This window comes from Pseudochaenichthys georgianus, unplaced genomic scaffold (genome assembly GCF_902827115.2).
Source record: "Pseudochaenichthys georgianus unplaced genomic scaffold, fPseGeo1.2 scaffold_829_arrow_ctg1, whole genome shotgun sequence".
Lineage (NCBI taxonomy): Eukaryota > Metazoa > Chordata > Actinopteri > Perciformes > Channichthyidae > Pseudochaenichthys > Pseudochaenichthys georgianus.
Genome location: NW_027263377.1, coordinates 1 through 67,044, shown reverse-complemented (window position 1 = coordinate 67,044; position 67,044 = coordinate 1). Strand labels below are relative to the sequence as shown.

The 67,044-nt window shown below is 45.7% G+C and overlaps 3 protein-coding genes and 1 pseudogene across 3 annotated transcripts; 3 read left to right on the top strand and 1 right to left on the bottom strand.

The window, feature by feature from the left end:
* The first annotated feature begins 49 nt into the window (after nt 1-49).
* Nucleotides 50-1,137, top strand: LOC117444558 (E3 ubiquitin-protein ligase TRIM21 pseudogene; annotated as a pseudogene).
* A 25,289-nt stretch (nt 1,138-26,426) lies between these two features.
* On the top strand, nt 26,427-32,274 carry LOC117444559 (E3 ubiquitin-protein ligase TRIM39-like). The gene is made up of 2 exons (XM_034080029.2): nt 26,427-26,514; nt 30,513-32,274. The coding sequence occupies exon 2, from the start codon at nt 30,522-30,524 to the stop codon at nt 32,217-32,219; it is 1,698 nt and encodes a 565-aa protein (XP_033935920.1). The 5' UTR covers nt 26,427-26,514; nt 30,513-30,521; the 3' UTR covers nt 32,220-32,274.
* A 2,565-nt stretch (nt 32,275-34,839) lies between these two features.
* LOC117444562 (Fanconi anemia core complex-associated protein 24-like) lies at nt 34,840-47,462 on the bottom strand. Its single transcript, XM_071202750.1, has 4 exons — nt 47,148-47,462; nt 36,272-36,406; nt 35,892-36,047; nt 34,840-35,270 (listed from the first exon to the last, which is right to left on the bottom strand). Exons 1-4 carry the CDS (start codon nt 47,460-47,462, stop codon nt 34,995-34,997), a joined length of 882 nt encoding a protein of 293 aa, XP_071058851.1. The 3' UTR covers nt 34,840-34,994.
* Nucleotides 47,463-53,806: 6,344 nt separating this feature from the next.
* LOC117444560 (E3 ubiquitin-protein ligase TRIM21-like) lies at nt 53,807-65,558 on the top strand. Its single transcript, XM_071202751.1, has 4 exons — nt 53,807-53,899; nt 63,306-63,548; nt 63,585-64,386; nt 64,507-65,558. Exons 2-4 carry the CDS (start codon nt 63,322-63,324, stop codon nt 65,083-65,085), a joined length of 1,608 nt encoding a protein of 535 aa, XP_071058852.1. The 5' UTR covers nt 53,807-53,899; nt 63,306-63,321; the 3' UTR covers nt 65,086-65,558.
* Nucleotides 65,559-67,044: the final 1,486 nt, after the last annotated feature.

Below are 67,044 nucleotides of genomic sequence, written 5' to 3'. Positions count from 1 at the left end.
GCTGAAGAGGGTCCAGCAGTCTGAGGTGGAGCTGAAGAGAGTCCAGCAGTATGAGGTGGAGCTGAAGAGGGTCCAGCAGTCTGAGGTGGAGCTGAAGAGGGTCCAGCAGTCTGAGGTGGAGCTGACTCTTGATCCTGATACAGCACATCCCAAGCTCATCCTGTCTGATGATGGAAAACAAGTGAAACATGGTGATGTGAGGAAGAATCTCCCAGACAATCCAGAGAGATTTAATTCTTGTCCTTGTGTTTTAGCAAAGCAGAGTTTCTCTTCAGGAAGATTTTATTACGAGGTTCAGGTTAAAGGAAAGACTGACTGGGAGTTAGGAGTGGCCAGAGAGTCGATCAACAGGAAGGGACAGATCTCACTGTCTCCTCAGAAAGGTTACTGGCTGATAGTGTTGAGCAATGAAAATGAGTACAAAGCTCATGCTGGTCCTGGGGTCCGTCTCTCTCTGAAGTCTCAGCCTCAGAAGGTGGGGGTGTTTGTGGATTATGAGGAGGGTCTGGTCTCCTTTTATGATGTTGATGCTGCAGCTCTGATCTACTCCTTCACTGGCTGCTGCTTCAAAGAGAAACTCTACCCATACTTTGGTCCTTGTTACAACGATGGTGGTAAAAACTCTGCCCCTCTGATCATCTCTCCTGTCAATCACACCGAGTAGAACAACCCTTTGATTTGAAATCAGGTTCAGTATAATTTAATGTTATAAATTAATGTGTTTTAGGGGATGGGCGTTGTATACACTTTATTATCAGATTGAGATCAATGCATATTCTTCTGTAAATGTTTTCATTGCTGCTTCATCAGCAAACCCATTCGACTACACAGTTTGAACAAATCTGATGAATTCTAAAAACTCTATTACCTGCATTTGAAACTGTAATATCATAGAAGAAAAACATATTGAACTAGAGAATGCAATTCCTGAAGAAGTGGGAATGCTTTATGCTGAAATGTAATGTGTAAGAAGAAAGTTAAGAATTGAGATTGAAATGATACATGAGAAGAAAAGAAAGTAAAAAGGCACCAAATAATATAATTAAGAACACCATGAGCTGTTCTCCGATGAGCTGAACATACCTCTTCACAGTCGAGATAGTTTATAGGAAGTGTGCCATAATGTTGTTTATAAGGTTTTGGGTGTGTGTGTGTGTGTGTGTGTGTGTGTGTGTGTGTGTGTGTGTGTGTGTGTGTGTGTGTGTGTGTGTGTGTGTGTGTGTGTGTGTGTGTGTGTGTGTGTGTGTGTGTGTGTGTGTGTGTGTGTGTGTGTGTGTGTGTGTGTGTGTGTGTGTGTGTGTGTGTGTGTTTTCTTTCTTGTTGGTATTAGTTCATTTAATTATTTTTGGAGCAAGTACATGTTTGGGGTCATGTTGAAAATAATCTTGAATGTAATTAAACCCCTACTCCTATGCTCAATAAAAGTATACAGAAAAATATGAAAGTCCGTTGTATGCACTATTTAATTTCTATTCTGTTATTTCTTTCAATATTTGTATTTTATTTAATTGTTTTATGTTCTATATATATTCATGTTGCATTGTGGGAGGAGCCTGGGTCTTGAGTTTTGCATTACCATGTCTACACTGTAGCTACTGTGCACATGAGGACAACGTCTTTGAATTTGTCAGAAAGACACCTGAACACAACACAGAGGAATATTAAAGTGGCATTTAAAAACATTTAGCCTTCTTTCAATGTAATTTGACTCTAATAGCAGAATAAGCAGCATGGTAGCAGTTTTATCACATGAATACATGTATGATGTGACAGTAATGGAGATGGACACATTGTGTTTTTAATGGTTTTCTATTGAATGTATTTAGGATCTTACACACGTACACAATTGTGATGTTAACAAGAACCATCAAGCTCCAGATGATATTTCAGCAAAAAGGCATATGTGTGAAGGATATATTAATATTCTGTGCATGGGAAAATGTTAGTGTTTTCCCTCTGTGTCCTGTTTGTAACTTAGAGCAGGGCACAGGTCAAGCACATCACTCCCACCCTCATCCACCTCCACTGGTTGCCGGTCAAGTTCCGCATAAACTATAAAGTCCTCCTCCTGACCTACAAGTCCCTCCATGCCCTTGCCCCCCAGTACCTATCGGACATCCTCCACCCCCATGCCCCACCCCGGAACCTGCGGTCTTCAGACTCTGGCCTGCTCACCACCCCCCGCACCAAACTGAGAACCTTCGGGGACAGAACCTTCAGTGTGGCAGCCCCCACCCTCTGGAACGCTCTCCCTGCGGAGATTCGCAACATCCCCACACTGGACGCCTTCAAAAGGGCCCTCAAATCCCATCTTTTCATCAAGGCTTTCGGCCCTTAAATCGATCTGTTGTTTTGTCTGTCTGACCTTTGTTTTGTTTTGTTTTGTGTGTGCTCGCCCCAATTCCTGTAAAGCGACCTTGGGTCCCTTGAAAGGCGCTATAGAAATCTCAGTTATTATTATTATTATTAAAGGTCCTGCCTTCCTGTGGGGGAAGTGTGGCCAACTGCGCAGATGACTTTAACAGACTTTCTTTGTCTCTGAAACATGTGTTATTTAATTATGATTAGAAAGGGCGCGAACAGAGGCTCCTCCTAGATTCTCTGGGTAGAATGGCCTGTGTTTTCTGTGTATTTCTCAGTGTTGACTCGGGATTTCTCAATGCACGTTGTGTAAATGCCTTGTACTCACTCACGGCCGTGGCTCTCAATAAACCCAGTGTTTGATATAAAGCGGACTCCAGCTTCCATTTCTTCCATCAACATTGCTGAGCAGAAGTTTCTCTCACAGATTGGCGTCACGAACAGGATACCAAAAGATCTTCAGAGGCTGGTAAGTACAATTCTATTTTGAGATTGTGTTACCAGCGTTTGGGATCAACGGTGTAACAAAATTACCTGAGAGAACTGAGCTGCTGCAATTTTTTTGGGTTTCTCTACTCATTTACATCTGGAGGCTAATCATAACCTCGGGAATCGGTGTCAAGAGGACGTTGTCCTGGCCAATTTCCCCGTGATTGTTGCTGAGACAGGTGTCTACGAGTAAGCACGGCCCATGTGAAAACTATGAGAATATTTGGGGCTAATAAATAACCTCGGAATATCGAATTTCATCGATTTCCTCTGTGTGTGATTCTTGGAATTAAATCACCAGGCAATTACACACAGCAAATATTCGGAGAAACTTTGAAAAGGAGCACCAGTAAAGTGGATTTTCTGAATTAGAAGCAATGTCGCAGATTTGTATTTAAACGAATCGCCGAATTTAGGAGTTTTCAGAGGATAAATTGCCTAAATCAACAGCATTTCTGCTGAGGTGCTGATTCTCCGACCCCTGTGGAGAGCAGCATGCAGAGAGAGGAACATACGGCATTATTTCCGCGACTATTACCATTTTTGAACTAAAGAAAGTGGTTAATGCGTGGTATGAGAATGTTATATGAATTGCTGAATTTAGCTGTGTTTGCTGAACACAACATTATGAGTAAAGAAGGCTCTCATAATTAAAACCCCCTCTGAAAGTCTCCCTAATTCGGATTAAAATAGGCTGGAAGAGTTTTTGTCAGGCTGAGTTGTTGAGAGTTTTTATGTTTGTTTGTCTAATTGCAGTGTTTGATTTATTGTACTAACCGTTAAACATGGGTAATACTGTCTCCGCAAACGAGTCCGTTGGTAAGAGGAAGAATGATTCACGCACCAAGACACTTACAAAAAATCCTATTACAGACAGCCATTACACGCACATTTTTTCCCCTAATATGCCGCCAGGAATTGTCAGAAGAAGCTTGGATTGGACCAAAGTTATGCCATTCACATCGTTACTTTGTGAGCACTCACAACAGAATAGTCAGAAAGGACAGATTCAGTTTGATTGGCCGTTAACGGGCACTTTTGACATGGCCGTGTTGTGGCAGGCATTCAAATTAATTGAACAGGAGGCGAATTGCTCCTGGGATGTAACGTACATGAAGGACTGCGTTAAAGCTTGGATGACTATTGCAGAAAAAAGAGGTTACGATGAGCGAAAAAATGAAAAGTCAGTTGGCACCGAGCGAGGCTCCATTGAGCTCAAAGCTCTGATTGATCGAGTTTCTAAATGCGCAGCTAGTTGTCATTTGCTTAGCCTAGAGGCTGCTTTTGATGTTAAATCAGAGAACATGTCCAGAATTAAAGAAAGACACGGAAAGGACGTCGCAGCCATTGCGAAATCAGTTATGTACGATTGGCTGAAAAGACAAGGCACATCTCCCAGCACAGCTCAGCTAATTTCCATTTTAACAGACGTTGAGCTGCTGGAGGAAAAGCAGGCTGTATCTCTCTGCACACAAATAATTCCCGCGATAGGACTCTCAAATTCCGGAAGAAACTCCGATGATGATTTATTAATGTCAGCTGCAGCTATCATGAATAAAAATAGGTTGACATATCAGGCAGGACAGTATAGACAACGAGAAAGTGACCAGCAGGAACAAAGTGCAGCGGACAGTGGAGACGAAATACCAGATAGCAGCTCATTACACACCCCGGCCTCTGGCTCCGCAACGAAAATGTTACACACTCCAAACACGCCGTACGGCACCAGTTTTAACAACTATGTCCCGCATAGAATTATCACAAGACTGCAAACATCTCAGGATAATAATTCTGCTGAAGCTGTGACAGCACCGAAAATACTGATAGGAGAGATTCCAGTTTATAAGCCTTGGACACCCGCTGAAGTCATGGATGTCACTAATCACGCTCCCAGTCCGACTAATAGCTCAGATGAGTATCTGTCGTAGTTGACTAATGTCTGCTCAGTTTATAACTGTTTGGTTCATGATGTTAAACAGCTGATAATTCTAACATACAAGGCAGATTGGCCCACGTGTAGGGAGGAATTTAAATTCCCTGCCTGTACGCCTGCAGGTGACTGGCCTCCGACACAGACGCGTGATATGTGGATCCAGACTGTAGCTGCTATTGCAATCAAAGCATGCGCCAAAACTCACACAGATTTTTCGCTGGTGACGGCTTGCGTACAGAACCCAACAGAAACTGTCCCAGAATTTCTCCAGCGTTTCATGATAGTGTGGGACAATAATGCGGGCATTAAAAGAGAGGGCAATGATTTGTTCGCCATACAGACTTTGTTGCATAATTTAATCCCTGAAACAGCTCAGGCGTATATGATGACTACCCCAGATTGGCAAATTAAAACATGGAAATTAACCCTCGCAATAATGCGCGCGTTGCACAGAAATCAGATATTTCTGACCCCCAGAATTGCGCAAAAGTTGCCTCAAAATACACAGGCTTATCAGAGTGCGGATAACTCCCAGCAGTTTCAGGGACAAAACACAGCAGTATCAAAATCAGGGGAAATCACAAAATTACCAAGACAAGGGCAGACAGCAGCAGAATAAAAATCCCAGAAAGTTGACGCCGTGTCACGTCTGTGGGGCAATGGATCACTGGGCAGGACAATGCGAGCGACGCTGGCAACCACAGCAGGACGCACAACCTTTGCCTGCTCTCCCCCAGCCCCCCCCGCCAACACCCGGCATTACTGCCTCCCCCCCCCCTTAACAGTCAATACGACAGGCAGGGGAAAAACGGTCAGCAAAGTCAATTTAACAGAAGATAGGGGTGCCATCAGGAAGAAATAGGGTCAGATCCACAGCATTTCCCCATTCAAGCAGCAACAATTCGCCTTTCCAATAACCCGCATGAAGATCCGATTATGCCCGTTGATTTCAGTGGAAAAACGGTAGACATTTTGATTGACAGCGGAGCAACAGTATCAGCAGTGTGTGAAGCAACCAATACTTTTGTCACAACAATGGGAGTTTCTGGCATTCCTATGTCAGAGCCCGTTTCAGAGAGAACTAATATTTCAGTTGAAGGATCACATGTCCAACACTCTTTCATTATTTCAGATGGAAGTCCTATTAATCTAATGGGCATCTAAAGATTTGCTTTGTAAATTACAAGCAACAATACATTGCACTCCAGACGGATTGTTTTTGACTATTCCTGACAGAAAAGTCTATCAAGCTGTCCAATTCATTCAATCATCTCAGGACAACCTTTATTGTTGGTCATTTCCAGATTTCAACATGATTTCTGTTTTCTCAACAACAGGAATTCAGAAAATTGCTAGCATTTCCCCCGTGTGTGCTTCCTTAATGTCCCTTATGCGGCCTGTATTGAATTGTCACTGCACAGCTGCTTTTAACCCATCAGATGACTATGCACTATCAGTAAGAGGTTTTTGCAACAGCTCAGATCAGTTGGAATGTGAACAGTTTCTATTTGTAGGACCCCAGGGGTGCGCATTGCCCCTGAGGCTCAAAACCACACAACAAGCTCTGTATGCTGCAGACACGATTCCTCACCTCACAATAGCGGTCACTTCAGGAAGTGACCCTGAAGAAGTGGGGGCCATGGCAGCCCACTGCCATGCTCTGCTGAGGGCTGCAAAGGCTTCTCACACACACACACACACACGATCTAATTAACCTCGGAGAACAACATTACATGCTGTGTCTCTCTGAGCAACTTTCTCTCCCTCAAAGCACATTTCTTCATTTACAGCCACCTGCACTCACACAATATGGACCCCCTTCAGATTGTTCTGAGGTTCCTGCCACATTATGGGCTAAACACAAGAATCATGTGGGGTTTGTTTGTTCCGCCCCTCCACACAGAGTCACACTCAAAGCCAATGCCAGATTGCCAGCTATCAGACAGTACAATTTACCCCATAGAGCCATTTTGGGAATTGAAGGAGTCATCCAATCTCTGCTCGATCAGGGCGTGTTAAGATACACAACAAGTCCATGTAACACGCCCATTCTGCCCATACCTAATCACAATCGCCCTGATGAGTGGCGTTTTGTCCAAGATTTGCAAGCTATTAACGCTATTGTCATTCCGACAGCTCCTATAGTGCCTGACACTAATTCAATTCTTGCATCATTACCGTCAGATTCGAAATGTTACACAGTAATCGATTTGTGTTCAGCATTTTTCTCTGTTCCTCTGCATCCAGACAGCCAGTATCTGTTTGCATTTACTTTTAAAGGTAAACAAATCACATACACGCGCCTCCCACAGGGGTACGTCGAGTCGCCTACTGTGTACGCAGCAGCTGTTAAGAGAGATCTGGACACTTTGGTCCTTACAGGAGGTAGTACCTTGCTTCAGTACGCAGATGACCTGTTGTTAGCTTCTCCCAACATGGAAGCATGTCGCATCGACTCCATTCTGCTCATGAAAAGACTTTCTGAATGCGGACACAGAGCATCCCTGGCTAAGTTGCAGTACTGCCAGACTGAGGTCACATACCTGGGTCACATTCTGAGGGATGGACACCGACTCCTCTCGCCAGCAAGGATTTGCCTTTTGAACAAAGTGGCACCACCCCGCACAAAGAAAGACATGCTGTATTTTTTGGGCATGGCTAACTATTGCAGACACTGGATATACGAGTACGCTGCTATGGACTCTGTCCTGCCTGCTGCCACTCTGCAGGCTGCTCCTAACATTGTTCAATGGTCTGAGGACATGCACACAGCCTTTCAGGACTTAAAGCGAGCCCTGACATCAGCTCCTGCCCTGGGGCTCCCTGATTACCATCAGCCGTTTCACCTGCATGTCCATGAGAAGGGGGGCTTTGCGACGGGCATCTTGGTGCAGAAGCATGGCTCTAATTTCCGGCCTGTTGCATACTACTCATCTCGACTCTCCCCTGTGGTACTTGGTATGCCTTCATGTGTGCGGGCAGTAGCCGCAGTTGCAATTGTTATCAAACAATCCTCTCCCATTGTACTGGCCAGTGACTGTGTAGTACATGTCCCACATGCAGTTTTGCATATTCTGAACACCTCTGCTACTCAGCATATGACAGCAGCAAGGCGCTCTGGTTATGAAGCAATAATTCTTTCAAGCCCACACATCACACTTAAACGCTCTCCCCCTCTAAACCCAGCTACGCTGGTACCGATTCCAGATTTTGAAATCACACATGACTGTGTCACAACGATTGACATGTCTTCTTCCCCCAGAACTGATATGTTGTAAACTCCTATCCCTAATTCAGATATGATTCTATACACAGACGGGTCTGCGAGCGGGCCGTCTGACACAGTACACTTAGCAGGCTATGCTGTTGTGAACGACTGGGAGGTCTTAGAAAGCCGGGCCTTGCCAAATGGCACGTCGGCTCAGGCTGCAGAGTTGTATGCTCTGCTGAGGGCGTGTATTTTGGCTAAAGATAGAGTTGCAACCATTTTCACAGACTCCATGTATGCATTTGGTGTGTGCCATGAATTTGGTGTCTTGTGGAAAATGCGCGGTTTCTTAACATCGGCCGGTAAGCCTATTCAACATCATGCGTTAGTAGCTCAGCTATTAGACGCTATCATGCTCCCTACACAGCTAGCAGTGGTTAAGTGCGCTGCTCACACAAATTCTGATGATCCTATTTCGCGTGGAAATGCGTTAGCCGACACCGCGGCTAAACAAGCAGCAGTTTCCTGCTCTTCTATGGTGCTCCAATGCCCCTTGACACAACCCGCAGAACCCATTTCTTTGCCTTCCTTTAATGATGTCGCGGACATGCAAGCCCGCGCTGATGTTAGGGAGAAAGATTTATGGCTAAGACGAGGTTGTACACTTGACGCTGAGTCCAGCTTGTGGCTCCACCCAGACGGACGGATGGTCTGTCCACGTTCGTTCCTCCATGTTTTGGCACATGTTGCACATGGAAAATCACATGTAGGAAAAGGAGGGATGAATGGGATTATAAAGTCCCAATGGTTTGCTCCAGGCATTACACTAGCTACACAGACCCTGGTAGACAGATGCATGATATGCCAGCAGACAAGACGAAGAAGTGGTCAAATTCAGCATGAACACTTACCGCCCCCCTCGGGGCCCTTTGTAAATATGCAAATTGACTTTTCACATATGCCACCATGCCAAGGTTTCAAATATCTTTTGGTAATAGTGTGCCAGTTCTCCAAATGGGTAGAGGCCTACCCTACCAGAAAAGAAGACGCTAGAACAGTTGTAAAGTGTCTTCTCAAAGATGTTATTCCTAGATTTGGTGTGCCCACAGGAATGAACAGTGACAGAGGTCCAGCATTCGTTTCTAAGATAACCCAGAGTCTAGCTACAGTGTTAAGGCCCTGACACACCAAGCAGTCACCAGAGGACTAGCCGACGCTGAAGTCGGCTGTTGCCTGGCCGTGTTCTCCTGCGTTTTGGCCATGTGTCGCACGGGAACACACCGCACCGACTTCAGTGCGTGAGTGGCAATAACTCTCCTTACCAGCAGGCGGCGGTAGTGTGTATTCGTCATTCAAAAGAGGCAACAACCGGAAGACAGAGAAGAAGAAGAGTATCTTTTCTCCGTAATATCATACAGAGCTGGCCTCTCCTGGATCAAGTTGATGAGCAGGTCTTCGTTTGCATCATTCCAGATCGCCATGATGAGATGAAAATGAATAGCAGTCTGTGTGTGCCTTCTTAAATCGTTTGTTTACGTCCCTCACTTCCGCTTCGCTTCTCATGCACTGATTTGCTAGCTGAACAGCCAATCAGAGTGATTATTTGGTCCGACTGCCAGACCCGATGCATGGCCGATTCAACATGTTGAATGCCATGCATCGGGTCTGGCAGTCCAAATAAGGCGTGTCACGGTCGACGGTGCGGGACACACCAACCTGACTACGGCGCCGCGTATGCCCGACAGCCTCTGACGGCCTCTGACTCCCAAAATCGGGTTGGTGTGTCAGGGCCTTTAGGGTTCAAATGGCAATTGCATGTTCCCTATCACCCACAGAGCTCAGGCCAGGTTGAGAGAATGAACTTGACTATAAAGGAGAAACTCACTAAAACAATGTTGACCACAGGACTAAAATGGGTAGACGCGCTGCCGCTAGTTCTGTGCTCCATCAGAAGTTCACCAAATGCAACGACAGGGCTTAGCCCACACGAAGTATTGATGGGAAGGGTAATGTTCGCAGGATCTAGCCCTCCAGTAACACCCCACAAACTCACTCTTTTGTGGACAGAGGATTACATGACTAACTATGTCAAATATCTAACTGACATGTTGAGAAAGTTTCACAGGCAGGTGGCTGACAGGCTCCCCCAGCCGGGAGAGGAGCCCACCCACCCCTTTCAGATTGGTGATAATGTACTAATCAAATCTCTTGAAAAAGATGCTCTGTCTCCCAGGTGGAAAGGTCCTTTCCAGGTGTTAATAGTGACCAGAACAGCGCTGAGGGTACAAGGGAGACCGGAGTGGATTCACGCTACAAGATGTCGTCTCTCCCCTCTACCGGATGTTGGCGTGTGAAGGCAGTCATCATCATCGTCATGCTGGGTCTTCTGTACCTGGCCAAGGTCGCCCTGCTAGATGGAGCTGTGGAAATCCCAACGACAGGTGGTGAGGGATCTCGCCCGTCTGAGGAAGAAAATAAGGTGCTCTTATCTACGAGCGCAGACGACTTGACCACTCAGGGCCCAGACCCTGAGGGAAAAACGACACCAACGGGCAAATCAGTGCCTAGCGACAAGGACAGGTTGTATCCAATCACCACACAGACATTCAGTATGGTGCGAGAGACACAACGAGAAAGAAAAGGAGGAAGAATCAGGAGGATTGTCTCCCTCCCTGATCACAAATCAGAGACTGTTTCTTTTAACTGTCCAGCTTTAATATGTGATCCATCTAACTGTATTATTATATTTTATGTGTCCTTAGTTTACTCAACGTGGGAGATATATCCAATGGACCAGTACCGTGCGGACGGGGTGGCGTCGGGAGGGGTGAGAATGGCACTCGACACCATTGAAGACATGCCCCCAGAACTGTGGTGTAGCACTAGAGAACAGTTTAAGACAATGATAAGGGATAGAGTAACATGTCGAGTGAGGAAACCAGATTACCAGGTTCCCGATCCAGGTGCTACTGTATGCAATACTCCACTTAAACATTCACAAAAGGCCTTAATCACTCCTTTTAAACGAGCTAAAACTAATTCTGCAGTAAGTTTAATGTTAGACTACGCACATGAACGCAATATTAGCAACTGTTGGCTGTGCCAAAATATGCCAGAATCCATGCATTCTCCTATGTTTAGCCCAATTCCTTTTGCAAAAGTGGATTATAAATTAATTAGTTGGAACGACATTTACTCTAGGATTAGCGATGAGGCTGAGGACTGCTATGCTCCTTCATACCCAACAGACTCTGATAAACCGTTACAGTACAAGAGTCTGGTCTCTCTCATTGTTGAGACAGTAAATAAAAATTATCTGCCTGACGGTTTCAAACGATTGATGTTTTTAAAACTAATATATGTGAAGAAATACATTAACCTAGCTTTTGAATACAGATTCCAGTTAGCTCCGGTACAAACTAATTGTTCGGTTAATTCCACAAGTCCAACATGCACAAAACAACCACACATGGCATCTTTGCTGGTTGAAGCTTTGGTAACAGTGGTTCCCTGGTTTGGCTCCAGAACAGTGGACTCCGTTGAGGTTAAAATACATGATTGCATGAAACCAATACCCTTAGGCAATCCCCCTACACGGGACTGTTCAATATATGTTCCCCCAATTGTAGTACACGAATGGAAGAATGTGTCCATCTGTCTCCAGAATGAAGCAGGATCTCACACCTCTCCGGATGTGGGACACAGCGACTGTAATACCATAGTGAGGGTAAAATTAGCCAGAATTCCCCTCCCACAGAGAGTTTACTTAGTTTGTGGGCGACCGGGCTTATGGCTGCGTACCATATGACGTTTTTTATGGCACCTGTTATCTAGCCTACCTAATTCCTTTAATCCGTAAAGTAGAGGTAAATGAGATTGCAGCTATACTTCCCTCTCTACACAGGAACAGCAGGTCCATTACAAAAGGACAACAGGTAGCGAGCCTATTTTTGCCCTGGTACGGCATTTATGTTAGTCAGCAGGAGATCATGGCATTATCCAAAGTAGTGGAACATCATCTAAATGTATCAAGTATCGCGATGTTAGCGGAACATAAAGAATTGCAGGAAGTTAGGACGGTAGCACTACAGAATCGCATGGCGCTGGACCTCCTCTTAGCTGCCCAGGGCGGCGCATGTAAAGTAATTGGTGCGGAGTGCTGTTCCTTTGTCTCTGACGCTACACCTGAAGTTACGGATATGGTCCAGGACACGGCTAATGGGATAAAAGAATTGCATGAAACTCATGGGTTTACATTTGGGGATTTAAGTTGAACTCTTGGATCCTGGGGAGTTACATTTGTTGTTACTGTTGCAGTGTTTATCTTGGTTGTGCTAATCCTAGTGACCTGTTTGATCACTGTAATTAAATTAGCCATACGCAGGGTTGCCAAGACTACCCTCCAGGCCCCACAGAGACTAGTGGGGTACTCTACTGTAGATGACACAATGTTGATGTACGACGCCGACCTCCCAGACCCATGGGTCTCCATGGCAGTTCCTGTACCTTGGTACCTCCTTTCAGCGATTGATAAATTGATTAAAGTCGACACTCAGAATAAAGAATAAATGTTTTTGACTTTTCCCTCCTCAGAATAAAGAATAAATGTTTTTGACTTTTCCTTACTCAGGTTGTTTACAATAAAATGTCTGACTTCTCCTTTTCAGATTTTGAACAAATGTATTTGAATAAAATGTATGTAGTAAAGTGCCTTACTCTTGAATACGTGTATTGAAGTAAACGTAAAGTAATGTTAAAGATTGAGGACACTGTACCTTTACAGATTACAGATTGATCGATTCATCACTGTGAATTTATACCTTAACTGTGAATTTTAACTGAATCCCTAATGATTCTGATTTATACCTCACTTGGATTTCTTATAATCCTACATTCTAATTGTGTTTTAATTAGGGCTGTCAAGTTAACGCGTTAATAACGTGTTAACGCAAAAACAAATTAACGCCACTAATTATTTTAACGCGATTAACGCATGTGTATTTTTTTCCTCGGCCGCCCCGTAGTTTCAGAGCGCATTGAGTTTAAAATACCATCTACAAGCTGATGCTGACAGCCCCGCTCCTGCTGCCCGCTTGCAGCAGACCACACTTCCACGCTCACCAGCAGGCACCGACTGGCCATCGGGAGGACCGGGAGGGTGTGTGTGTGTGGCCCGAGCGAGCGAGAGAGAGACCTTACGTGTTGTTGTTAGCATCTTGTGCTAGCTAGCTGCGCTAACGGATATAAGGAGCTGTTTAAATGAAAACAGGGGAGCGACATTTCGCCGACAACTGCGCCGAGCACTTGACTTTATGCAGGAAGCCAGACAGCGGGACATTGTACGAAAAGTCAGCACACTCAGCTAGTGTTAATGCGCGCAACATGATCGCAGCGTCCAGGCAGCGTCCAGGCAGCTCCCGTTCGAGCATATGCCTTGAGATGCACATAGCTCCAACGATCCACCATCACACACACACACACACACACACACACACACACACACACACACACACACACACACACACACACACACACACACACACACACACACACACACACACACACACACACACACACACACACACACACACACACACACACACACACACACACACACACACACACACACACACACACACACACACACACACACACACACACACACACACACACACACACACACACACACACACACTCACAGTATTGTATGATAGGTTCCAGGTTGAATTGAGGCGAATATTTGTGATGTTCAGAGGTTGTTGTGTTTAATATTCATGAGAATATTTGTCATTGTTCAAATGATAATAAACATTAGCATAAAGAATATTTGTCCACTCATATGTTGATAAGAGTATTAAAAAAAGAAAAAATATTTCTCTAAGGTACATTTAGAACAGATAAAAAATGTGCGATTAATTTGAGATTAATCGCGATTAACTATGGACAATCATGCGATTAATCGCGATTAAATATTTTAATCGACTGACAGCCCTAGTTTTAATAAGTAATTGCCTTGAAGTAAATCTTTAAAGATGTAAGCTGAATTTGAATTTGTGTTGAATGAGATTAACTGAGGGATAAATGATAAAAGATCTTGTTTTTAAAACATATATTTTACTATTATATTTTTGTATTGCATGTGTTATTATTGTGCTTTTTGACAAAATAAATCAAACACTGAAGAAAGATGATTTTTCTATTATGGTTGTCTGTATCAACCATTGTGATTGACTGTTTCAATCTTATTCTGTTTTTGATGTAACTAATGTAATGAGAAATCCACACAACTCTGAGGACGTTTTATTTGATTTAAGTAGTGACTGAAATATTCTTAGACTAATGTTAATTGGTTATCAATAAATTGATAAAAGCGTGGATCTGTTAGAGAATATTCTGTTTAATTGTCTGTGCAAGGGAGCATTTTAGTGTTTCACATAAGTCTGCTGCAACTTAGAGCAGGCCACAGGTTAAAGGTCCTGCCTTCCTGTTGGGGGAAGTGTGACCAACTGCGCAGATGACGTTAACAGACTTTCTTTGTCTCTGAAACCATGTGTTGTTAATTATGATTAGGAGAGGCGCAAACAGAGGCTCCTCCTGGACCCGCTGGGTAGATTTGCGCTGTGTTTTCTGTGTATCGTCAGTGAGATCAGGGGATTTCTCAAAGCATGTTGTAAATGCCTTGAGCTCGCTCACGGCCGTTGGCTCTCAATTAAACTCAGTGTTTTGATATAAAGCGGACTCTAGCCTCCATTTCTTCCATCAACATTGCTGAAAAAGAAGTCTCTCTCACAATACCTGTACTTTCTACTTCTCACATGTTGAACCCAAATACCTGTACTTTCTACTTCTTACATTTTGAACACAAATACCTGTACTTTCTACTTCTTACATGTTGAACCCAAATACCTGTACTTTCTACTTCTTACATGTTGAACACAAATACCTGTACTTTCTACTTCTTACATGTTGAACCCAAATACCTGTACTTTCTACTTCTTACATGTTGAACACAAATACCTGTACTTTCTACTTCTTACATGTTGAACACAGATACCTGTACAGTACTTTCTACTTCTTACATGTTGAACCCAAATACCTGTACTTTCTACTTCTTACATGTTGAACCCAAATACCTGTACTTTCTACTTTTTACATTTTGTACACAGATACCTGTACTTTCTACTTCTTACATGTTGAACCCAAATACCTGTACTTTCTACTTCTTACATGTTGAACACAAATACCTGTACTTTCTACTTCTTACATGTGGAACCCAAATACCTGTACTTTCTACTTCTTACATTTTGTACACAGATACCTGTACTTTCTACTTCTTACATGTTGAACCCAAATACCTGTACTTTCTACTTCTCACATGTTGAACACAAATACCTGTACTTTCTACTTCTCACATGTTGAACACAAATACCTGTACTTTCTACTTCTTACATGTTGAACACAAATACCTGTACTTTCTACTTCTTACATGTTGAACACAGATACCTGTACAGTACTTTCTACTTCTTACATGTTGAACCCAAATACCTGTACTTTCTACTTCTTACATGTTGAACCCAAATACCTGTACTTTCTACTTTTTACATTTTGTACACAGATACCTGTACTTTCTACTTCTTACATGTTGAACCCAAATACCTGTACTTTCTACTTCTTACATGTTGAACACAAATACCTGTACTTTCTACTTCTTACATGTGGAACCCAAATACCTGTACTTTCTACTTCTTACATTTTGTACACAGATACCTGTACTTTCTACTTCTTACATGTTGAACCCAAATACCTGTACTTTCTACTTCTCACATGTTGAACACAAATACCTGTACTTTCTACTTCTCACATGTTGAACACAAATACCTGTACTTTCTACTTCTCACATGTTGAACACATATACCTGTACTTTCTACTTCTCACATGTTGAACACATATACCTGTACTTTCTACTTCTTACATGTTGAACCCAAATTGTCATAGTCTGCTCCATCATTCACCAGTAGTTTTCCATTCACCTGTCTCACCTGTTTTCCACACCCACTCGTTAACTCACTCTCTTTCTCTTCTGCACCCATTAGCTTCTGCCAGTATTTAAACTCGCACCTGACACACACTCTTTGCCAGATTGTACTTTGCCTCATGCTTGTCTCTCCCGCGTTCAACACTAGATTGCCTACCCGGTTCCGACCCTGCCTGTCCCCGACCTGCCTGCTCTGCCTGTTTCCTGATCCTGCCTGTCCCTCGACTATCCTGCCTGGCTTGTTATCCGACCCTGCCTGTATCCACGCTGACCGCCTCGCTTACTCCCTGACCCTCTGCCTGTCCCTGACTCACCTTCTGCCCGCTGTCCTCCGGTGCGTTATACTGCCCGGTTGGTATTCCTCCGATCCAGTGGAATCTCCAATAAAGGATATTACCAATTCTCCTTGGTTTCTCGAGTGCTGCATTTGGGTTCTCCTTAAGACTGTGACAGAACAATCTGGCCAGAACATGGACCCAGCGCACTCCTCTTCACCAAGAGACCGTTTCGAGAGAGTTGAGGACGCTCTCCAGAGGCAGGAAGCCTCGATAGCCGCCCTGGCCACCGAGGCTCATCATGCTACATCTTCACATGACCAGACGCTAGCCTATTTAGCTGCGCAGCTACAGCAGCTAACGGCTACTGTGCAGCAGCTAGTGGCAGGAGTGGCCGCTCCAGCGCCTCTTCCTATGCCGTCGACACCCGCTTCTGCATCACCTCTGATGGGATTTACCCCGGAGCCTCGGGTGGGAACTCCGGAGCGCTACGCCGGGGAACCGGAGGGCTGCAGCCCGTTTCTTACGAACTGTTCTATCCTGTTTGCACTGCAGCCACACACTTTCGCTTCTGAAGCTGCTCGTGTGGCGTTCACGGTCAATCATTTGACTGGGAAAGCCCGACTGTGGGGCACAGCGGAATGGGAGCAACAAACACCCGCCTGCTCTTCGTTCCCCGCTTTTTCTGCGGAGCTGCGCAAGGTGTTTGGACCCGTGTCTGTGGGTCCAGACGCTGCAGGAGGACTATTGAACCTGAGCCAGGGTAATGGATCTATAGTGGATTATGCCATTGAGTTTCGCACCCGGAGCCGCCTCAGCAACTGGAATTCTGCAGCCCAGTGTGACGCCTATCTGCGTGGGTTGGCGGATTACATCAAAGATGAGCTTGTGTCGTTTGATTTGCCCAATTCACTGGATGGGTTGATTGAACTGACTTCCCGCATGGATCGGCGCATCCAGACACGGAGACGGGAGCGACGATCGGCGGAAGTTCAACATGCCTGGGCGCCCCGACGTCCGAGTTTGGCTGCGACTCCTCACCTCACTCCAGAGCCGCAACCAGGGGGGGATGAGCCCATGCAGGTGGGTCGCACCAACCTCACTTTGGAGGAACGTGAGCATCGCAGACGTCGTAACCTGTGTCTCTACTGCGGCCGGGCCGGCCATTTCGTTTCTCACTGCCCGGTAAAAGGCAAGGCTCAGCAGTAATGGGGAACATACTGGTGAGCCAAACCCCTGGATTTGTTCCCACTCAGAGACCATTGAGCCACGCCAGGTTGCTATTGCCGGATAGCTCTCAGGCTCTTGCAGTTTTTATTGACTCTGGTTCGGACGCGAGTATTATGGATGAAGAGCTTATGCTGCAGTTGGGTATAGACCGGGTTCCCTTATCTCGCCCAGTTCCAGCCAACGCCTTAGACGGTCACCTGCTGGGGACAGTGACTCATCAGACTGTACCCGTTCACATGCTCCTGTCTGGGAACCATCACGAGACTATTCAGTTTCATGTTCTCCGGTCTCCACATATCCCGCTTATCCTGGGTTACCCATGGCTCCGCCGCCACAACCCTAACATTGACTGGGAGACGGGAGCCATTTTGGGATGGAGCCCCTCTTGTCATCAGATCTGTCTGAAACAGGCTGCCGCGCCTCAACGCTCGGGGAACCCCAGCCAAGTTCTGGATGTTACAGGAGTTCCACCGGAATATCTGGACTTCAAGGAAGTATTCAGCAAGTCGAGGGCTACTTCCCTACCACCACACCGGCCCTACGACTGTGCCATCGACCTGCATCCCGGCACCAGCCCTCCCAGGGGTCGATTGTACTCCCTGTCTGCTCCGGAAAGAGTTTCCATGGAGACTTATATCAATGACGCTCTGGCGGCTGGGATTATTCGCCCGTCCTCATCACCTGCTGGCGCAGGGTTCTTCTTTGTAGAGAAGAAAGACAAGACCCTAAGGCCCTGTATCGACTTTCGGGGTCTTAATAACATTACAATCAAGAATCGATACCCACTGCCTCTTATCTCTTCTGCATTTGAGTTGTTGCAGGGAGCAACCATATTCACGAAGCTGGACTTGCGTAACGCGTACCACTTGGTACGTATTCGCGAGGGGGAGGAGTGGAAGACCGCCTTCAACACCACCTCGGGGCACTACGAGTACCTAGTCATGCCTTTTGGGCTTACCAACGCCCCTGCAGTATTCCAGGCGTTGGTAAATGATGTGCTCCGAGACATGTTGGACCGACACGTGTTTGTTTACTTGGATGACATCCTGATCTTTTCCAAGACACTGAAAGAACACGTGCACCACGTCCAGGCGGTTCTCAGGAGATTACTCGAGAACTCGCTGTTTGTTAAAACGGAGAAGTGCGAGTTTCACACATCCTCTGTCTCTTTTCTGGGATACATCGTGGGACAAGGGAGCATCGAGATGGATCCTGCCAAGGTTGATGCAGTCACTTCCTGGCCGGTTCCAGATTCCCGGAAGCGGCTACAACAGTTCCTCGGGTTCGCCAACTTCTACCGGAGGTTCATTCGTGGATACAGTACCTTGGCCGCTCCTCTCACAGCCCTGACCTCCTCTAAGGTCATGTTCCAGTGGTCCTCCTCGGCTGAGGAGGCATTCCAGAACCTTAAGGCGAGGTTCACCTCCGGCCCCATCCTCCGAGTACCCGATCCTGTAAGACAGTTTGTTTTGGAGGTGGATGCTTCTGATATGGGGGTGGGAGCCATCCTGTCTCAGCGAGCAATGGACAGCCAAAAACTCCATCCCTGTGCTTTCTTTTCAAAGCGTTTGACTCCAGCGGAAAGGAATTATGATGTGGGAAACCGGGAGCTGCTAGCAGTGAAGTTGGCTCTGGAAGAGTGGCGTCACTGGCTCGAGGGGACCAGTCAACCTTTCCTGGTGTGGACCGACCACAAGAATTTGGAGTACATCCGGTCGGCCCGCAGACTGAATTCCCGAGGCTAGATGGGCCCTTTTCTTCACTAGGTTCAATTTCTCCCTCTCCTACCGCCCTGGTTCTCGGAACATTAAGGCTGACGCTCTTTCTCGTCAGTTTGGAGAGGGAGGTAACATTCCCAGGGGCTTGGACACCATCCTTCCGACTTCTCAGCTCTTCGCCGCCCTCATCTGGGAGGTGGAGGAGAGGGTCAAGGCTGCCCAGCAGGACCAGCCGGGACCCAGTGCCTGTCCTCCGAACCGCCTGTTCGTTCCGCAGACGTTGAGGTCTGATGTTCTCCAGTTGGCTCATAACTCCAGACTCACCTGCCATCCTGGGATCCAACGCACATGGGAGGTAGTCCAGCAAAGGTTCTGGTGGGCAACACTTAAGGAGGACACCAGGGAATTTGTTAATGCCTGCCCCGTTTGCAATCAGAACAAGTCTTCTCACCAAGCTCCTGCTGGTCTCCTACGACCTCTGCCTATCCCTCATCGCCCCTGGTCTCACATTTCTTTGGACTTTGTTACTGGTCTGCCACCGTCCAACGGACACACTGCCATCTTGACGGTGGTAGACCGATTCAGTAAGATGGCTCATTTTGTGCCGATACCCAAGCTCCCCTCAGCTAAAGAGACGGCAGAGCTGGTCCTGCTCCATGTGTTCCGGCTCCATGGGCTGCCTACTGATGTGGTTTCCAATCGTGGTCCTCAATTTACCTCGGTGTTCTGGAGGGAATTCTGCACGCTCCTTGGGGCCACGGTCAGTCTGTCATCCGGTTTCCATCCGCAGTCCAACGGTCAGACAGAAAGAAAGAACCAGGAGATGGAGACAACCTTACGATATATAGTCTCCAAGAACCCAGCGGCCTGGGCTAAACAGCTGCTCTGGGTCGAGTACGCCCACAACACTCTGGTCAGTTCGGCCACCAAGCTGTCCCCATTTCAGTGTGCTTACGGGCTTCAACCCCCTCTGTTTCCGGCCCTGGAGAGAGAGGTTACCTGTCCGTCCGTCCAGGCTTTCATCCGTCGTTGTCGACAGACCTGGAATCAATCTCCCTAACCCAGTTTTCCATTCACCTGTCTCACCTGTTTTCCACACCCACTCGTTAACTCACTCTCTTTCTCTTCTGCACCCATTAGCTTCTGCCAGTATTTAAACTCGCACCTGACACATACTCTTTGCCAGATTGTACTTTGCCTCATGCTTGTCTCTCCCGCGTTCAACACTAGATTGCCTACCCGGTTCCGACCCTGCCTGTCCCCGACCTGCCTGCTCTGCCTGTTTCCTGATCCTGCCTGTCCCTCGACTATCCTGCCTGGCCGGTTATCCGACCCTGCCTGTATCCACGCTGACCGCCTCGCTTACTCCCTGACCCTCTGCCTGTCCCTGACTCACCTTCTGCCCGCTGTCCTCCGGTGCGTTATACTGCCCGGTTGGTATTCCTCCGATCCAGTGGAATCTCCAATAAAGGATATTACCAATTCTCCTTGGTTTCTCGAGTGCTGCATTTGGGTTCTCCTTAAGACTGTGACACAAATACCTGTACTTTCTACTTCTTACATGTTGAACCCAAATACCTGTACTTTCTACTTCTCACATGTTGAACACAAATACCTGTACTTTCTACTTCTTACATGTCGAACACATATACTTGTACTTTCTACTTCTTACATGTTGAACTCAAATACCTGTACTTTCTACTTCTTACATGTTGAACTCAAATACCTGTACTTTCTACTTCTTACATGTTGAACTCAAATACCTGTACTTTCTACTTCTTACATGTTGAACTCAAATACCTGTACTTTCTACTTCTTACATGTTGAACTCAAATACCTGTACTTTCTACTTCTTACATGTTGAACTCAAATACCTGTACTTTCTACTTCTCACATGTTGAACTCAAATACCTGTACTTTCTACTTCTTACATGTTGAACACAAATACCTGTACTTTCTACTTCTTACATGTTGAACTCAAATACCTGTACTTTCTACTTCTTACATGTTGAACTCAAATACCTGTACTTTCTACTTCTTACATGTTGAACTCAAATACCTGTACTTTCTACTTCTTACATGTTGAACCCAAATACCTGTACTTTCTACTTCTCACATGTTGAACTCAAATACCTGTACTTTCTACTTATGAAGCTGAGCGCAAGTTCAGACAGGAAGACCTAACACTCCGTATTGCTCGTCATGGCAATACTCGCTCCCTCCACTGGATGACAGGGAGCGCCACTCCTTAGCCAACATATCACTTCCCTCCATTCACAAGCCTAATTATCGCACCTGTTAAACCCTCTATATATGCTCTCCCCTTTCCTATCAGCTGTCTTCCAGGCGTCAACGCGCAAGCAGCAGCAGAGCTTCGTCCCAGCTCCAGGCATTATTCATCAGCTCCGCAGTCTGGCGGATTAAGCTACAGACGGCGTTCCCCAGTTCGGCTAGCGGGTCCAGCCGGCCGCCCCGCAAACCCGGACGCGGGAGGAAAAAACAAGGAAATCGGGCTCCACGGAAGTTCCTCCGGGCTTAATGGAAATGGGCTTCTTCACGCAAACAATTGACGCACGCCTTCAGTCTCTCGAGAGGGCATCACTGGCTCAAATGCGGCGCTTCCGGCTTCACGCGGAACGGTCCTCATCGCAGGCGAAGCTTTACCCATTCTGGCTTCAACCACAACCCCTCCTGCAGGCAGGCAGGCAGGGGTTAAGCTACATCCCATTGAAGTTACTTCCTCCTGCGCCTCATCTCTAAAACAGGCGTCAGGGTAGCGCTGGCAAAAGGCAGTTGCAACAAATTCACGAGATGTTTCGTTATATTGTTATGACATTAGGGTCATGCAGAGCGAGATCGCTACCGAGCGGGATACATGTTTTCTAGAAGTAAACAAGGCAGCAGAAAAAGGATAGGTCTGTGATCTTGCGAATCTATCTCGCGAAACAGAAGAGCTAAATAAATGCAACGACCTCCCAAGAAGAGCTCGCCTCTCTCCAGTCTTTCCGATAAAATGGGTTATTGAACCCGAAGCGTGTTGCTTCTGCTGGGAGACGACAGAGAGTCAATCCCCCCCCCCCCCCCCCCGTTTCCACGACTACGGTCTGGGAGCCGACAGGAAATTCAACACTATACATTTCTACTTTAGTTCAGGGTTAAGGTGAGTTCCAGGCAGTGTTGGGTGTTACAGTATGGAGTTGCAGTAACGTATTACTTGCGTACAAAGAACGTAATGCATTACTAATGCAGTTCGGGTAATTACTACCCATTACAATGCTCAGTAACTAACGCAGTTTCAAGCTTCAACACAATATTACCTGAAATGAATGGTGTTTCGTAGGGCTTCTTCTCCTTAATGACAAGTCGCTGCACATTATCCTGGTTATGACACGACCAGATACTAAATTAATTAGGAATTCACTCCCAATATTAATTTAATGATTATTGACTAAATGATCGTATTTTTCTCTTTTTTCTTCCCCAAAAATAAATAAATAAAAATAAATAAATAAATAATAATAATAATGTTCCGTTTCTCGGTGCACCAACGGCTGAATCTGCTACAACAACATCTCCTCGGCAGTAGGGGTGCAACAACTAATCGTCTTAATCGATCAAAATTGATTACCAAATTAGTTGCCAACTTATTCAGTCGTCGATTCATCGGTGATGTCATCACGTGTGTTTTACGCGCCGTTAAGCTCCAACGTATTGGTCTTTTATCGGTAACGGAGACATCTATAATAGGCCATGTCATGTATATTGCTAAAAAACGAAAATCGCAACGATTCCCCGTTCTGCCCTTATAAATCCATGATCAATTCTGCATCTTAGACCTTTTCATTAATCCTCTCTCACCACTATTTCTTATTTCAGGGGATATTCCCTTAACTCAACGCCAGTTCAATCATTACTTAAAGCAAGTTCTCATTAGATCCGGCTTATCACCCCAATTATTCTCGGGGCATTCGTTCAGGATAGGCGCAGCTACCTCCGCTGCTAATCAAGGCGTCTCGTCTTCATCCCTGCAACAACTCGGACGATGGTCCTCCTCTGCCTTCACATCCTACATCCGCCCGGACATCAGTGCCGTGCTGGCTATCCAAAGGTCCCTCAAACACTAAAAGATGGTAAATATACCTATAACTGGTGTGGTAACACGTCAGCATGTATACGTGTCTACGGTTCCGGATCTGTCAGGCTATGACTCCGGATCTGCGTATGCTAATCCCGCAAGTGCAGGTCGCGAACGTGGGTCCGAGCCAAGTTGCCGACACAGGTCCGCGCTTAGGTTTAACCCTGCGGGCGCAGGTTGCGGACACAGGTCCGCGCTTAGGTTTAACCCTGCGGGCGCAGGTTGCGGACACAGGTCCGCGCTTAGGTTTAACCCTGCGGGCGCAGGTTGCGGCCAGTGGGTCTGCGTCATGTTAAACCTGTGTGCAGGTTTCGGGCAGTGGTCCCGCGCATGTCTAACCCTGCAGCCCGGAAGCGATCCCGGCGCTCATCATGTCCCCATGTTAATCTCCTTTTCATCCATAGATCTCCGCAGCCAGCCGCAAGGTAAGGATTGCTCACAGCTCCGTACTTCATACTTCACTTCTTTTGGGGGTTCATCAGAGCGGTTCTTTCCCTCCTGAATGATCATCCTGCAAACCCGGGGCCTAATCGCCAAAACATCATTACAGTTACTTATCGTAATACGTCATCACTATTCCCGCATATCATGTGTCCCGGTAATAAACATGTACTCATACATCACATCTCTGCTGATTGAAATGTAGCTCAGCGTAAGTTCAATCAGGAAGACAACATCATCGGGCGTCACACGTTATCTCAATAAGTGATCAGGGGCATTACGCCCCGGCTAGCCAATCATCGCACCTGCGAACCCCTTTAAATCTGCTCTCCCCTTCCTCCCACCATCCTCACTCAGATGATGGAAGACAATCTTAATCACTCAATCAGTTTATCAGCATCTATGACTCATCCTGGCGCACTTAACTGCTATTAAGCTATACTATATCGTGGGTCATGTCTCAGCATTTAACTAAGTGTACGTCTTTTCTGCGTGCATCCTGCACTTCATTCATATTCTCGGGTTTGCTCACTTGGCTCGCATCAATCCAGGCTATGATATTCATGTATTACTGTACTCCAGCTAACAGCTCGTGCTTACTTATTTACATCTCCCTCTTCGCCCGGACATCGGCTCGTGCTGCAATCTAAGAGCTCTTCAGTTTACCGATGGTAAATAATGCATAACTGGTTGTGGCGTCTTAATAGCATATCAGGGCTTTCGTTCAGATAGGCTCAGCACCTCTGCTGCAATCAGGCATTTCTCCCTCATCCCTGCAACTCGGGCGGTGGTCCTCCTCCGCCTTCACATCCCACATTCGCCGGACATCAGCGCGTGCTGGCTATCCAAGGTCTCTCAAACACTAAAAGAATGGTAATTATGCCTATACTGGTGGTGGTGGTTTCATAGCACGTCAGCATACGTGTCACTGTGTTCATGTTTAACCCTGCACGTCAGGTCGTGACCCCCGGGTCCGTGTTCATGTTTAACCCTGCACGTCAGGTCGTGACCTCCGGGTCCGTGTTCATGTTTAACCCTGCACGTCAGGTCGTGACCCCCGGGTCCGTGTTCATGTTTAACCCTGCACGTCAGGTTGTGACCTCCGGGTCCGTGTTCATGTTTAACCCTGCACGTCAGGTCGTGACCTCCGGGTCTGTGTTCATGTTTAATATTATTGCCCGTACGGCCGGGATGCCCCGTACGGCCAGGAAGGACGCCTGGGAGGCATCAGTACGTCTAAATTCCCACATGTATTAACCTCTCATTTTCATCCATAGATTTCCACTGCATCCCACAAGGTAAGATGTCTTCACGTTCAGTACTTCATACTTCACTTCTTTTGGGGGTTCATCGGAAACGGTTCTTTCCCTTCCCGAATGATGTCCTACAAAACCTGGGCCTAGTCGCCAAAACACATTTCATTCACTTGTTATAAACTGTCATCATTATGTTTCATTTATATAATGTGACCGATAATAAACATGTATTTCATACATCACGTCTCTCCTGATTGAACTTACATGTTGAACACAAATACCTGTACTTTCTACTTCTTACATGTTGAACTCAAATACCTGTACTTTCTAATTCTTACATGTTGAACTCAAATACCTGTACTTTCTACTTCCTACATGTTGAACTCAAATACCTGTACTTTCTACTTCCTACATGTTGAACTCAAATACCTGTACTTTCTACTTCTCTCATTTCCCAAACAGCTGGTTCCTTTAGTCTGAATGTGTGTTTGGTGGCGTGGTCATTATTCTTTAGAGTCACTGCGTGCCTATTGGTTGGAACACGATCCGTGTATCCATCACTTCCTGGTCTTCTCTGAAGAAGAGGGACCAATGGAAACGTTGTCGTGTTGCCGTTGGTCACCATGGAAACATTCATTAGCTAACAATGACATTATTGTTCTATTAATATAAAGGGAGGTCAGGTACTCTTTAAAACAGCTGCTAGTTATGGGTACTTTCTACTGAAGTACACTTCAAAGCTTTACTTTTACTTGAGTAAAGAAGTTTAGTCAGTACTTCTACTTTTACCAGAGTATTTTTAAACACAATTACCTGTACTTTTACTTTAGTAAAGGATGTGTGTATTTTTGCCATCTCTGCTACAGTAATTGGCAACATGAATTCATATTAAGTTTAACATTTATATCAGTTACTGGTAAGGTACAGAGGTGGGAGAAGTACGTACTCTTGCACTTTAGTAAAAGTAGAAGTACTTATTATCCAAGCTATATGATCAGTAAAAATACTCAACAAAAACACTAGAGAGAGATACACACTCCAATAAACTCAAGCCAGCCCTCTGGGGTTTATAAGAAACTGCAGCCTGATGCGTGCTGTGTGTGTGTGTGTGTGTGTGTGTGTGTGTGTGTGTGTGTGTGTGTGTGTGTGTGTGTGTGTGTGTGTGTGTGTGTGTGTGTGTGTGTGTGTGTGTGTGTGTGTGTGTGTGTGTGTGTGTGTGTGTGTGTGTGTGTGTGTGTGTGTGTGTGTGTGTTGCAACGAGTCAGTAAAAGCTACACTGAGAGGTGGAGCCACACAGGAAGTTGAGACGTCACATTTCCTAAAGGTAAAGGTAAAGTTTGTGTGGGTGAGAGCAGAGCTGCAGGTGAGACACGACTCTCTGTCTCTCTCTAAAGAAACTGGATCCTCAACGACACAGAATCTTCCAGAAACCCGTGAGTACGCTACCCTATAGAGACAAGAACACTATCTAAATATCAGCCAACTTTTAGTTAAAAACTGAATCTTTGACACCTGTTTTACTATTCAAAATAATGTTACGCCACAAAATGAATTCCTTTTGAGGCCGGGATTAGTTTTCCCTTTTGGATATAGCCCTGTGTGACTGTTTTTAAATTGTATTTTTACTATTGTACAAAATAAACTGTTCTATTTTCGATGATTGAAACACGTCTCTTGTTCCACGAGTAACCGAACCTGTGTGTCCTAGTGACTTAAAACTTGTTATATTTCCCTGGGTGAAATTCCCGGCGTGGCGTTGTCGGACTTAGTGGTTTAACCAAACTACTGTTAAATCAATACATTCCTTCTGCGGCCGCTGCCACAAACTGGCCTGTAGGGAGGCTGTGGCTCAGTGAATAGTGTGATGGACTTCAAATCAGGGGATAGCAAGTTCGAGTCCCGCTGCAGTCAGCATGTCGTTGTGTCCCTGGCCAAGACACTTCACCCCAAATTGCTCCTGTGGGGATAGAGCCGAAGTCCCTCCCCTTCCGGTGGAGCTCCTTATTTCCGGAAAGTTATGCATTGAAGTCAATGGAGAGAGAAAGATTATCTTTCGATCCCGTTTGAATTGTGCCACGAATCACACATATGATGTTTGTCAATTTAAAAGATAATTTTGCAAGTCAAAAAAATTCAAATGTGTCGTAGAACTGTGAAGTAACACTTTTCTTTGTGTGAAACCGCTCAATGAACTACATCTCCCGCCTCGCACCACACACCAAGACGGCCGTCACGTTGAAACATTTCACTTCTTTCTTTTTAACCTCTCCCTCAGCTCAAACACAATTCCAAAAGTATGGAAGTCAGCGTATGTCTTGCCTTGGCTAAAAGGAGGGGAGGCCACCTTATTAAATAATTATAGGCCCATCTCTAAATTGTCAGTTCTGGCTAAGGTTCTTGAACGCCTAGTGAGTGAACAGGTAAAGGAGTTTTTATGTAACAATGACATCCTGTCTGAACATCAGTCAGGCTTCAGAAAGCAGCACAGCACCATCACTGCGACAATGAAAGTGTTAATGATGTGGAGAGTATTTTAGATAATAAGCAGAGTTGTGCAGCTCTATTTGTTGACCTATCCAAAGCGTTTTACACCATCAATCATCGCATTTTAAAGCAGAGGCTACTCAGTATAGGCATGTCCAGCCATGCAGTGGGTGGTTTGTGAACTACCTCTCTGAAAGGTCCCAATGTGTTCATTTTGATGGGCTGTCTTCTGAGTGGTTAAACATCACTAATGGTGTTCCTCAAGGTTCTGTTTTAGGTCCACTTTTATTCTCCATCTACATCAACAGCTTAGGTGATAATGTGGATGAAGCTACTTTACATTTCTATGCGGACGATACCGTGATGTTCTGTGTAGGTCCCTCCATTCAGGAGGCTGGTGTTAAATTACAGGCTGTTTCTAACACTACTCAGACTCAGCTCTCTGAACTAAAGCTTCTTTTAAATGTGGATCAAACCAAGGTAATGCTCTTTTCTAAAGTTAAAAAGACACCAGAGCCTGTTTTAGATATTGTAACTACGCAAGGAACAAAACTTGAAGTGGTTACCTGTTACAAATACCTTGGTATCTGGCTTGATGATTGTCTCTCTTTTAAACTTCATGTCACTAACCTGCTTAAAAAGCTGAGGGTTAGGCTAGGTTTCTTCTTCAGGAACAAGTCCTGCTTCTCCTTGAGGCCAGGAAGAGGCTCTGTGACCTTTGACCTGTGCTGGACTCTGGGGATCTGGTCTATATGAATGCACCTGCCCATTGCCTGGTCAAGTTAGATGCTGCGTATCACAGCGCTCTGAGATGTGTGACACACTGTAAAGCATTAACCCTTCACTGTACCCTGTATGCAAGGGCTGCTCTGCCTTCACTAACTGTACGGAGGCTCAGTCACTGGTACATTTTCATATACAAAGCCATGCTTGGGAAACTTCCATCTTATATCTGCTCCCTGATCTCACGGAGAATTGTAAGTGGCTACTGCCTGAGATCGCATTCTGTGGTTTTATTAAATGTGCCAACTGCTAGGACTGTCTTAGGGAAGCAGCTTTTAGATGCAGCTCCTCTGTCTTGGAACAGTCTGCAATTGAAATGGAAACTGAACAATCTGGTGCCACTAAATGTTTTTAAAGCTCGGTTGGATGCTACTCAATCGGAAGCTGCTGGTACCTGTTTATGTGGATAATTATTGTAAATTATGCTGATGATGTCCTTTTGTTGTTCTGTTTATGTTTTTATGTTTCATGTGGAACCTACTTGAGCAGGTCTCCCTTGAAAAAGAGATCAATGATCTCAATGGGATTTATCTGTATAAATAAAGGTTTGAAATTAAATGAAATGAAAGAATGAGGCAAAAAGTATTAAAAGAGGTGAAAATCACTACAAGTCTGGGCACGTTGAGAGCTGTGCACACACAAGGGGAGTTAGTCGGTTCCTGAGAGCCAGCATGCGGGACCGGGACTCTGGGATTTGTAGTCGTTCCAGTTGCGTATTTTTCATAGTCTTATATTTCAACAGTTTTACGACAAACTGTGACTTTTTGACGTGGTAATTATTATTTTAAATTGACAAACATCATATGTGTAATTCTTGGCACAATTCAAACGGGATCGAAAGATAATCTTTCTCTCTCCATTGACTTCAATACAAACTCTTTCCGAAATAAGGTCCCATGAGTCCCACCGGAAGGGAAGGGACTTCGCCTCTCTATTGTCCACAGTACTGAATGTATGTAAGTCGCTTTGGAAAAAAAGTGTCTAACAAATGACATGTAATGTAATAACAAGAACTTTTAGCCAGAAATATAATACAGTTACTAAACTCTGGTTTGTTAAAGTGAGACAGAACGTTGTCAGCTAATATTAGGTTAACATGTACAAACTTTACCCTGACCTTTATTGTCTGTGGTTAAAGAATAACTTATGATGGTCTAACATTTTAATAAGTGACTTTGTTTTACCACACACATAAGGAATAAGAGTTATCTGACTTGCCCTTTGGATTGTCTGCACTGCAGTGTCAGATTTCATCTTGTATTTCATGTAAAGCCATAAAATTATAGTTTAACAACGGTTACACAATTTGTCGAGTGGCCTTGAATTCCCAGATGTTTTTTCTTGACTTCACTGTTTCTGTAGGGACTGATGTCTTCCTTTGTAAGATGGTACACATTATCATTGTCACTGTATGTTAATAACCGGTATGAACTCAAAACCTGAGCTCTACTCTGAGAGAAATTACTTTTCAGGGCCGTAGACAGGAGAAGTTTCTAACTGAGGATATGAAAGGAGAGATTCCTGCAAACTGTCCATGAACTTGTGTGAGTTTAAGAATTAGGATCCAACTCTTGGAGTGGAAATCACCATGTCATCACTTTGTTGATGAGTTGGTGATCTCATAAAGATATAACAATTAAATTGCACATCTAAGTTTCCTTTACTGGCAGCAAAGTCCAGAACTGGACTGCACGATAAGCTGTGTGAACCAGACGCTGAATACCTGCAGATGGCAGCCAAAAGTTCAAGGACAATTATAATGTTTATGTGTTGTGGGCCATCTCATTGAAAGTTTTAGTTATCATTTGATTGCAATAAAACTAAATAATTCAGGATGACTCTCCTGATATTTCATAGTTTTAGTTTTAGTTCTTGCCATTAGCCGGTTCCCATTCTACATATCTCTACACATTTGGCTCCACCAAAAATCGTTTATAAATGTGCTATATATATAAAACTTGATTTGATTTGATATCTGGCTTTGACATATTCATCTACTTTCAGGTGGAACCTCGATTCAGAGGATTAAATAATCCATATCTTTCACTTGATACAGATGTTATTGAACTTTGAAAGCCATTCACGGCATGTCCACTGCATGTTAAATAAATAATCATTTAAAAAACTAACAATGGTTTTGTTTTTTCACTTGCTCTGTCCTCAGAGTGAAGACATGTCTGCTGCCAGCTGTCTGCTGACTGAACATCAGTTTCTGTGCTCCATCTGTCTGGATGTGTTCACTGATCCAGTCAGCACACCATGTGGACACAACTTCTGTAAAGCCTGCATCTCTCAACACTGGGATACTAAAGTCCCCTATCAGTGTCCTAACTGTAAAAAGTTATTCCACAAAAGGCCTGACATGCTGGTCAACACGTTCATCTCTGAGATGGCTGCTCAGTTCAGACGGTCAGCTCAACAGAAAGCCAGCAGTAGCAGCTCAGAGCAACACGTTGTCAAACCAGGAGAAGTTCCCTGTGACGCCTGCACTGGAACCAGACTGAAGGCCCTGAAGTCCTGCCTGGTGTGTCTGGAGTCCTACTGTGAGACTCACCTGGAGCCTCACCTGACAAGAGCAGGCCTGAAGAAACATCAGCTGATCGACCCTGTGGAGAACCTGGAAGGCAGGATGTGTGTGAAGCACGATAAACTGCTGGAGCTGTTCTGTCAGACCGACCAGGTGTGTGTCTGCATGCTCTGCACTGTTTTAGACCACAAGACACATGATGTTGTTCCTCTGAAAGAAGGATGTGAAGGAAAGAAGGCTGAGCTGGGGAAGACAGAGGCTGAAACTCAGCAGATGATCCAGAAGAGACGACTGAAGATCCAGGAGATGAATCGCTCAGTGGAGCTCAGTAAGGAAGGAGCAGACAGAGAGATGGCAGATGGTGTTCAGGTCTTCACCGCTCTGAAGGAGTCTGTTGAGAGAAGCCAGGCCGAGCTCATGGACACCATCAAAGAGAAGCAGAGAGAGACAGAGGAACAGGCTGAAGGCTTCATCAAAGAGCTGGAACAGGAAGTCTCTGAGCTGAAGAAGAGAAGCTCTGAGGTGGAGCAGCTTTCACGCTCTGAAGACCAGCTCCACCTCCTCCAAAGATTCACGTCCCTGAACGCTGCTCCCCCCACCAAGAACTGGACAGAAGTCAGGGTCCGTCCACCTTCATATGAGGGGACTGTGAGGAGAGCTGTGACTGAGCTGGAGGAGACGCTCAGGAAACAGTTGAAGAAGCTGCTCGAGCTGAAGAGGGTCCAGCGGTCTGAGGTGGAGCTGAAGAGGGTCCAGCAGTCTGAGGTGGAGCTGAAGAGGGTCCAGCAGTCTGAGGTGGAGGTGACTCTTGATCCTGATACAGCACAACCCTATCTCATCCTGTCTGATGATGGAAAACAAGTGAATGATGGTGATGTGAGGAAGAATCTCCCAGACAATCCAGAGAGATTTTATACTTGTACTTGTGTTTTAGCAAAGCAGAGTTTCTCTTCAGGAAGATTTTATCACGAGGTTCAGGTTGAAGGGAAGACTGAGTGGACTCTAGGAGTGGTCAGAGAGTCGATCAACAGGAAGGGAAAGATCTCACTGTCTCCTCAGGATGGTTACTGGGTGATAGTGTTGAGGAATGAAAATGAGTACATAGCTTGTGCTGGTCCTGCAGTCCGTCTCTCTCTGAAGTCTCAGCCTCAGAAGGTGGGGGTGTTTGTGGATTATGAGGAGGGTCTGGTCTCCTTTTATGATGTTGATGCTGCAGCTCTGATCTACTCCTTCACTGGCTGCTGCTTCAAAGAGAAACTCTACCCATACTTTAGTCCTTATAAGAACAATGGTGGTAAAAACTCTGCCCCTCTGATCATCTCTCCTGTCAATCTCACCGAGTAGAACAACCATTTGATTTGAAATCAGGTTCAATATCATGTAATGTTATAAATGTATGTGTTTTATGGGATGGGCGTTGTTTACACTTTATTATCAGATTGAGATCAATGCATTTTTTTCTGTAAATGTTTTCGTTGCTGCTTCATCAGCAAACCCATTTAACTACAAAGTATCTGATGAATTCTAAAAACTCTATTACCTGCCTTTGAAATCATCGAGAGCCACATATTCAAAATGAGAAGCATTTGTACTTTCCTGGCATGACATCAGCAGGAGAGGACTCTTTAAAGTAGAGACACTACATACTGATATACACCTGAACATCAGCAGGAGAGGACTCTTTAAAGTAGAGACGCTACATACTGATATACACCTGAACATCAGCAGGAGAGGACTCTTTAAAGTAGAGACACTACATACTGATATACACCTGAACATCAGCAGGTGAGGACTCTTTAAAGTAGAGACACTACATACTGATATACACCTGAACATCAGCAGGAGAGGACTCTTTAAAGTAGAGACACTACATACTGATATACACCTGAACATCAGCAGGAGAGGACTCTTTAAAGTACAGACACTACATGCTGATATACACCTGAACATCAGCAGGAGAGGACTCTTTAAAGTAGAGACACTACATACTGATATACTGAACATCAGCAGGAGAGGACTCTTTAAAGTAGAGACACTACATACTGATATACACCTGAACATCAGCAGGAGAGGACTCTTTAAAGTAGAGACACCACATACTGATATACACCTGAACATCAGCAGGAGAGGACTCTTTAAAGTAGAGACACCACATACTGATATACACCTGAACATCAGCAGGAGAGGACTCTTTAAAGTAGAGACACTACATGCTGATATACACCTGAACATCAGCAGGAGAGGACTCTTTAAAGTAGAGACACTACATACTGATATACTGAACATCAGCAGGAGAGGACTCTTTAAAGTAGAGACACCACATACTGATATACACCTGAACATCAGCAGGAGAGGACTCTTTAAAGTAGAGACACTACATACTGATATACACCTGAACATCAGCTGGAGAGGACTCTTTAAAGTAGAGACACTACATACTGATATACTGAACATCAGCAGGAGAGGACTCTTTAAAGTAGAGACACTACATACTGATATACACCTGAACATCAGCAGGAGAGGACTCTTTAAAGTAGAGACACTACATACTGATATACACCTGAACATCAGCAGGAGAGGACTCTTTAAAGTAGAGACACTACATACTGATATACACCTGAACATCAGCAGGAGAGGACTCTTTAAAGTACAGACACTACATGCTGATATACACCTGAACATCAGCAGGAGAGGACTCTTTAAAGTAGAGACACTACATACTGATATACTGAACATCAGCAGGAGAGGACTCTTTAAAGTAGAGACACTACATACTGATATACACCTGAACATCAGCAGGAGAGGACTCTTTAAAGTAGAGACACCACATACTGATATACACCTGAACATCAGCAGGAGAGGACTCTTTAAAGTAGAGACACCACATACTGATATACACCTGAACATCAGCAGGAGAGGACTCTTTAAAGTAGAGACACTACATGCTGATATACACCTGAACATCAGCAGGAGAGGACTCTTTAAAGTAGAGACACTACATACTGATATACTGAACATCAGCAGGAGAGGACTCTTTAAAGTAGAGACACCACATACTGATATACACCTGAACATCAGCAGGAGAGGACTCTTTAAAGTAGAGACACTACATACTGATATACACCTGAACATCAGCTGGAGAGGACTCTTTAAAGTAGAGACACTACATACTGATATACTGAACATCAGCAGGAGAGGACTCTTTAAAGTAGAGACACTACATACTGATATACACCTGAACATCAGCAGGAGAGGACTCTTTAAAGTAGAGACACTACATACTGACATACACCTGAACATCAGCAGGAGAGGACTCTTTAAAGTAGAGACACTACATACTGATATACACCTGAACATCAGCAGGAGAGGACTCTTTAAAGTAGAGACACTACATACTGATATACACCTGAACATCAGCAGGAGAGGACTCTTTAAAGTAGAGACACCACATACTGATATACACCTGAACATCAGCAGGAGAGGACTCTTTAAAGTAGAGACACTACACACTGATATACACCTGAACATCAGCAGGAGAGCACTCTTTAAAGTAGAGACACTACATACTGATATACACCTGAACATCAGCAGGAGAGGACTCTTTAAAGTAGAGACACTACATACTGATATACACCTGAACATCAGCAGGAGAGGACTCTTTAAAGTAGAGACACTACATACTGATATACACCTGAACATCAGCAGGAGAGGACTCTTTAAAGTAGAGACACTACATACTGATATACACCTGAACATCAGCAGGAGAGAACTCTTTAAAGTAGAGACACTACATACTGATAGACACCTGAACATCAGCAGGAGAGGACTCTTTAAAGTAGAGACACTACATACTGATACACACCTGAACATGAATAGCATGTCCTTACCTACCAGCAGCAGTGGTTTGTGGAAGAAGCTAAACTAGCAGCAGTTGTATCATATTATTTATTGTGTGATGTTACAATAAAGGAGGGTTCATGTTGAATTATATTGGGGTTAACATGAAGTAAGACCTTTCTGAACATGAAAGCCTCGACTGTGACACGCGTCAAAGGAAAGACACGACATACTGATATCCTCCTGAACATGAGCTTCATGTGTCCTGACTAAGCCACACACCTACCAGACCCCGGACTCTGAGAGCTCAGGTCCAGCAGCAGTGGCTTTGTGGAAGAAGCTGTGGATTTGCTGAGCTGCAGCCTGACCCACGACGGGCTCCAGCTCGTGGGGGGCGGCGCTGCAGAGCTGGTGGACGCTGGAGAACTCCTGCAGCAGCGCCAGAGCTTTGACCCCGCCGACCCCGGGGACTCGCTGCACCAGAGCCAGGACCTCTGGGTCCAGCAGCCGAGAGGAACTCCTCCTCCTGAAGGGGTTCTCTCGACCCTCCCCGTGGACCTGGAGACCGTCAGAGCAGGTTGGAAAACACTGAGTGTCCTCTTCCAGCATGAGAGTAGCATGCTAACAAAGGTATCAACTGTAGCTGTGAACATGACAGGATGTGAGATGACCCAGAAGAGCATCAGGACTGCTTGAGGCAGATGATAGCTATGTTATCAACATGATGACTCAGCCTCTACGGAGAGAGGCATCAAGCATGCTCATTTCTGACGTGGCGCTAATCTGAAGTAAACATTGAATACTGTTTTCTGTTCCTCCATCTTGTGACTGTGTGACTCCCTCTCTTGATATCAGCATGTGAAGGACACTGCTCAGGAACTAGTCTCTGTATGTGATGACTCCTTCCCTCCTGGAGAGGATCCCAAATACATGGATCCTGAGATGAAGCTCAAGCCGGCGACCAGGGAGAGTTCTCTAACAGAGCTTCATGCTGTTCACACCACGATCTGAGTGTGAGTCTTTAATACAAACAGACTTCCAGATGCAGGGTCGATACGGCTAACATTAAAATGTGGCTGTCATGTGTAAATGTGTGTTAGACTGCAAGTGTGTGTGGACCCTAGGTAGGATAGCCAGTGCTGATTGGGATCCTATGGAAAGATAAAAGGTATGACTCACGATCTGACTGATGAGCTGCGAGGCCTCGGTTTGCCCGCTGACTGGCAGCAGAGTCAAACCCAGGTCCAACACAACAAACTTCTGCACGGCGGAGAAGTTCTGCTCACTGAGGCGCGTCTTCTCCACCAGCACCAGCTCCTGGAAACGGCTGCTGGTCTGAACAACGGGAGGGACACGTATCACTGTGGTGTGGATCAGCCCTTAAAGTTCAGGTACAATATATTGATTCATTTCCATCATCATCATCATCATCATCATCATCATCATCATCATCATCATCATCATCATCATCATCATCATCATCATCATCATCATCATCATCATCATATCAGACAGAACCACACGGAGAAAACACGGCTTTGTGTCCTCGTTAAACTCACATTTCTGTAGCGCACCAGTTTCCTCTTGTAGCTGTTTCCTGCTATGATGTCGCTCTCTGACACGTACAGGATGCAGCTTTTGTTGGGCAGGTGGAAGTCTGCGACACCGAGCTCATTCTCAAACAGGATGTTCACCTGCAGCAGCAGAAGAAGAAGAGCTTGTGTCTTAGAGCTGCAGCCACGGAACAATTATCTCGACCTTAACCGTTAGGAGTGGTTTTTCAAACTCAATGGTAGAAAATGCAGTTTTCAGTCCATCGAATATGGAGATGACCTTTTAGTTAGTGGTACTGGTGTAACAAAGTAACATATCTACCAACACGTGTTCTATTTCGTCCCTACTGACCGCCAGAGGCGGTGCTTTAGCACTGGATATGTCCATCGCGCGCATGCGCAGCTCGAGTACCAATAACAACAAAGTCACATGTGACCCACGTGACACCGGCTATATCAGCCGGTATTGTCAGAGGATCTGTTCCTTTCATCTTCTCGCTGCGCGAGGGTACCGTGGCTACGTTTTTGTAGCCTATAGCGTTCAGGTTTGAACGTTTGATCTGAGGGATTTCTCTGCAAACAGCTGGCCGCGGGGAGCTTCGTGACTGACAGTCGGAGCTACGGGTCGTTAGACGCGTCCTCCAGGAGCTGTGGCCGGCTGTGCAGAGCCTCGACAGACAGGTTTGTGTCAGCTTGTTGCTGGTGATGGCTGTGTTTCCACACCCGCTCCCAGTCAAGTTGTCCTGATTACCGTCTTATTGTTTGTGGCTTAGACTTTCTGGTGACGACAGTGTTCCCGCTTCCTCTCCCATAAAGTTGCCCTTATGCTCTTATGCCCGAGCTATCATTAGCATTTGAGTCCCAGCTTTGGCTGCGTCCCTCATTCAATTTAGTATGGAAGCCCAGAGGGTCATACTTTAAACCCGTTTTTCGTTTAGATGCAGAAAGTAAGGTAAGTACGTTCTATTTCTTAGAAGCTATTATCTGGTCTTAACATTTGTGTTCTGACTTGGTCGCTTGATTGTTAGCAACAGCCGCTTGGCTAACACCTTGCTGTTGAGCTTAACTATTAACTCAGGGCAGTGCTCCCACTCCCTGTAGCATAGGGTTTGATTGCAGTAGCGCTAGATCGTTGTATTACTGCTCCTAGTACTAGACTCCTAGCACTAGGATGATATGCAGAGAACATCTTCACGGCGGGTGCTGTGTGCTCGGCATGTGCGGTTACTACTGTAACCAGGCACGGTTCTATGCGGGCTGTTCTCTTTCTTAGAAGCTAATTATCTGGTCTTAACATTGTGTTCTGACTTGGTTGCTTGATTGTTAGCAGCAGCCGCTTGGCTAACATCTTGCATGTACGGTTAAGCTTCATTATTTAACTCAGCCGGTGAGGGCAGTGCTCTCGCTGCTGCTCCCGGTAAACGCATGGTATGGTTGCAGTAGCGCTATATCGTTGTATTTACTGCTCCTAGTACTAGACTCCTAGCACTAGGACGATATGCAGAGAACAATATTCACTGTGTGTGCCGTGTGCTCTGCATGTATGGCCATTAAGGAGGATTTCATCCTCCCAATATTATATTGTCTAGTGGGCAGCCGTTGGCTGACACTTTTAGGCACCGGCCACAGTTACTATTGTAACTAAGGTTCTAAGCCGTAAGTACTGGCCATGATTACTACTGTAACTACGGTTCCAAGCTGTGTAAGTACTGGCCATAGTTAATACTGTAACTACGGGGTTAAGCCGTAAGTACTGGCCATAGTTACTACTGTAACTACGGTTCCAAGCCGTGCACGTACTGGCCATAGGCAATACCGTAACTACGGCTCTATGCTGTGTAAGTACTGGCCATAGTTACTACTGTAACTACGGTACTAAACCATGTAAGTACTGGCCATAGTTACTACTGTAACTACGGTTCCAAGCCGTGCAAGTACTGGCCAGAGTTACTACTGTAACTACGGCTCTATGCTGTGTAAGTACTGGCCATAGTTACTACTGTAACTACGGTTCCAAGCCGTGCAAGTACTGGCCAGAGTTACGACTGTAACTACGGCTCTATGCTGTGTAAGTACTGGCCAGAGTTACGACTGTAACTACGGTTCTAAGCCGTGCAAGTACTGGCCAGAGTTACTACTGTAACTACGGCTCTAAGCCGTGTAAGTACTGGCCATAGTTACTACTGTAACTACGGTTAGATGCCGTGTGAGCCCTGGCCATGGTTACTGCTGTAACTACGGCTCTGTGCTATTCTATTCTTTAGAAGCTAGTTATCTGGTCTTAAACATGTGTTATTTGACTTGATCTCGCTTGATCGTTAGCAGCAGCCGCTCGGCTAACGTCTTGCGTATACTGTTAAGCTTCTTTATTTTACCCAGCTAGGTGAAGGCAGTGCTCTCGCTCCCGCTCCCTCTACCGGTAATGCGGATGTAGCTACATCCCTTTTTCTGTTCGGCGAGTAGTAGCACCGCTCTACTCTTCCCGTTCAGCAGGTAGCTGGTGAAGGCTGTGTTCCCGCACCCGCTCCCGGTTACACTGCATCTGGCGTTCGACTCTAACTTAACCAGTGAAGGCAGTTCTCGCCCCCACTCCTGGTAGACGCCAAACGGCCTCGTTTTTCCGTTAAGCAGGTAGCCGGTGAAGGCTGTGTTCCCGCACCCGCTCCCGGTTACGCTGCATCTGGCATTCGTCTCTAACTCGACCAGTGAAGGCAGTGTTCTCGCCCCTGCTCCTGGTAGACGCGGAACTGCCTTGTTTCTCCGTTAAGCAGGTAGCCAGTGAAGGCTGTGTTCCCGCACCCGCTCCCGGTTACGCTGCATCTGGCATTCGTCTTTAATTTAACCAGTGAAGGCAGTGTTCTCGCCCCCGCTCCTGGTAGACGCTAAACTGCCTTGTTTATTCCGTTAAGCAGGTAGCTGGTGAAGGCTGTGTTCCCGCACCCGCTCCCGGTTACGCTGCATCTGGCATTCGTCTTAATTTAACCAGTGAAGGCAGTGTTCTCGCCCCCGTTCCTGGTAGACGCTAAACTGCCTGGTTTCCGTTAAGCAGGTAGCTGGTGAAGGCTGTGTTCCCGCACCCGCTCCCGGTTACGCTGCATCTGGCACTCGCCTCTAGCTCAGCCAGTGAAGGCAGTGTTATCGCCCCCGCTCTTGGTAAACTGCCTTATTTACTAATCCAGCTAGGTGAAGGCAGTGATCTCGCTCCCGCTCCCTCTGCCGGTAACGTGGGTGTAATTACATCCCTATTTCTGTTGGGCGAGTAGCGGTGCGGCTCTACTCTTTCTGTTAAGCAGGTAGCTGGTGAAGGCTGTGTTCCCGCACCCGCTCCCGGTTATGCTGCATCTGGCATTCGTCTCTAACTCAACCAGTGAAGGTAGTGTTCTCGCCCCCGCTCCTGGTAGACGTGGAACTGCCCTGTTTTTCCGTTAAGCAGGTAGCTGGTGAAGGCTGTGTTCCCGCACCCGCTCCCGGTTATGCTGCATCTGGCATTCGTCTCTAACTCAGCCGGCAGTGTTCTCGCCCCCGCTCCTGGTAGACGCTGAACTGCCGTGTTTATTAATCCAGCCAGGTGAAGGCAGTGCTCTCGCTCCCGCTCCCTCTGCCGGTAACGTGGGTGTAATTACATCCCTCTTTCTGTTCGGCGAGTAGCAGCAACGCTCTACTCTTTCCATTAAGCAGGTAGCTGGTGAAGGCTGGGTTCCCGCACCCGCTCCCGGCTACGCTGCATCTGGCTACCTACAGAATGGTTCATTCATGTAGCGCCTGTATGGCTTCTCTTGAGCCCGAGGACGGCCACGACCGCTGCCCCTCCTGCCTCGGCCGCTTCTGGCGGTCAGTGGGGACGAAATTCGAGCATCTGAGGGAGGTTCTCACGGTAAACTCCTGCATGAGCTGTAGCTGCATGCCTCGGGTGCTCAGAGTGGCTCGAATCACTGAGGTGGAACGTCTGGCAGCAGCCAACAGACACCTCTCCTTGTCACGTCCTCCTCCAGATCAATTCGGCCGTTCCCGGCGACATGAGGGAGCGATGGCTATGTGTGCTCCCCCCGATAGAAGGACTAGAAACAGGCTGTCCTCTAAAGTGGATCGGCTAGCTGCCGATAGGGGCATGATGAAGTCGCCTCTTCAGCCTGGGCCCGGTGTAGGGGCTGCTAGCCCCCCCCCCCCCTCCTCCTTCGGTTGGGGGGTGAGCTGTTTAGAGCTGTTTAGATCAGCTGCCCTGGAGGCACTGGAGCGTGCCGCCCAAGCTAGGCAGACCAGGCAGCAGCACTCGGGTCCTCGCAGACCTGTGCCCACTCCCAGCAGGCCCAGGGGCCGCTCTAGCAGCCGCACTCAGCCGCCGGATTACAGGGGTGGTCTGCAGAGGTCTTAGCGGCCCACTCAACCGCCTCCCAATGACTTTCGTGCCCCATGTCGCCCGCCTTCCAGGCGGCCTCGTGCCCCAGAGCCTTACCGGAACCCCCCAAGAGGCTCCAGGGTCCGGGGGGCTGGGCTCTGAAATCCCGGGGGTGGTCGGCGGCTGCTTTCCCAGCAGCAGCTCAGTTTCTGGGCAGTCTGTACTTCCGTCCCTTGGGTGGTTTTCACCTTAACCCAGGGGTACGGACCGCAGCTCCGGCCCCTAGCCTTCGGCTGGGTCTAATTGACAGTCATCAGCGATCCGGCAGGGGCCCTACCTCTAGGCCAAGAGTTGTCCGTCCTTTTTTCCAAGGACGCAATCAACCCAGTAAGACCCTCTGCTTAGCCAGGGGGTTCTACTCGGCATACTTTCTCGTGAGCAAGAAAGTCGGCGGATTTCGCCCGATCTTGGACCTCAGAGGAATCAACAGATTCCTGAAGGTGCTGCCATTTTATATGCTGACTACTGCATACGCACAGGTGGAGTGGTTCCCAACCGAGGGTTGCCTACTTCCACGTGGGCCGGGCAAGAGGGTGCCTTATATTCAGTTCCTCCGGCCCTTGGGCAGACTGGCAGCTGCTTCGGCCGCTGGGCCCTTAGGCCCGCTGTCGTTGCGCCCCATGCAGATGTGGCTGAACAGCCTTCACTTGGACGCCAAGTGGCACAGGCACAGTGAAGTCAGGGTGTCGCAGCATTGCTCCACTCTGCGTCACGCTGGAGGGGCAGGGCCTATCTCCTGGTAGGCGTGCCCATGGGCGCCATCCCATCCCGCCAGGAGACCATCACCATAGGTGCATGTCTCTCAGGGTGGGGTGCAGTGCGGCAGGGCAGGACCGTTCAGGGTCAGTGGTCTGCCCAGCAGAGTGCGCGCCGGGTCAACGTGCTAGAGCTTCGGGCCGTGCAGCTTGCACTCACGCACTTTCTACCCCAACTGGGGGGCAAGAATGTGCGTTGTTGCTTAGACAACAGTCCCTTCTAGATAGTGGACGTTCTCACTCCACTCTGAATTTATGTGGCTGCGATTCTGCCCAACATGTTCGGGTCGACGGCGCCACGGCGGGGTGCCACAGGTCGGTGTCCCTCTTTATGAGAGGGGCTTTACGGCAGCGTCCCCCTTGCACCCCGAGGGCTCCGGCTTGGGACCTGCCCTTGCTGCCGGATGCCCCATCACCTCCTCCCTTCGAGCCCCTGGCCCAGGTGGGGCTTAGGTGGCTGCCCACGAAGGCAGCATTTCTGCTTGCCATAGCCTCAGGGAAGTGAGTCGGGGAGTTGCATGTCCTCTCCATAAACAATACATGCCCGAGGTGAGACTCTCAGGCGTTGCCCTTTGGGCAAATGTGGCATTCCCGCCGGGGTCCTTCCACAAACTCACTTCAATCAGCCTGCCCAGCTGGCACGCTTTGACATTCAGGAGTACGGCACATCGAAGTTGCTGTGCCCTGGGGGTGCCCAAAGGGCGTATATCAAGGCTACTGCCTGTATACGGCAGGAGGAGCAACTCTTGAGTTTGCCCTGGCGGCACTAAAGGAGGTTAGGCCCTCTAACCAGTGGCTGCCCCACTGGGTTGTCGATACCATCTCACAGGCTTACGGGGCCAGTGGCCGCCCCCTGCCATCAGGCTGAGATGCCACTCTACAAGGAGCATCTCAACATATTGGGCTGCCCTGAGAGGGGTGCCCCTGGAGACCATCTGCGCCACGGCGTCGTAGGCGTCTTCTGGCACATTCTCCAGTTGTCATCAGGTCAATGTCGCCACTCCCCATTCTTTGGGCGTGGTCCTTTTGCCGAGCTCCGCTGCTTCCAGTGGTGAGCAAGGGCTTGGATTCTTCATGACATTGTTGGTATAAGTCATCCAGTGCTAAAGCACCGCCTCTGGCGGTCAGTAGGGACGAAATAGAACGATAGTTACGGCTGTAACTACGGTTCTATGAGTCCCGGATGACCGCCAGAGTTCCCTGTCACTCAGAATTCTTGTGTGCTCGCGAGAAGATTCGGGGAACAGATCCTCTGACAATACCGGCTGATATAGCCGGTGTCACGTGGGTCACAGGTGACTTTGTTGTTATTGGTACTCGAGCTGCGCATGCGCGCGATGGACATATCCAGTGCTAAAGCAGCGCCTCTGGCGGTCATCCGGGACTCATAGAACCGTAGTTACAGCCGTAACTATCGTTTTCAATCCATCGAATATGGAGCTGACCTTTTAGTTAGTGGTAGTGGTGGAATGTAACAAATTACATTTACTCAAGTACTGCTTTTCAGTAGAAATGTAAGGTACTTGTAATTTCCACATACTTTATACTTTTACTTCACAAAATGTTTTGGGCAAATGTTGTACTTTTTACTGTTAAGACTTAAGTTAATTTGCAGATTTAAGTTATAAATACAATTTTAATTCCACAAAATAATGATGGTGTATTTGTATAGGTTACCCAGCAGTAAATAAAATAATAAAAATAAACCCTATCTTTACCGGATGCAACATTAAAGTGATGAACACATGATACATCAATAAATACACTAAAATACAATCCTTTAATACAAAGATGAGCCACACATAATGGGTACTTTTAGTACTTAAAGTATATTTTAGTACCCCTGTACTTGAGAGCAAATGTAATTGAAGGACTTTTACTTAAGTAACATATCTGAGTACTTCTTCCACCACCGCCAAGTAGCAAGTAAAGTTAAAGGCTCAGTCAGTAGGGGCTTGGACTGGGAGCTGTAGGGTCGCCGGTTCAATAATAATAATAATAATAACTGAGATTTCTATAGCGCCTTTCAAGGGACCCAAGGTCGCTTTACAGGAATAGGGCAAGCACAAACAAAACAAAACAAAACAAAGGTCAGACAGACAAAACAACAGATCGATTTAAGGGCCGAAAGCCTTGATGAACAGATGGGACTTGAGGGCCCTTTTGAAGGCGTCCAGTGTGGGGATGTTGCGAATCTCTGCAGGGAGAGCGTTCCAGAGGGTGGGGGCTGCCACACTGAAGGCTCTGTCCCCGAAGGTTCTCAGTTTGGTGCGGGGGGTGGTGAGCAGGCCAGAGTCTGAAGACCGCAGGTTCCGGGGTGGGGCATGTGGGTGAAGGATGTCCGATAAGTCCCTGAACAGACTTAGAGTATGGACTGCTACTTGGAGAGGTCCCAGTTCACCTCCTGCCCTGCCGTGGTGCCTTTGAGCAAGGCACCAGACAACCCCCCCACTCCCATTGCTTCCCGGGCGCTGTACAATAGCTGCCCACTGCTCCTATACTAGGATGGGTTAAAAGCAGAGAACACATGTCACTGTGTGTGCTGTGTGCTGTGTGCTCTGCATGTGTGACCATTAAAGAGGGTTTCATCCCTCCCAATATATATATTAAAACAAATAATTAAATCTTTAATTTGCATAATGACACACATCTAATTTAAACAATGACTTTAAGGAGGCCAAACACATTACAAATTACTCTAATCACCATTATTACATGGCTTAGTTGAATACTCGATTCTGATTGGTCAATTCAGAACACGTGACACGTTGTTAATACCGAACAGACAGACCGCTGTCAAGGACTTATTGACCGTTGTTAAGGACGCTCACATCTTCAGAAAGAAGTCCGGTCGATTGAACTGTATACAGTTGGACATGAAAAACAGCGCAGAAGTAACGGGGCAGAAACCCTCCTTTGTACGCAGCGGTCCAGACATAGACATCAAACGGCGACACATATTCAGTTGCCAGTTACTTTGTCATTAGGGCAGGGATATCTAGATACTTTCCAAGGTTTGACATAATTAATTGTGCTACTTTTAAAGCAAGGAGTGATGTTTTCAAATCTGTAATCAAAAAGCTCCTCAAAAACGGAAGCAGTTCCTACCGTTGGCTTTTCAAACTGACAAGAGACGCTCTAACTGTTTTTCAAATGTAACAGTTTGAAAAGCAAGCAAACTGTCTGATTGTCTTTAGTTTTCCGCTGTCGTGTGATAGCAACATGGAGGATTTTAACATTCATTTTAATATATTTGGAGAGCACAGTAATTTGGAGGAATGGTTAGTGGCTGATGAGTCCCCAGTGACTCCTTCATGCCGATCTAGATCCCTCCGTAATGACCGCGTCACTGCACATTATCCCTTACATAAATTACAACATAGTTTCTTTTAACTAGACGTATTGAACATAATTGAATCCGACATTAACACCAATAACAAGCATCGCTTCATTCCCATGTAACATTTAGATTTAGATTGATTGTTATGGTTACATTTTGTGGACGTTTTAAATTGACGACATGTGAGCGGAATAGATGAGTGGAAGTATTTGACTGATAGAATGTGAATTATCATTTTCTACTCCTTGTTTTTGTCTGCATTTTATTGAAATGTACATTAAAACAGCGATTTTTTTTTAACGGGGTTTGGCACACCACACGTATGTAACGACCCAGACGTTAGCGTGATAACACGGTTGGAATTGGGCCGTTAATGTAATACACGGTAAATAAACTCATTACCCTTTAAGCTTTGAATAAGGGACGAATTCCTCCATTTCTCGCTGGTTATAACATGTCCGTAAGGAGGGACCGCATTCAGCAGAGAAGGCGCTTTGGTCTCCATTAAATCACAACTGTTAATAGACAATATAATATATATATAGAGAGAGAGAGTATTGAAACTGTATCCATGGAGACGAGTTAGCTGACCGACATGTCTGTTTTGTTGCAACCAAAACATCAAAATGTCTTCATCGTCTGTAGTTCAGTGCTGCAGACGGCTCATCATCGCCCCCTGCAGGACAACTCAGATGTCTTTTTGATCATTCTGACCATTCACATTTATTTTTTAAGAAAATTCAGACTTTTCTGATTTATTTATTTTATTCTGACTTGTTTGATTATTTTTTTTAATTAAATTTTTCTGAATTTTGGGGAGATTCAGATTTTTTTCATAACCCTGACTTTTTTTTGGAGAATTTTAACTATTTTATTTGAGACTTTTTGTGAGAAATCTTACTTTTTTCCATCATTCAGATTTCTTTTTTAGAACTCTCCCTTATTTTAGAATTTGATTTTTTTGGACAATTCTGACTTTTTTCTCAGAATTCCACCTTTATTGAGAATTCTTTTTTTTTTAAATGAGAAATCTGACAATTTGTTATCTTAATTCTTAATGTTGAGTTTGTGGGTATACGTGTTTAACACATTTGAATTTCGAATACATAAATTCATATTTAATATTCTACACCGCTAGAAAAATGAATTCATGCTGGGTTATGCTTATTTTTAGGCACACTCTCAACTGGTTAAAATATTAACAAATAGCCCAGGCAAATAATAAGAATAGGCAAGGCAAGTTTATTTATATAGCACTTTTCTGTACGCGACAATTCAAAGTGCTTTCTTTTTGGTGTCTATATACGCCGGGATCCGGAGTCATGGATGATCCTGCGGTCCTGTGTCCTGGATCGCGAGCGCTGGATCTTGAGTCGTGGCTGTGGTCCTGGATCATAAGCCCTGGATGGATATCCTCGTGGATTCATCTTCCTATTATACACACATGCATTTCCAAACATCTGGACTACCTATGTTGCAAATGTATTATCTTTTCAATTTACACACGGCATCTATTGCACGTCTGTCCGTCCTGGGAGAGGGATCCCTCCTCTGCTGCTCTCCCTGAGGTTTCTCCCATGTTCCCTTTAAACTGGTTTTTTTTTGGAAGTTTTTCCTTGTACGATGTGAGGGTCTAAGGACAGAGGGTGTCGTATTGTCATACTGATATTCTGTACACACTGTGAAGACCACTGAGACAAATGTAACATTTGTGATATTGGGCTATAAATAAACATTGATTGATTGATTGATTGATTTACAAAACAAATTAAAATACTTTTTAGGAAAAAATACATTAAAAACACATTATACAATTTTACAACAGACATTACAAAGCAAAGATAATAAAATAATAAAAATAAACACCACAGGTAAACAATACATGTTTAAAAGGCATACTGTAGTTCGAATATGAGCATCTCAATTAAAAGCAGCGGCAAAGAGATATGTTTTTAGTCTCGATTTAAAGATAGCAAGCGTTTCTGTGGACGTGCATGATTTGGGTAGTTTATTCCAGAGTGACTGCCTCTCCATGTTTTGTTTTTACTCTCGGAGCCGATAGCAGACCCGACATCTCTAAACAGAACAAAATAAAACTGAAAACATCGTAAATATTCTCTATAATAATAATAATAAGTCTGGTTCTTCTTTCAGCACAGACTGATAACTCAACAGGAACTGTCAAAACATCCCAATGGAAGTTTAAAGGTCCCATGTCATGGTCATTTCTACTGATCATAATTCCATAGTTGAGGTCTACTAGAATAGATTTACATTGTTCGATGTTCCAAACTCACATTGGTTTCCCCCCTGCTCTGATTGGTCAGCTCGCCCGCTCTGTTCTGATGAGTCCACCACCGTTACAGCTGAACATCAGTGATTATGTGTTACCATGGCGTTTGTTAGTAACCAGAAAATGACACCAGTGATGACAAACAGATGAGAATGCTGCGCGGGGTCTGGGGGCCGTGTTGGCGGGACGTTGCGGGGCTCGCTGCTCCGCCCTGTGAGGCTCGAGGAGCGGACAGTGTGAGCTAGGTTACTGGTGTCGTTTCCTGGTTGCTGCGTGGGGTCAGCTAGACAGCGAGACACCGCAGAACTCAGCCTGAACTGTGAGTGGAGGTCCACGGAGCCGCGGCTGAGAAAAGATAAGGCTGAGTGAGTGTGTGAGGAGGTCCACGGATTGGTCCATTTGGACATGGGCATGGTTACGACACTATACTCAGGAAGAAGAAAATGGAAAAAGAGAAATCTCCAACGAGGCGTTCTGGGGCAGCATAGACAGGTCTTTTCTGTGTTAAAGTTTTACTCGCTACAGGGTGTACTTTGAGGGTTTGTGACTCTGCAGACCGTTTACATGCAGAAAAACCTACACAACGGGACGGGTCATAACCAGAAAAGCATGACATGGGACCTTTAAAGTCACAACATTTTTGTCAAACTGAGTTTATACATGCAGACAGATTTTTCTCATGTGAATTGTCGTGGGACTAACTAATTGTCCTCTTTTTTTTTGTTGCACATGCAGATTTGTTTTGGAAAATGTCAGGTTCAGAAGAGTCTTCAGTCCCAGGTTCAGAAGAGTCTCCAGGGTTGTGCTCAGTCTCAGGTTATAAATGTCGCTGGTTCTGGTCCTCCACTGTCCTCTCCACCAGCTCCTGTTTCCAGGTGTTCAGCTGAGCTGCTGGCTGGGTTCCAGTCTGAGTTTAATGAAGCTGTGAGGACTGACGACCAACACACTTATGTCTTGACCGAACGACTCCAGGTGAGTCTTTTGTCACAAATACTGCAGCTGAATGGTTTCTCTCCTGTGGATTCTCATGTGGTCCCTGTCATTTATTTCAGAAACACTTTTTGTTATATTCCATGGAATGCTCTTAACATCCCGATGGCAGTGAATATATTAAATGCTTTTACAATAAATACATACAAAAAATTCCTCTGTGGAAGCCGTAGCACCGTAAAAAGCACGACCAATCATTTCAATCAATAGGATACGGCTGTAATAGGCCTAAGGCCTTTTAGTCGCTCATAAATAAGTAGATCACTGTTCTTTATATACTATGGATGCTGGCAACAGTCACATAGTCCAAATGTGGCCCGGCTAAAATAACTGGATAGCCTGTCAGCCTGTCAGCCTGTCAGCCTTCCATCTGTGCACAAACGTATCTCGTGCCCTCATTGGTCATGTGCGCGTTCGTGTGTGTTGGAGGAGGGGCTCTGTAAGGAAGTGGCAGATTTTTTCCGGCTGTGTATTTTCAAATTCTAGCGCACTCGAGCTGGTTTCTCCAAAATTACCGACCCCACCTTTCAGGCGAGACACGGCAGGCAAAAACATCGTTTTTCATGCACTGGTCAATTTTGAGATTTTGTGCTATTTTGATTCCATAACATGTTTTCTTTCATGCTTTTGGAAGGAAAACCTACAAAATACACATTTAGATGTTTATTTTTACTATAGTTTGTCTATTTGCGTCTGTAGATTTCTCCTAAATTCACCAAAAGTTAGCATCTGACGTAACATAAAGTACCGCGACCGCTGTTTGCACCATGTCATCAGAGGTATCGTTGGAAAGCTCCGTCTCTCCTGCACAATCTCATCGGACCCAAATATGGTCATTTCCTTTGTATCAGCAACCAATCGTGAAAGCACTAAGGGGTCTTAAACCAAAAAACAAAATCTCATTGGCTGGTGTCAATTTCTGACAACGTGATTCGTTCAGAAGCGTCAGGTGGTGTACTAAAACACTTCCTGGTTTAGTTTTCCGCTAGAAATTTAAATCTCAAAATGGCAAAAGAACAGCAAAAAAAACATTCACAGAGAAGACGACAACAATTGTCACTTGCAAGAAACAAGATTATACAAAAAACAAATGACCCTGTCTATGAAATACCTTCACGGAGTGCCTCGATGCGCAAGCTGTCATCCAAAGAACAGGTGGGTTTAGCTAGCGCCTCACTGCAATATTTAAAGGTTGTTTTCTCAAATCGAGTTTTTACTCATATTCTGAGTGAGAAATGTCCACTTCAGTAGCACTTGCAACCTTCAAGTTTTATTACTATTTAGGGTTTGTTTATATATCATTCATAGCCTGAATTATATAACATTTTATACCTAAAAACATGGTGAAAATTGATATTTTAGGGCTGTTACAGTATTTTCTGATTTATGGAGTGATAAAAAGAGATCCAAAATCCAAAAACTTTCGATTCTAATATGACTACAAAATGAAATAAGAATTTTTAACCTGGCTTTATCCAATGTTCAGATTTGTGTTCCGGAAATGTATTAAAATTAGGGATGGGAATTTGAAAGCAAATGTATATTCGAATATTCGACCCCCCAAAAAACGGTTAACCGGTTAACCGAAATGTACATATCCTATAAAAAGAAAATGTGTAACAACTTTTTTTTTTGCCCAATTTTTTTTCAATAATTTTTGGAAATAAATACATGTTCAAATAAGTGTAGAAACCAACTCCAATTTGTCAAATGTATTGAACTGGTGATCACAGTTTGACAGCTATAGGCCTACAGCTTTCATGTGTGGAGGCGATTCACAATCAGCCCAGCTGTAGAGAAGACCCTCTCAGCTGGAACGGAGGTTGCGGGTATAGCAAGGTATAGCATGGAAATATAAGTTTAATTTGGCATAGTTTGACCTCTACCGCACTCACTAACCTGGTCGAAATATTTCCACACATTACTCCTTTTTGACGCCATGTCTGTGTCGGACTCTTCTTGGAGTGTAAATAATTACTAGGAGGAGGAAATGCATTGAGAAAATATTCCTACTTGTACACTATTACATATTATATATATATATATATATACACTATTTGAAAGTCTCTTGGATCAGTTGTAAAATGCATCGCCACAAAGTTAAATAACAAGCCTCAACAGTTCTTCCTCCACTTCCTCTTGGCAAACTGCCACTGAGAGGTGGAACCACACTGGGTGTGTGTGTGTGTGTTTTCTTTCTTGTTGGTATTAGTTCATTTAGATATTTGTGGAGCAAGTACATGTTTGGTGTCATGTTGAAAATAATCTTGAATGTAATGTAATGAAACCCCTACTCCTATGCTCAATAAAAGTATACAGAAAAATATGAAAGTCCGTTGTATGCACTATTTAATTTCTATTCTGTTATTTCTTTCAATATTTGTATTTTATTTAATTGTTTTATGTTCTATATATATTCATGTTGCATTGTGGGAGGAGCCTGGGTCTTGAGTTTTGCATTACCATGTCTACACTGTAGCTACTGTGCACACGAGGACAACGTCTTTGAATTTGTCAGAAAGACACCTGAACACAACACAGAGGAATATTAAAGTGGCATTTAAAAACATTTAGCCTTCTTTAAATGTAATTTGACTCTAATAGCAGAATAAGCAGCATGGTAGCTGTGTTATCACATGAATACATGTATGATGTGACAGTAATGGAGATGGACACATTGTGTTTTTAATGGTTTTCTATTGAATGTATTTAGGACCTTACACATGCACACAATTGTGATGTTAACAAGAACCATCAAGCTCCAGATGATATCACAGCAAAAAGGCATATGATTAGTTAAGTTTAGCCTAAATGCGTTGTTACTATTAGTTTGATAACCAACAAGCAGCTGAAATACAGACGTTAGTTTTTAAAGTGACTTTCAGCAGACAGGGATCAGCCAGACAGCCTCAATGAACGATGTGAAACTGCAGAGAGAGGAGTGATCAAACTGCTCTTGTTTAGTCTTAAAACATCTCTATTAAACTTTATACTATTAAAAAACACAGTCTAATCTTTGGAAATACTCAGAAATGGTGGCGCTGACAGGAAACCCAGAGCTCGTTGACTCTTGCTAAACTAAATGAAAAGCTTTCAGATGTACTTTAAAACTGAACGCTGTTTTTATCTGTGTTCAACAAGCTCACGCTGCAGACCAGTCGGACTTGTTCAGCCACATGTTTTTATAGGGCGAAACATTTAAATGCTGGTTACCATGGTGACAACCGGTTTGTTGGGCCGACAAAGAGATGCACATCAAATGAGAAATAATAAACTGAGCTAGATTAAAGTTATTTACAAATGAAAGGTACACTCAGTATGGCAGTTGGAGTTAGTGACGTCAGCGTAAAAAACAAACTACCGACTAAACCCCAATATTAATCAAACTGATTTTATTGACTTGAAAATTATTGTATAGCTTCCTCTAAGAAAGTAAACTCCGCTCCACGGAGCACCAACGTCTGGACCTCCGACAAGTGAATTTAAAATGAAGGCAGCTCTGATCCATTTTTTATGTCCACGTCTGTTCACAGTTTCCACAAACAAGTCCTTAAACACTACAGAGCCCTAACCTTGTTCCTGTTAGTGTTCACTTCCTGTCCGTAGCCCTTACCGTGTTCCCGTTAGTGTTTAGTTCCTGTCTGTAGCCCATACCGTGTTCCCGTTAGTGTTTAGTTCCTGTCTGTAGCTCCCAGACCACCTGAGGACTCCACAGACCACCTGAGGACTCCACAGACCACCTGAGGACTCCAGAGACCACCTGAGGACTCCACAGACCACCTGAGGACTCCACAGACCACCTGAGGACTCCCAGACCACCTGAGGACTCCCAGACCACCTGAGGACTCCACAGACCACTGAAGCCTTTAAGAAAAGGCCTAAAAACCTTTCTTTTAAAAAAAGCCTTTGATTAAACTTTTGTTTCTTTCTTTTACGCCTCTTGTAGCACGTTAGGATTGCTTTTAGCAATGAAAGGTGCTTTACAAATAAAATGTATTATTATTACCTGAAAACAACACAGAGGACTGGCAGACAGACACCTGAACACAACACAGAGGACTGGCAGACAGACACCTGAACACAACACAGAGGACTCAGAAAGACACCTGAACACAACACAGAGGACTCAGAAAGACACCTGAACACAACACAGAGGACCGGCAGACAGACACCTGAACACAACACAGAGGACTGGCAGACAGACACCTGAACACAACACAGAGGACTGGCAGACAGACACCTGAACACAACACAGAGGACTCAGAAAGACACCTGCACACAACACAGAGGACTGGCAGACAGACACCTGAACACAACACAGAGGACTGGCAGACAGACACCTGAACACAACACAGAGAACTGGCAGACAGACACCTGAACACAACACAGAGGACTGGCAGACAGACACCTGAACACAACACAGAGGACTGGCAGACAGACACCTGAACACAACACAGAGGACTGGCAGACAGACACCTGAACACAACACAGAGGACTGGCAGACAGACACCTGAACACAACACAGAGGACTGGCAGACAGACACCTGAACACAACACAGAGGACTGGCAGACAGACACCTGAACACAACACAGAGGACTGGCAGACAGACACCTGAACACAACACAGAGGACTGGCAGACAGACACCTGAACACAACACAGAGGACTGGCAGACAGACACCTGAAGAAAGATTATTTTCAACAGTGGAACGTTGCTAAGCAACCCCACAGTGACCAACAACATTAAAGTACCGCTTAAATATTATTACATCAGGTATAATTATCCAAAAATACAATCCTGTAGTAATCCTAGTGGTTTTATTCAAGTGACATTTTAAATGCAGAACTTTCACTTGTAATTGAGTATTTTTCAGTGGTTGAAATATTTAAACTAAGAACTGTTTCTCAATTGCTATTCAAGTATACATTTGAGTTACTTGAACCTTGCTTTTTCATTTTCTATGCAACCTTATACTTCTACTCCACTAGCTTGAGTTACTCTTCAGATTATAACAGCAAAGCACTGACTCAACATTTTACTGCACTATAAATTACTTTTAGATGTGATGAAGTGTATTTTACTAATAGTGCCGAACTTTGACTTGTCCTGGAATATGTTCAGTGTGGTATTAGATCTTCTACTTCAGCTCAATCAGGAAAGTCTTTTTTGGGTTAAAGAAATGATAGAAATGTTCATCGTCTTTGGCTACCCCCCGGGGTCTAGACACTGGTGGGGATGTTGAAGATCTGGATTTGAAGAGGAGGAGGGATGAAGAGTAGGAGGGATGAAGAGGATGCTAAGATCTGGATTTGGGGAGGTGTGATGAGGAGGAAGTGTGATGAGGAGGAGGAGGGATGAAGAGGATGCTAAGATCTGGATTGGAGGAGATGTAGTTTTTGGATTAGCTCTCTGGGCCCTGGAGGTGGATGGGGTGGAGGTGGGCCGCAGTATAAATGCCTGAAACCACAGCTGACTGCAGGAGAACCATTTTAAAGTTAGACTGCAGCATGATGATTGGCTGCTGGAGATTGAGGTGAAATAGAATTGGTTCAAAGATGATGCCCATAATGATCTGACGACATGCAGCTGTGGAGTAAATTCATGCATTCCCAGTCTTCCCGCTTCAACTTGAGCTGAGCTTCATGAAGTTATTTGAATATTCCCTCCTCCACTCCCTCTTGGCGACGGGCCACTGAGAGGTGGAGCAACACTGAAACAGCAGAGTTATAACTTCACAGAAATGGAAAGGTAAAGTTAGTGAGAGCAGAGCTGCGGTCCAGACAGCGTCTCTGTTTCTCTGAAGAAACTACTGAATCCAGCAGCTTCTCCTCAACCACACAGCAGAACCTCTGCAACACTGGTGAGTGCACTACAGAGACTCACTGCATATTTGAACACGGTTTGGTTTCATCAGAATCTGAGGGTTGTAGATCTGTTTTTATCAGATATCAAGTTTTAGGCCATAGAAATGTAACATTTAAGGTAAACGTGTGTCCATTGAGCCTCGAGTACAAAGCAGAGGTAAAACCAAACACAGGGACTGAACTCGGCTAGCGAGGGTTAGAGAGAACACAGTCACAGCTAGCATTAGCTTAAGCTCATTTCCAGACCTGTTGGCTGTATGAACTCAAAGCCTCAGCTCTGCCCAGACAGGAAGTGCCACACAGGGCCGCAGCAGGAATATTAAAGTGGCATTTAAAAACATTTAGCCTTCTTTAAATGTAATTTGACTCTAATGGCAGAATAAGCAGCATGGTAGCAGTGTTATCACATGCATACATGTATGATGTGACAGTAATGGAGATGGACACATGGTGTTTTTAATGGTTTTCTATTGAATGTATTTAGGATCTTACACACGTACACAATTGTGATGTTAACAAGAACCATCAAGCTCCAGATGATATCACAGCAAAAAGGCATATGATTAGTTAAGTTTAGCCTAAATGCGTTGTTACTATTAGTTTGATAACCAACAAGCAGCTGAAATACAGACGTTAGTTTTTAAAGTGACTTTCAGCAGACAGGGATCAGCCAGACAGCCTTAATGAACGATGTGAAACTGCAGAGAGAGGAGTGATCAAACTACTCTTGTTTAATCTTAAAACATCTCTTTCAAACTTTATACTATTAAAAAACACAGTCTAATCTTTGGAAATACTCAGAAATGGTGGCGTTGACAGGAAACCCAGAGCTCGTTGACTCTTGCTAAACTAAATGAAAAGCTTTCAGATGTACTTTAAAACTGAACGCTGTTTTAATCTGTGTTCAACAAGCTCACGCTGCAGACCAGTCGGACTTGTTCAGCCACATGTTTTTATAGGGCGATACATTTAAATGCTGGTTACCATGGTGACAACCGGTTTGTTGGGCCGAAAAAGAGATGCACACCAAATGAGAAATAATAAACTGAGCTAGATTAAAGTTATTTACAAATGAAAGGTACACTCAGTATGGAAGTTGGAGTTAGTGACGTCAACGTAAAAAACAAACTACCGACTAAACCCCAATATTAATCAAACTGATTTTATTGACTTGAAAATTATTGTATAGCTTCCTCTAAGAAAGTAAACTCCGCTCCACAGAGCACCAACGTCTGGACCTCCGACAAGTGAATTTAAAATGAAGGCAGCTCTGATCCATTGTTTATGTCCAAGCAGAGGTCGCGTTAACCGAATATTTTCCGTTAATGACGGATATTTTCTAACAATGACGGAAAAATCTGAAAGCAGTCCGTCATTTTGACGGATTAGAACACAACTCGGAACAGCGCCAACATGTCCACCAGCGGCCCACATTATATTACATCCTTAGGGGCCAGGTCGACTGAGGGCGATCTACTCTACTGTAGTCTGTAACTATTATTTAGTCATTCACACCCTGTCCAGTTGGTGGCGAGTGTGTGCATATTAAGTAGCTATTGTATAGTCTTGTTTTTGACCTCGTTGTTTAACCGGCTTTAGCAATCGCAAAATGTCAAGGCAGCTGATCGTCCGAAGCTTTTTTAATAAGCCCAGTGATTGTGATGGTGTGGATAAACGAGGTGGAAAGAGGGATTGATGCGGTGGAGGATGAAGGACAAGCCAGTAAGACTCAAACTGACAGCGTTCAGCCAGCGGCAGAGGGGCAAGCAAGTGGCAAGGAGTTCAAGCGGGAGTACCGGGTTCAGTGGGAGCAAGAGTTTAGTGGCTGAGGAGGGAAGACGGCAAAATGTTCTGCGACACCTGTAGAAAAGCTAAGATGAGTAACGGATTTGTCCGAGGGGGCTCGACGATGCAGAAATCAGCGTTCAGGCTACAGCAGGTCAATAGAGTTGTTCTTGTAAATGTTTTGTTCATATTCTGATTGTAATTGTCTTTAAAACAATGGCATTGTTCATATTTGCCTGTTTAGGCTCAATGGTCGCGGTGTTTTTAGCGGCCTCTGCCCCCTCTGCTGTCTGTCAGGAACAAATAAATCATTCATGTTCGTGTTGACATGAAAAGTGACCACACGGTCGGTGTCTCTGTTCATCTTTTTGTTTCTCCATGCCCTTAAAAGTTCTGGATGAATCGTTAAAAAAAAGAATGAATGAACATTTGCTGCTCAGTACCCAAACATAAATATGAAATATGTCTCATCTCATCATTAAAACATGAAAAATAAAATGACGGGTAATAATGGATTATGACGGAAAGAGATGGAGATGGACACATGTGTTTTTAATGGTTTTCTATTGAATGTATTTAGGACCTTACACACGTACACAATTGTGATGTTAACAAGAACCATCAAGCTCCAGATGCTATCACAGCAAAAAGGCAAATGATTAGTTAAGTTTAGCCTAAATGCGTTGTTACTATTAGTTTGATAACCAACAAGCAGCTGACATACAAACGTTAGTTTTTAAAGTGACTTTCAGCAGACAGGGATCGACTAAACCCCAATATTAATCAAACTGATTTTATTGACTTGAAAATTATTGTATAGCTTCCTCTAAGAAAGTAAACTCCGCTCCACAGAGCACCAACGTCTGGACCTCCGACAAGTGAATTTAAAATGAAGGCAGCTCTGATCCATTGTTTATGTCCAAGCAGAGGTCGCGTTAACCGAATATTTTCCGTCAATGACGGATTTTTTCTAACAATGACGGAAAAATCTGAAAGCAGTCCGTCATTTTGACGGATTAGAACACAACTCGGAACAGCGCCAAAATGTCCACCAGCGGCCCACATTATATTACATCCTTAGGGGCCAGGTCGACTGAGGGCGATCTACTCTACTGTAGTCTGTAACTATTATTTAGTCATTCACACCCCTGTCCAGTTGGTGGCGAGTGTGTGCATATTAAGTAGCTATTGTATGGTCTTGTTTTTGACCTCGTTGTTTAACCGGCTTTAGCAATCGCAAAATGTCAAGGCAGCTGATCGTCCGAAGCTTTTTTAATAAGCCCAGTAATTGTGATGGTGTGGATAAACGAGGTGAAAAGAGGGATTGATGCGGAGGAGGATGAAGGACAAGCCAGTAAGACTAAAACTGACAGTGTTCAGCCAGCGGCAGAGGGGCAAGCAAGTGGCAAGGAGTTCAACGGCCAACGGCCGGTCCACGTCCAAGTGAGCAGCCTTCACCCGGTCAACCGAGACGTGCTCAGCCTTACCGCCCATTTCAACCACCAGGTGTTTTTCACCGTGTTCCAAAACCCGGAAAGGTCCATCGTAAGGGGGCTGCAGGGGGCCTCCGTGTGCGTCGTGACAAATGAAGACGTGCCCAGCCAATCTTAGCTCCGCGGGAACTTGAGACCCTGGCGCACCGTGCTGAGTAGTCGGGACTGGAGCGAAAGCCTCCGCCGCGTCACGCAGAAAAACTCGCTGGGCCGTGGCAGACCAGGGAGCTGATGCATTTGGGAGGAAATTCCCCGGAACTCTCAGCGGCTGACCGTAGACCATCTCCGCTGTAGAACACTGCAGATCTTCCTTAGGTGCAGTCCTCAGGCCCAGCATCACCCAGGGCAGCTTGTCGACCCAGTTACCGTCCGTAAGGCCGGCCTTGAGGGCCGCCTTCATGGAGCGATGGTACCGCTCATAGAGGCCGTTAGCCTGAGAGTGGTAAGCGGTAGTCCTGTGCAGCTTAACCCCCAAACCGCCTGCCACAGCATTCCAGAGCTCGGACGTGAACTGAGAGCCCCTGTCTGAGGAAATGTCTGACGGGGTGCCAAAACGACACACCCACTTTGCAATGAAGGCCCGGGCAACGTCTGCGGCTGATGTCGAAACGAGCGGAACCGCCTCCGGCCAACGGGTCGTTCTGTCCACCATGGTGAAGAGGTAGGAAAACCCCTGAGAGGAAGGCAACGGACCAACCAGGTCAATGTTGACGTGATCAAACCTCCTCTCAGGCACCAGGAAACGCTCCAACGGGGCCTTCGTGTGGCGGTGCACCTTAGCGCGTTGACAAGCCACGCACTCCCTGGCCCAAGTCCTCACGTCCCTTTTCAGTCCTTGCCAAACGAACTTCGCCGCTACCAAACGCACCAAAGGTTTAACGCCGGGGTGTGACAGGCCGTGCACAGCCTCGAACACAGGACGCCTCCAGCTGGCAGGGACGACAGGCTGCGCCAGGCCCGTAGAGACGTCACACAGGAGAGTAATGCCCGCGTCGCCAAACACCACGTCCTCCAAGCGCAACCCCGCTCTCTCCACCTTCAGAGCCTGGACGCCGGGATCTGTGACCTGGTCCGCCGCCATGCGAGTATAGTTCAGGCCCAACTGGACGGCACCGATGACGACCCTGGAGAGGCAATCAGCAACCAGGTTCGACTTGCCAGCCACGTGCTTAATGTCCGTAGTGAACTCCGATATGTAGGACAGCTGCCGCTGCTGACGTGCCGACCAAGGCTCCGCCACTTTTGACATGGTGAAGGTGAGCAGCTTGTGGTCGACAAACGCCTTCCAGCATGAAACGGAAGTGCCGCACGGCCAAATAAAGTCAGAGGAGCTCCCGGTCAAAGGCACTGTATTTGCGTTCTCTAGGCGTCAGCTGGCGGCTGAAAAAGGCCACCGACTACTCGTGCACTGCGCCGACCGCGTAGTCCGACGCGTCCGTGGTGATGGAGATGGGAGCCGTAGATGATGGGTGTGCCAGCAAAGCCGCCTGGGCCAACGCGGTCTTGACCTCAGCAAAAGCGCCGTCCGCCTCTGCTGTCCAGTCGATCTCCTGGACGGGGGTCTTGCCTTTCAACGCTTCATACAGCGGCCGCATGATGTGTGCGGCCCGGGCGATGAAACGGTGGTAGAAAGTCACCATCCCCAGAAACTCACGGAGCGACCGGGCTGTGAGCGGGCGAGGAAAAGCCGCAACAGCCTCCACCTTCGCTGGCAGAGGTGTCGCACCGCCTTTGGTGACGCGGTGCCCCAGGAAATCGATGTCCGACACCCCGAACTGGCACTTTGCAGGATTGATGATTAATCCGTGTTCATTGAGACGTGTGAAAAGGGCTCGGAGGTGGGACAGGTGCTCCTGCACTGAAGCGCTGGCGACGAGTATGTCGTTGAGGTAAACAAACACAAGCGGCAGGTCCCGCAGCACCGAATCCATCAGGCGCTGGAACGTCTGAGCGGCATTCTTGAGTCCAAAAGGCATCCGCAGGAACTCAAAAAGTCCAAAAGGCGTTATCACTGCTGTCTTGGGAATGTCCAGGGGGTGCATGGGTACCTGGCGGTATCCACGCACCAGGTCCACCTTGGAAAACACCCCCGTACCGGCCAGATGCGCCGAAAAGTCCTGAATGTGCGACACCTGATAGCGGTCAGGCGCCGTTGAGTCTGCGGTATTCCCTGCCCGGGCGGAACCCGCCGTTCGGTTTGGGAACGACGTGCAGGGGGGAAGCCCAAGGACTGTCGGAGCGGCGGACAATGCCCAGGCGCTCCATGGTTGCGAACTCCGCCCTTGCTACAGCCAGCTTAGAAGGGTTCAACCGCCGGGCCCTGGCGTAGACAGGAGGCCCCCCGGTAGTGACGTGGTGTTCCATGCCATGCTTAGTGGTAAGCGCAGAGAAGGTGGGTCGCGACAGCCAGAGATGTTCACAAGTCTTTTTTTGCAAGTCCAAGTCGAGTCTCAAGTCTTTGGTCACGAGTCCAAGTCAAGTCTCAAGTCTTTGTGGGGTGAGACTTGATCAAGTCTCAAGTCTTTGGTCACGAGTCCAAGTCAAGTCTCAAGTCTCTAACAAATAAAAGTCTCATGTCTCTTCTGGTTGTAACAAGCCTTCTATTGTCTGCTGCTATCCAGTCTGTTAAGAATACTGCAGCTATATCTAAGAAATGCAAAGCATTTAGTGTGTTATTATCACTCCTATATCTATTAGCGTACAGTATCAGTACTGATTAGTTGTTTGTTATATGATCACTTTAAACAGGCTATTGCAATATGAGGAAAAACATCACACTTTAGCTAAATGCAAACAACTTATAAGCAAAACACTTCAGAATCAGAAATCAGTATCACAAATACAAAGCTAGCAGCAAGCTAAGTTAACATTACACAGCTGATGCTGAGCTAAACATGTTTGCTAACCGTCCATATGCGTTAATGTGACTGACCTCTCCGGGTGAGTTTTCAAGTGCCTGATGAAATTCGACGTTGTTGCGCCAGCATCCTTGATTTTGATATTGCAGACTTTGCAGTGTGCGCTCCTTTTGTTGGTGCCGCCGGCGTTTTGTTCGAAGTTTTTGTAGTTGAACCTAATTACAAGCGGTACAGCCGCAGGTGTGCCGCCGGTCGCCATTGTGTTACTACGAGGTAGAGCGCGCACGTCTGCGTAATGAGCCCGGCTAAAGTAAAAATCCGCTCCGAGGAGGGGAAAAGAAATGTCCGCTGTCACGAAATCCCAGCTGAAACGCTGTCCTCCGATGCACAAACACATAGGCCTCACGCCGTACGTGCGAATGGGACCGCCGTTAGCCGTCGTCAATCGCGGTCCGTGCCCCCCACGGGCGACGTCTTAACTCGACGCTGGAACTACGCTCCGTTGAGCGCCCGTGTCACACAGAAACAGGCTCCCCGAAATGCTGTCGCTGATGAAGAGGAGCCTGCACGTCCCGCCGACGCTCAGAGCCACTACTGAGCGCCGGCCCCTCCGTTTCCCGGGGGTTTGTAGCTGCACGGAGCGATGCATCTCTTCACCCTTGTCCCGAAACGTGCGTGGTAAAAGCACTCTCCGGTGTCTCCACGCCGGTTTGCCACAGCCGTGTCCGGCCTCCGCCACGCTTTCTTGACTGCAGGTGGGCCGCTGAGCGTCGTGGCTAACGTCTCTGCCTCGGGCTGTTGTGTAGCCAGGAAAAAACGATCCGCTTCCTCAGCCAAAGCACGGGGCTCCGTGACAGGCATGTTGGCCAGCGCCGCCTGGACCTGGGGAGGCAAGTGACGCAGGAAAATCTCCGTGAATAAAATCCGGGGATCTTCCCCCCTTAGCAGATTTAGCATTTTCTCCATTAGCTGGGATGGCTTGCTGTCTCCTAGGCCTTGAATGTCAAGTATCTGGCGGGCCCTCTCCTTGGCAGATAAGCTAAATGTCTTAAGGAGAAGGGCCTTAATCGCCTCATATTTGCCATGATGTGGGGGGGCTGCGATGAATCCCACCAACCTGGACGACGCAGAGCTGCCCAGCGCTGCTACCACATGGTAGTATTTCAGGTCCCCATCACGGACCTGTCGGCAGGCGAAGTGCGCCTCCACAGATGCGAACCATGCCTCCGCGGCGTGCTCCCAGAATTCCGGCAGCTTTACGAACACATCGCGTTCAGCCATGCTCGTTAATGTCCCGAAAACTTTCTCGGAAAATTCAAGGTCACCAGTGTAGTGCCAGGAAAAGGGAGTCGGAGGCGGTGTATTAAGAACAGAGTTCCAATCTTTATTAGCCATTAATAACAGAGGTTATCACATGAACTGCTCTGCTTGACGAGCTAGCAGGAATGGAAGCTAACGCTACAGGTGTTCCCACTAAAGGGTCGGTGTGGCAACACAATACGAGAGGTGAATTATGTCCAATACGTGTCGCCACAACATCATAAATAATAAGAAAGTGTTTCAAGAGCGCATAGCCGTTGAAATATATATTCCAAAAGCTTCTGTTATTTATTTTGGTCTCTCGGCTCTCATGTCTCTTGGCTTCTTAAAAACAGCGGAGATCAGCTGTTGATCAGCTGTTGTCTTTTGCCGGGCTCCGGTGATTGGCAAATCTGGGTGATGCCTTCTGATATGATTTAGCATGTTTGGCGTGTGTTCCATTAGCATACCGCACCGCTGTCGAACAACGCCGACACACCGTCCTCGTCCGATCCACCACTCGCACTCCATCGTTATTGCAGTCCACAGGGAACCCGAAATGTTCCCACACAGCTGATTTAAAAGAAGCAGGTGGGTTCTAGCTCCTGTGTGTTATCTGAAATCGCCATACTAACTTTTCTTCTTCTTGTATTTAGTTCGTTTTGTTGTTGTGTTTCTTCTTTTTCTTCATTTGTTGTTTAAGGGCGGCTGGCAAACAGCTTTTAGGTGCAATACCGCCCCCTGGATTATAAATAGTGTAATGGATACTGCCCTGAATGACAGACCTTTTTCCCACTCGTAAACAAAAAGCGTATTCGTTGTGTGACTGTGTGTGCCGAACCGTGACGTCCGAATGGTGACGGTACGGGACGAATACCGTTACACTCCTACTACAGAGCCCTTACCGTGTTCCTGTTAGTGTTCACTTCCTGTCTGTGGTCCATACCGTGTTCCTGTTCGTGTGCACTTCCTGTCTGTAGGGCAGGGCTGCCGAATAATCGATTTTGATCATGGTCAGTTTCTGGCAACCCTAGTAATAAGCAGTGTTAAATGTACGCAGCATGTTGTCAGTGCCAAAGAGAAGACAACAAATATAACTAACTATCTTTGTCACGAGTCTGACACAATGGCGTTTAGGCATCCATTACATGACTGTCTGAAGTGCTTCACTCATACTGATGTTATCTCCTCTAACCTTCCTGTGTCACTGACAGCGACCCAGGCAGGTAGACCAGCTGCAGACAGAGTGCAGAAGGGATTTACAGGAGCCACATGCAAGGTCATTTAGAAGCAATAACAAGAATACATAGGCCTTTGACTTTATTAACAGAACGAAAAATTAAGTGGTTTGGCTGTAATAATAAACACAATGATGATTGAGGATACATGTACATCAATTTATAGCGGGGTAGGAAGTACTCGATCATTAATTGAAAACATAAATAAATAAGAATAATGTCCTTTTTAAAAGTCAAATATATTATTGGATTTATAATTATTGATGCAATTTTATTAAATCACTATTTAGTTGATTAATTTATTTTGTACTATCTGCAGTAACAAACTACCTGTGAACAATTCCTTTATTGGAGTGAAAAGTGCATTAGGTCCTGCTGATATTTTTGTGGAAAAGTACAAATAAAGATTTAAAAGGAAAAGTGGAAATATCTCAGTACACAAGTACAGTACCTGAACACATGCACCTTTTTACTCTCCCTGTCATGGTCCTGTGTGCTTTTTAACTATATATTCTAGTTGGCTCAAATTAATGTTTGGAAGTTAATCTTTGTTATTTATTCCTAATAAGATTCAGTCTGAACAATTTAATATCATATTTGATTCATTTATTAGTGTTGAGAAAAATATCTCTATGGTATCTCTTACTTTCTCAGCACATCTGGTTCTCTAATTCACTTTCACTCAGTTTGATTCCAAATAAACAAATTATTAAAAATATATGTTTTTAGTCCTCAGAGTGAAGACATGGCTGCTGCCAGCTGTCTGCTGACTGAAGATCAGTTTCTGTGCTCCATCTGTCTGGATGTGTTCACTGATCCAGTCAGCACACCATGTGGACACAACTTCTGTAAAGCCTGCATCTCTCAACACTGGGACACTAAAGTCCCCTATCAGTGTCCTAACTGTAAAGAGGTGTTCAACATAAAGCCTGAAATGCTGGTCAACACGTTCATCTCTGAGATGGCTGCTCAGTTCAGACAGTCAGCTCAACAGAAAGCCAGCAGCAGCAGCTCAGAGCAACACGTTGTCAAACCAGGAGAAGTTCCCTGTGACGCCTGCACTGGAACCAGACTGAAGGCCCTGCAGTCCTGCCTGGTGTGTCTGGAGTCCTACTGTGAGACTCACCTGGAGCCTCACCTGACAAGAGCAGGCTTGAAGAAACATCAGCTGATCGACCCTGTGGAGAACCTGGAAGGCAGGGTGTGTGTGAAGCACGATAAACTGCTGGAGATGTTCTGTAAGACCGACCAGGTGTGTGTCTGCATCCACTGCACCTATTCAGAGCACAAGACACATGATGTTGTTCCTCTGAAAGAAGGATGTGAAGGAAAGAAGGCTGAGCTGGGGAAGACAGAGGCGGAAACTCAGCAGATGATCCAGAAGAGACGACTGAAGATCCAGGAGATGAATCGCTCAGTGGAGCTCAGTAAGGAAGGAGCAGACAGAGAGATAGCACATGGTGTTCAGGTCTTCACCGCTCTGAAGGAGTCTGTTGAGAGAAGCCAGGCCGAGCTCATCGACACCATCAAAGAGAAGCAGAGAGAGACAGAGGAACAGGCTGAAGGCTACATCAAAGAGCTGGAACAGGAAGTCTCTGAGCTGAAGAAGAGAAGCTCTGAGGTGGAGCAGCTCTCACGCTCTGAAGACCAACTCCACCTCCTCCAAAGCTTCACGTCCCTGAACGCTGCTCCACCCACTAAGAACTGGACAGAAGTCAGGGTCCGTCCACCTTCATATGAGGGGACTGTGAGGAGAGTTTTGACTCAGCTGGAGAAGACGCTCAAGAAACAGATGAAGAAGCTGCTCGAGGTGGAGCTGAAGAGGGTCCAGCAGTCTGAGGTGGAGCTGAAGAGGGTCCAGCAGTCTGAGGTGGAGCTGAAGAGAGTCCAGCAGTATGAGGTGGAGCTGAAGAGGGTCCAGCAGTCTGAGGTGGAGCTGAAGAGGGTCCAGCAGTCTGAGGTGGAGCTGACTCTTGATCCTGATACAGCACATCCCAAGCTCATCCTGTCTGATGATGGAAAACAAGTGAAACATGGTGATGTGAGGAAGAATCTCCCAGACAATCCAGAGAGATTTAATTCTTGTCCTTGTGTTTTAGCAAAGCAGAGTTTCTCTTCAGGAAGATTTTATTACGAGGTTCAGGTTAAAGGAAAGACTGACTGGGAGTTAGGAGTGGCCAGAGAGTCGATCAACAGGAAGGGACAGATCTCACTGTCTCCTCAGAAAGGTTACTGGCTGATAGTGTTGAGCAATGAAAATGAGTACAAAGCTCATGCTGGTCCTGGGGTCCGTCTCTCTCTGAAGTCTCAGCCTCAGAAGGTGGGGGTGTTTGTGGATTATGAGGAGGGTCTGGTCTCCTTTTATGATGTTGATGCTGCAGCTCTGATCTACTCCTTCACTGGCTGCTGCTTCAAAGAGAAACTCTACCCATACTTTGGTCCTTGTTACAACGATGGTGGTAAAAACTCTGCCCCTCTGATCATCTCTCCTGTCAATCACACCGAGTAGAACAACCCTTTGATTTGAAATCAGGTTCAGTATAATTTAATGTTATAAATTAATGTGTTTTAGGGGATGGGCGTTGTATACACTTTATTATCAGATTGAGATCAATGCATATTCTTCTGTAAATGTTTTCATTGCTGCTTCATCAGCAAACCCATTCGACTACACAGTTTGAACAAATCTGATGAATTCTAAAAACTCTATTACCTGCATTTGAAACTGTAATATCATAGAAGAAAAACATATTGAACTAGAGAATGCAATTCCTGAAGAAGTGGGAATGCTTTATGCTGAAATGTAATGTGTAAGAAGAAAGTTAAGAATTGAGATTGAAATGATACATGAGAAGAAAAGAAAGTAAAAAGGCACCAAATAATATAATTAAGAACACCATGAGCTGTTCTCCGATGAGCTGAACATACCTCTTCACAGTCGAGATAGTTTATAGGAAGTGTGCCATAATGTTGTTTATAAGGTTTTGGGTGTGTGTGTGTGTGTGTGTGTGTGTGTGTGTGTGTGTGTGTGTGTGTGTGTGTGTGTGTGTGTGTGTGTGTGTGTGTGTGTGTGTGTGTGTGTGTGTGTGTGTGTGTGTGTGTGTGTGTGTGTGTGTGTGTGTGTGTGTGTGTGTGTGTGTGTGTGTGTGTGTGTGTGTGTGTGTTTTCTTTCTTGTTGGTATTAGTTCATTTAATTATTTTTGGAGCAAGTACATGTTTGGGGTCATGTTGAAAATAATCTTGAATGTAATTAAACCCCTACTCCTATGCTCAATAAAAGTATACAGAAAAATATGAAAGTCCGTTGTATGCACTATTTAATTTCTATTCTGTTATTTCTTTCAATATTTGTATTTTATTTAATTGTTTTATGTTCTATATATATTCATGTTGCATTGTGGGAGGAGCCTGGGTCTTGAGTTTTGCATTACCATGTCTACACTGTAGCTACTGTGCACATGAGGACAACGTCTTTGAATTTGTCAGAAAGACACCTGAACACAACACAGAGGAATATTAAAGTGGCATTTAAAAACATTTAGCCTTCTTTCAATGTAATTTGACTCTAATAGCAGAATAAGCAGCATGGTAGCAGTTTTATCACATGAATACATGTATGATGTGACAGTAATGGAGATGGACACATTGTGTTTTTAATGGTTTTCTATTGAATGTATTTAGGATCTTACACACGTACACAATTGTGATGTTAACAAGAACCATCAAGCTCCAGATGATATTTCAGCAAAAAGGCATATGTGTGAAGGATATATTAATATTCTGTGCATGGGAAAATGTTAGTGTTTTCCCTCTGTGTCCTGTTTGTAACTTAGAGCAGGGCACAGGTCAAGCACATCACTCCCACCCTCATCCACCTCCACTGGTTGCCGGTCAAGTTCCGCATAAACTATAAAGTCCTCCTCCTGACCTACAAGTCCCTCCATGCCCTTGCCCCCCAGTACCTATCGGACATCCTCCACCCCCATGCCCCACCCCGGAACCTGCGGTCTTCAGACTCTGGCCTGCTCACCACCCCCCGCACCAAACTGAGAACCTTCGGGGACAGAACCTTCAGTGTGGCAGCCCCCACCCTCTGGAACGCTCTCCCTGCGGAGATTCGCAACATCCCCACACTGGACGCCTTCAAAAGGGCCCTCAAATCCCATCTTTTCATCAAGGCTTTCGGCCCTTAAATCGATCTGTTGTTTTGTCTGTCTGACCTTTGTTTTGTTTTGTTTTGTGTGTGCTCGCCCCAATTCCTGTAAAGCGACCTTGGGTCCCTTGAAAGGCGCTATAGAAATCTCAGTTATTATTATTATTATTAAAGGTCCTGCCTTCCTGTGGGGGAAGTGTGGCCAACTGCGCAGATGACTTTAACAGACTTTCTTTGTCTCTGAAACATGTGTTATTTAATTATGATTAGAAAGGGCGCGAACAGAGGCTCCTCCTAGATTCTCTGGGTAGAATG

Bases quoted from the DNA above. Each gene is read 5' to 3' on its own strand.
- LOC117444559 (XM_034080029.2), top strand. From the start codon at position 30,522: ATGTCTGCTGCCAGCTGTCTGCTGACTGAACATCAGTTTCTGTGCTCC.
- LOC117444560 (XM_071202751.1), top strand. From the start codon at position 63,322: ATGGCTGCTGCCAGCTGTCTGCTGACTGAAGATCAGTTTCTGTGCTCC. The intron at 63,549-63,584 runs GTTCAGACAGTC...AGCCAGCAGCAG, and splicing joins ATCTCTGAGATGGCTGCTCA to CAGCTCAGAGCAACACGTTG. The intron at 64,387-64,506 runs GTGGAGCTGAAG...CAGCAGTCTGAG, and splicing joins AGATGAAGAAGCTGCTCGAG to GTGGAGCTGAAGAGGGTCCA.
- LOC117444562 (XM_071202750.1), bottom strand. From the start codon at position 47,462: ATGCCCATGTCCAAATGGACCAATCCGTGGACCTCCTCACACACTCAC. The intron at 36,048-36,271 runs GTGAGTTTAACG...CCCGTTGTTCAG, and splicing joins AACTGGTGCGCTACAGAAAT to ACCAGCAGCCGTTTCCAGGA. The intron at 35,271-35,891 runs GTGAGTCATACC...GACGGTCTCCAG, and splicing joins CGCAGCTCATCAGTCAGATC to GTCCACGGGGAGGGTCGAGA.